The sequence below is a fragment of the Thermobia domestica genome, chromosome 16, assembly GCF_964235325.1.
Source record: "Thermobia domestica chromosome 16, izTheDome1.hap1.1, whole genome shotgun sequence".
NCBI classification, from domain to species: domain Eukaryota; kingdom Metazoa; phylum Arthropoda; class Insecta; order Zygentoma; family Lepismatidae; genus Thermobia; species Thermobia domestica.
The window spans coordinates 34,007,170-34,079,258 of NC_137469.1; the positions used below are offsets into that span (position 1 = coordinate 34,007,170).

The following is a 72,089-nucleotide window of genomic DNA, read 5'->3' on the forward strand; positions in this document are numbered from 1 at the left end:
GTAAAGGTTAAATAGCGATGGACTAAGACAGGATCCTTGAAGTAGGCCCTGAAAAGTACTACGTACTTCTCTGATTTTGCCTTGGTATTTGATACTAATACGTCTGTCAACTAGCCAGTTATGAACGTACCTGATGAATTGTGACGGCATGTTGGCCTTAGGGACATGATACACCAATCTGACCAATTCCATGCGGTCGTATGCTCTATCGAAGTCCAGTTTGAGTGCCTCTACATATTGACGATGTTGATATGCTTGCCAGAGTTCTAATAGCAACGTGGCGAGGACGCCGTGTGTGGCCTTGCCTTTCCGGGCTCCCATGACTTTAGCTGGAAATTGTTGTGGTATTCGGTGTACCATTCCATTTACCTTAAGATGATTTTTTTCGAGCACTTTGCTTAGACACGGGTGGAAAGTAATGCGCCTATAACTGGTGGCATGTCCGATCGGTTTCAATATCGGCACTACTAAATAATGTTTCCAATTCTGCGGTATGTGTCCGGAAGACCAAATGTATTGAAAACCTTGTAGTAAGATCTGGTGACTTGTAGCTGGTAGATCCTGAATGTGCTAGAAGGAGATTTGATCTGCACTTGCGCTCGTGTGAAGTCCTTTTGGTAAAGCTTCTGCTAGATCCTCTTGATAGATAATAGAAATGGCGGGAGTGTGTGAAGAGACAGAAAGGTGTGGCAGTAAGGCCACTCTGGAAGACAAGACTGACGGTGCGGTCAATATGAGGAGAGCGCTGAGCCAGGTTACTCTTTATGTACTTCCATATGGATGAAGCACTTGTTCCTTCTTTTAAGCTTTTGCAGAATTGTTGCCAATGTTTTCTTCGGCATCTTTGCATGTGATGTTTAAATTTTGCCTGCGCCTGCCTTGAAAGAAAGTATTTTTCTGGAGTTCTATCGTGTAGGTATTGTTTTTGAGCCTCTTGACTGTTATTAAGCAATTTTTAACAATGTGTGTCCCACCACGGATATTTGTATCTTTTGTGTCTTTCCCGTCTACTTTCCCTGGCTCGCTCCGCCTGTTGCACTTCTGCTATGATGTGCTCCGTCAGTTGTTGTAGATTTGAGATTCCATTCGTTGGTTGGAGGGTAGTGACAGCCTGTTCTATGTATGCCTGGTCGTAATTTCGGTTGACTTGTGGAAGTGGTATAGAAGCGTATCCTGGTTGATTCGTTAAAGGGATGCCCTTCAAATGTGGCAAGATGGTTATAATGGGGAAGTGACCACTGCCGCCCGTGTAGCCATAGACCTTCCACGTGTGATGTAAAAAGATGCCCATACTGAGGAGAATTAAGTCTGGTGCAGAATTCAGGTTAGGCAGACGAGTAGCTGTTCCATCATTTGCTATCAGTAGTGGTTGAGCTTCTAGTGCCTCGACGAAGTAAACCGCGGCCTTGTTGGTGCTCTGGAAACCCCATAGGATACTTCTAGTATTAGGATCGCCTGCAATTATACATGGTGCCCTGCACTGAATGAAGATATGACCATAAATTCTTTGGGATCTCAATCTGGAGGAGAGTAAACGTTGGGGATAGTGAACTGTTCGTATCGATAACCTCGAACTTGAATCGGGGACTTCAAAAGAGGATGTTGAAGATTCAGTTGTTGGATGTTTGTTTATGGAAGCCGACTGCCACTCCTCCGTATGCATCGGTTCTGTGATGCGTATATAACATGTAGTCCGGAATCTTAGGTGGGTATTTTTGAGTACTCCAAGTTTCTTGCAAGAGTATAATAGTTGGGGTGAAAAAACGGCATAGGTGCCATAAAAATGTTTTTTTTCCCCGTAGTTGACGGCAATTCCGTTGTAGTAGGCTGAGAACTCATTTACTGACCATCATCTAATGTTCGGAAATATGCGTGTAAGAGTTGATATATCGGTGAGTCTTCTGTGGTTTGCGTTGCGGGCTGATAACCATAGTTGATGGCAGCATATTTTTCAATACCGGTACTACATAATAGATTCTGAAGAAAACTATGTAATGAGTCTTCACTGTGGTCTGTTTCGTTGGACGTATTCCATTGGGACATCATCCTACGTCGATATGTGGGCGAAGAATCACTCTGGTGTTCCCCTGAGTCTTCCTCTGTTCTACAATATATACTGTTAGAAAACCGTGTGTTGAGGATCAGCTGACGTTCCCCTCTCTTCTTCGTGACGTGGAGCTCTACGTTTTTTGTTTTTATCCTGCGTCTGTCCCACCGGCCGAGGTGCGGTATTTGACAATGAAGGTTTTGTTAAATTAGAACAGGGAGATCTGAGCTGGAAGGGTGTATCTGACGTTGATGGTCCTTGAAAAAGGAAAGGTAGGTCGTGTTTGATTGAGACGGGAGATAGTGTTAGTAGGGTTAGCGGAACTTTGGTTTGATGTTTGTTTCGTTGTTGGTATCTCTTTCTGGGCTTCATTGTACGTGAGTTTTTCTGTTGCCATGAGTTTGTTAATGCGATGGTGGCGTTTCCTTTCCGGACATTGGAGATCCGTGGCCATATGCCCTCTTCCACAATTGATGCATTTTGGATCTTTTGTGCATGAGTTAGCTTCATGAGAGGATCCACATCGATAACAGTTTTTGTTTCGAGTGGCACGCCCTCTGGAGGTGACCTAGGTGGTAACACCCATCTCTATACTGTTTAACCGCGGGTACATATGCATGTATAGTATATCCCGCGTGGTAAAGGGAGCAAATGTCCGGGAGACGCTGTGTATCAAAGCTTATTACGACTGAGTGCGTAGGGCGGATATCAGAAACTCCCCGTTTTACAATCCTTCGTACATGTAGCACTTCAGCACGACACACTAAGTTTTCTTGTATTTCTTCCTCAGTATTTTCCGGATACACACCGTGAATAATTCCTACAGATCGGGTGGTACAGTAAGGCGCGAGAACAGACCAACCGTGTGATTTAAGCAGATCATGATTAAGAAACTCGTTAGCTTGTTGTCCGGTATGGAATTCAATTTTGATTTTTTCTTGTGGGATGAAACTATTTCACGCCAGCCACTTTGGTTTGAAAGAGAATTTCCCCAGTACTTGAGGGTGTTTTCCCACCGTTATTGTGTTATTCTTCGTGGTAGAAACTGGTACCACGAATGGTGGGGCATGGTGAGATAAATATAAGTTAGGAGGCGGTGTGGAATTAACTGTTACTTCTTTAGCTGCCGGAATAGTATCTTTCATGTGCACTTCATTTACGCTATTAAGAATTGGCATAGTTACTATCGATGGTGGAGAAGTGCCTCCTGACACCTCCGCCATAAGGCGGGGTAATTTATCACTACTTGCACTGATTTAAGGAATGTCAATCTGCACTCCACTGGTAAATTGCACACGAAACATGTTATTTTCAACACTAATAACACTGCACTAGCATGTATGCACTATAGATGTAGAAAGATGCGATATTCGATGTTGATGCTTCCGAATACGCGCGCAAACTGCAGCAATTTCACTGCAGGGACTGTATTCAAAAATGGTGCATATAACTTACGTTGCTCATGGTTTGCCAGAGAATGACTAAACCCGTACAATTGCAATTTCCCGAGTTTGACAGAACGGAAGAAGTATTCGCTAGAGCACCATTCCGTGTGGCTGTTTGTTTTAAATTTGAACATCCTACACTCTCAGGGTTGCTTTTATTTCACGTTTCTCTGTAACCGTTAGGTATTTCGATTTCCAGTTTTCGGTAAACACATATTTGAACGTTCTTCAGAACTTCATTCTGCATATTTTGGTAGTCGTATTTTGAAAACAAAAAATGAGAATTGCAAGAACCCTATAGTATCTCCAAACCCCACAGGGATAAACGTTTGTTTTGGATTATAAGTGTTCGGGTAGTTGTAAGGCCTCAGTAATTAAGTCGTCAAATCTGTATCTACTGTCTAGTACGCAAACTCCACACATCTATGGTGTCACCCTTTACTTCTCCATATTTCGGTAACTGTTAGGCGTACCGACTTGAAGTTTTCGGTAAACACACATCTATAACGTTCTTCAAAACTTGGTTACGACATATTTTGGGAAATGTTTCAAAATGGGAATTTAGCGAACCCCATGGCATACCAAACCACATAGGGATATCTGATTGCTTTGGATTGAAACTCCTTTTGAGGTTATTGTTAGGCGTCAGTAATATTTTTTGAAATGGCATCACCTAGTACACAAATCCGACACTTCTATGGTGTCGTTCTTTATTTCCCTATATTTCAATAACCATGAGGCGTATTGAGTGGCGGTTCTCCGTAAACATATATCTGTAACGTTTTTTACAATATTTTGTAGACATATATTTCAAAATATTTAAAAACGCAGAAATTAGGTAGGCCATATATCATGGTCTCCCCGAACGCACCTACTTTTGTGTAATAATACATTTTAACTTGTTATTTAATTTCAGTAAGTACCTTTTCGAAATTTTTCCTTCTCCTACCCGAAACCCGACTCCCCTCTCTAGCACCTAGCCCAGCTTTAACCACGTGCGGAACCAGAAACCTGTAGTTACTATGATTAAAATTACAATGCTCTGACGAATACTATAGATTCTAACAGCACAGGAGATGGTAGCCTCTCCTAAAGTTGAAGATAAGCCTGTGTATATTATACATATTTTTTTCTATCTGGGAACTATTTCTCGAAGCTACTAGACTAATAATACTTATTCATACGCTTGTTATACTGGTGTAATTATACGACTGTGTATCTTCCAAACTTACAAGAGTGAAACAGCAGTTACAAGTACGCGGACTAGTTTTATAAGAGCACGTAACTTCCTTTATCTGGAGGCTGGAGAGTGCAGATGGCCGTGTGTGTATATGTAAACTCAGATGAGCGGAAAAATTTAGCATCTTTTCATTCGATATATAAGACCTATACTTCATTTTCTGGTATAAGAGAAGGGGCAGAGAGCTACTTATTTTTATTTTATTTTTTTTTTAAATTCAGGGTAGTAAGTCTAGTACGTCGTGCATTTATGACATCATTGCTATCCTCCGACTTTCTGGGTCCCATCTTCCAGCAGAATAAAGTGCGTCTCCGAATCAGTAAGTAAACCCAGTGTGCTTTACAGTGTATGCCTTCTACTCTAAGTCTGCTTCATCTTCAGTCCCACGTGTAGGGCATGGTGGAATGACGCCTGATCGGCAGCCAGCTTCGTTAATGACCCAATCTGACACAGACATATAACATCCGTAAGACCGGCTGTGCGATCGAACAGTTTCTTTAGGGATGCTTGGGGTATTTGTAAGCTCTACTAAGGAAAATTATATGTGGTTTTGTAACACGGTTAGAATATGACTGGTACCATGTTACGAATAGTACCAATTATCATCTCCTTCTTCTTGTTTAGGACAGATCCATGAATTTCTACAGGTTGTTCTTAAAGCGTTTGCACCAGTGTATTTCTATAGTCTTCATATATTGCATTTGACTTTTTGGCTAATTCTCTTAACTTACTGTAAGTCTTAAATCGACTTTTTGATATTTGATTAAATATTCCGAATATTTATTTCTCCTATATTTTTAAGCGCAATCGGTTAATTATGCACCTTATCATTCTTCATTTCCCTATATATTCTTGTATCAGTCAATTTCTTTGTCATTTTCCCTTACTTTGCTTTGCTATTTAATACCCAAAATATACAGTTTAGTTTTACCGTCATACAACTCTACAATGCGTCCTTTCCATCTGTCTCAAGACGCATTTCGATCATTAAGAGTTCATTTATATCCTTAGTTTATCGACGAAGTGGTTCTCCAGGTCTACGTTTCCATTTAAATTGAATTTGAAACTTATTGAATGAAAGAGAAATATATTACCATATACATAGTACCAATTACAATAGTACATTGATAATTCTAAATGTACAGAATTGTGTGCATATATACAACACGAATTTCACTTGTGTCTAGAATTTCTAACTGAAGTCCGATTTTCATGCGGTTTGTGGCAAATGATCAAGGAATGATGGGAGAAATGAAATCCGTGTTTTAAAAGAATCACCCTGTATATACAAAATTAGTGTGTATAGTCAAATTATAGCCCCAGGTATTCGTTAGATGATAACGGAACATTAGATAACCAAGTGTGGCGATTGGTGACGATTATGTTTTATTTGGTCGGGTAGCTAGTTCAGTAACATGACATAGAAGTAGAAATCTCAACAGCCTAACAAGATATTTACGGAAGTAAAACAACAAGAATGGATCAAAATTGAAATGACATGTAGTCGGAATGCACCAGCACCAGACTGTTTTCAAGGACTGCGTGGAGCATGTGGTGACGAAACCTTGCAGTATCGAGCAGTAGCGTGATGAATGAATTTATTTCGGGAAGGCAGAAATGCTGTTTGGATGATCCCAAACAAACAATCACACAAACTTCTTGCTTCCCTTCTGGAGATGGATCGTCAATGGACTGCTCGAGAATTAGCCAAGGAAGTGTGTACCTTCACATCCTGAACAACATTCTTGGGTTCGGCAAAATTGAAGCACGGCAGTGTATACTCCTTCAAATCACTGAGATGAAAAAATAATTGCAACGCTAAGCAATTGCATTGGCCTTGTTACACTACTACGAGAGAGGACAGCTTCCTAGGAAAAAATCCGGGTCACGACTGAACTTGAGTGCATGGTCATATCTACTCACTGCGCACATACTCAATCTAATCGCAACATTTGCAAGTACATCTCAAATGCTTTCCAATGTATATCTTAGATTTTTTATATTATTTTCAGTTCATGAGGAAAAAAAGTTGTCATGACTTATGAGTTGGACCTCGTATTATCCACACTTAGTACGATTAACTGCAGTACTCCCACCCACCATAGAAGTCAACTGAGTTTGTACAGACTCTATCTCAAAACATTGCATCTCCCACATATTGCACAGTATCTTAAACACAATTAGCATATACCTACGAACAGTTATACAATAGATGAAGTAAAACAGATTATTTGCTAAACAGTTACAATTTTATTTTAATTGTATTTACATTATATGTATTATACACAGCAGAAAAGCTATCGTTTCCTACAAGTTCATTATTATTCAGCACATCACAAACAAATTACTGATGACAAAGTAGTCTATAGTCACTAACACAGCTTAGCTTTTGTTTGATATCCTTGGCAACCTATACTTGGCCATTTCTATTTCGGCGTCTACCCATGACATTTCATTGTAACAAAAATATTCAGGGTTCTTATATTCTCCTGTCTTTGATATCCCAGGTGCTACTTCTGAAATAGACAGAAAGATAATTGAAATGTTAGTATCACATTTATCAAGTAAAGAACGTAACAAGACGTGAAGTACAGAGTGTCCCAAAAGACATGAACCCAAACTTTGATCGAGTATATTTTTTGAAGTAAGAACGATAGAGACATGATTTTTGTGACAAAAGTTATCGTTGTCTATGGGGCTATTTTCAGAATAAAACAAATGAGACAAATCGTCACGTTAAATTCTAGTTCAGACCAGAAATGACCAGAAGTGCAATTCAAAAAATTTGCAAATTACTTATAATCAGTTGTGAGGAACAGAGAAAACGAATTAATCGCGGTAATTCTTAAAGTAAATGTTTAGTACGCATCAATATTTATCGGATGGGACGAAAACTGCATGCCATTTTGCAGCGTTGACAATTGCAAAGACTATTTTTTTATGTACTCACAAAAAACGTATTTTTTAAAATAAAATAGCGCATTCTGGTAACAATGTTCCAGCAAAATTACTATCATAGATGTAACTCATGCTCGCACATGTTGGACAATGTGATTTATCAATAAAATAATAAATTGATTTTTGCAAAATAATAATAATAATAATAATAACAATAATAATAATAATAAATAAATAAATAAATAAATAACAATAAGAAAAAATAAAAATAATTACTTACTTGCAGCTGGCAATCCGTACTGGCTTGAAGAAAGGAAGAAAGCGCTTTATAGTAAGTGTTCAAAATGGCTACCACGTTCTTGCAGACACAACTTTACGCGCCTTATCGTGTTCCGTGAAACTTTTGCAAATGGTGTTCCTGGTAATTGCTTTCACTTCTGTTTATCGTTCTAGGGTTGTTTTCGTACACCTTTCCCTTCAAGAAACCCCAGAGAAAAAAGTCAGGCGATGTTAAGTCTGCAGAGCGGGCAGGAAACAAGTTTATGGATATTGTGCGATCACCAAAGAACTCTTCCAACATTTCTGAAATTTCATTAGAGGTGTGACACGTGGCTCCGTCTTGCTCATTGCCTTTTAATAAGAAAATAAATTGCATAATTAAATCTCGAAAGACAAAGCTTTCCCTAGTTATATTGAAAACGAGAGGTGCTACAATACGTCGTCACGTTATCACACACCCACATCGACCTTCTGAGGATGAAGCGGAATTTCATATAATGCATGTGGATTTTCGGTGGACCAATAACGAGAGTTCTGGTTATTTATGTAACCATTCAAATGAAACTACACTTCGTCGGTACAAAAGACCTTATCCAATATAGCTACACCATTATCACTAACTAAGGAATTGAACTAATGACAGTAACTTACTCGTGCTTCATTCTCATTTTTCCTTAGTTCTTGTACAGTATGAATTCTGTAAGGGTGCATTTTGAAGTTGTGCATGGCTCTATGAGCGGTAATTGTAAGTGAGAGTTCGGATTGAGCTGCAAGTTTTCGAATATACTTCCTTGGAGAATCTGTCATTCGTACCTCTACATTGTGAATGGCCTCTGCAGTTAGTACATTAGGTCTTCCTGGGCGAGGCTTCTCACAGACAGAACCAGTCTCATGAAATCGTTGCACAAGACACTATATTTTGCTTTTGTCTAAAACTATTGAGTAGGGAAAGATTTCTTCAAATCATACTCTAACCGCTTCATACAAATAGGTTTGAAAATAAAAATCAATAATGCGTGTTCTCCCTTCGACGAAATACGGCACTGTAACAAAAACAATGTCAATAATCAAAGAAACACAACATAACACAACATACAATGAAATTCTGTAAACACCTAACCCAAAGCAAAATACCACCGCGAATAAACAGTCGTGTATTTTTCTCCCTGCCCGTGCGGGTTGCAAGCTACAGGTGAGTACTTATTTTTATCGTATTTTTGCAACAAAATCAATTTATTATTTTATTGATAAGTCACATTGCCCAACATATACGAGGATGAGTTACACTTGTGGTAATATTATTGTTATAAAAATAGTCTTTACAACTGTTAACGTTACAAAATAACATGCAGTCTTTGTCCCAACCGATAAATATTGATGCGTACTAAACATTTAAATTCAGAATTACCGCGATTATTATTTTTTTTCTGTTCTTCGCAATTGATTATAAGCAATTTGCTATTTTTTGAGTTGATTGATGAGTTGTCAACTCAAAAAAATTGCAAATTGCATTTCTGATCACTTAAACAATTACTAGAATTCAACATTATGGTTTGTCTCATTGGGTTTATTCTCAAAATAGCTCCATCGACAGCGCTAACTTTTGTCACAAAAATCACGTCTCTATTACTTCACAAAATATACTTGATCAAAGTTTCGGTTGCATTTCTTTTGAGACATTCTGTACTACACTCACCACGATCTTAGTAATGAACACACTAGAATTCGCGAGACCTGACTTCACTCTTTGCCACGCAAAAAACACAGACCTGTCTGCTACACATTGTTGCGACATTGGTGTAGTGCAGGAAGTTACATAAGTATGTTAAGCATCATTATTTTAAAAATAATTTTGTTGAAAAGTACAGGGGAATTCCGTCAAAAATATGTAGCTCGTGAAAACTCTTAGCGCGATCACACACAGGCGGCAAAACGCTGCGCCCACGCAGCTGCCACGTCGACAAGCAGTCGTCACTTCTCGCTCATTGCTGAATTAAGTACAGCTCAGTACTGGCACTGTTAATTTATCGAAGATAGAAAATAAAAAGATGACAAAAACGTCTCTCAGTGCATTCAATTATCTCCGATTATATGATAAACATAGAAGTATACGCAACGAAATTGTAAAGTATCTGTTCTTTTTAACTTCTTCGTCAATTTTCTGCACCGAGTTTTCAGTCATGACAGAAGGTCACCCACTCCGTTTCTCATCACGAACATTCGTGCAGCCATCTTTAAAAGCTCTAACTAATTTCTGCTCATAAAGTTTTCTCCATACACTTTACTAATCCAGTGATGATTTCCAGCTGCTTTCACGACTTTGGCACTGAGAAAACGAATCAAGTGCGTATTTCACAATCGGTGGAGGAATTTTAACTACTCACAAACAAACGCAAACACGGTCAAGTTTTCGTAATGCCGTCTATTGCATTCTATGTCATTGAACACTGAGTAAGTATGCAAACTAATATCTTTTACAAAATTTTCAAATGTGAGTACAAAATGCTACCGCCATGTACTTCAAAATCTTACCAACTAAGAGCATTCTGAAGCTCTGAGAATTCATTTCTTGCATCTAAAGCCCAGAGGAGCTCACGTGCAGGACCAACGTGCAGGAAGAAGGGAGGGAGTTTACGAATGAGGACGCCACGTAAATAAGGCTAGAAACTTGTGTTCTACTGGAATCATGTAGAAAGGTAAATGTTACTAAAGCAGAAAATCGTCCGTACGACTATTTATGTGTCCTAACAAAAAACACGCTTCTATGTAACGAAAAAGACACAAATACACTATATTTAACCAGACGTAACTATTGTAAAATGAAATCTTTAAGTTTTATGTCCCACAGTTATGCCGGCTAGGCTAAAGGAGACGGTGATGATGAGAAATGAATGAAATGGTGGAGTGAAGAAAGTGGGAAGAAACTGGAGAACCCCGAGAAAACCCACGCACAGGTGTTTGTCCACCACAAAGCTCACTTGGTGCGAGCTGGGAACAAACCAAGAACCCCACACACCAGAGACAAACGCTCTACCACTGAGCCACCTCAACCATATTGTGTATTATACTCAAGCACTAAATTAAAACTTTAGTTATAATTCCCACATGAATTTCAGTTTATTGTAAATATAGATCTTGTAAAAAAGTGAAAAGAAAACATATTTCCAATCTACATAATAAATCAGCAATGTTGAAAGTGAATTAATGCTGTAACTTCCAGCCAATGATATTTACCCTTGTTGAATATATCTTTGAAATTTGGTAATTTTATGTATACCATTAAGAGTTTGATCCGCAGTAATAACATCAAAGATAAACGTTTTGAACAGAGCAGCATTACACAGCTTCTCCCAAAGTACTCAAAACTGTTTATGAGAAAATAAGAAAAAAAGGCAAACATGAAATAAAATCATACCTCCAGAAGGCACATTGCAAACTCTTTGGCTTAATCCTGGAACATCAGCAACTTTTGGAGTAGACGCAGCACCTGCTGTTCCTTTACTTTTTGTGCTAGTTGGGCTCGTTTGCTGAGTAACATACCTCCTTAATCCACAGCATAATCTGTGAAGCTGAAATTCATATTTGTAGCAATTATTATTTATTTAATAAAGTTTGACCCTATTTTTTTTTATCACTTGTAAAATTCATAGAAGATTTTATATCGGCACAAGAAATAAATTACACGGTGTAATAACATAATCACGATGAGAACGAATAACACTAGTTTACTTTCATTAGCAAGCCTGGAAGTAACAAGAGCAGTTGGAGACTTCGCCAGGAAAGAAGATCGAAATAGCTCTCTCAAATATTTTTCCGCGAACCTCGAAAACTATACTTACAGAAAAATTTTCAACACTGCATAATGAAGCACTTCTATCTGCTGCAAATAATACCAAGTTCCATTCTTATCCGTCTGGCGGTTAATGAAATAAAGGAACTCAAAATCTATGTTAACTATGGTTGAAAACAAAAAAGTGTTGAATTATTATCAGATACTCAAATTATCTTATTCAATATAATCTTCATAGTAATAAAAACACTGTTTTAGTCTACTTAAAAGGAACGAGATAATCAAACATAGGATGAATCAGTTTTTATAGTCAAAATTTAATCCAAATTTAACAGGTGATTTAAACGGGATAATGACTATAATGTGTCGTGAGGAGCAAAACTGGTTCAATAAAATCGATATCAGCTGCAGTCTAGCAATGCAGCGCCATAGTCGATATTGAACATTTTCTCGGAAATAATCCACTTTTTAAACCCCTTATATAAGCATTTGTTCATAATACATGAACATTTTGTTTCCGAAAAGAATCTAGAAAAAAAAATCGTTTATTTCAGGGATGCATCGGCGTGGGCGAGTATTTAATATCACACCGAAGATAAGTAAATTATTTTTATTGTGGGATGTGGGGCTAGTATTTTTTTTTGGGGGGGGGGGGATAGTGAAATTTGTTTATTTGCATCAATGGGTTTATTTATTTCCTTAACAGTCACATGGATAGCAATGACAAAAAGTGAAATGAAATATTTGAGTTTTACGTCCCACGATTATGCAGGTTAGGCTAAAGGAGACGGTGATGATGAGTAAAGAATGAAATGGTGGAATGAAGAAAGTGGGAGGAAACGGGAGAACCCCGAGAAAACCCACGCACACGGTGTTTGTCCACCACAAAGATCACTTGGCGGGGGCTGGGATCGAACCCGGGACCCCAAGGGATAGCAATGAAATTTGCAGTGGTTCGCAAGAGCTAAAAGAACTCCTCCGTTATGCAGTATTAGATTTTTTTTATAAAGCGTAGTGTTCGAGATTTGTGGAAAATGTCTGAATGTTGTTAAAGACCCAATGGAGGTTTATATATATATATATATATATATATATATATATATATATATATATATAATACATTATATAGCTCTATCGATTGCACCTTCGTGATGGCTTCACCTCTTTTCTTTAACAAAAAGACATACCTCGAATATACATACATACAGTCCTCGACTTATGTAAACAGATCGTTCCAGGATTTTTTACCTAACGAGGACTGTCTGTATGTACATTCAATGTCGAATAATTATGTGAGTTTTGCGATTACATTGCTCTTTGTACATTGAGCACTAAGGAAGAGAGACAGGAGTGGCTCTCAAACCTTATCGTATGGATGAATACATTAGCAGTGTACGGGTTGTTATATTATTTAAGAAAAACGTTCTTTTATTTCATTAATTAACATGGTTTATTATTTATAAAATAAAGAGACGGAAATAAGAAATGTAGAACACTTTATCATTTTTTAATTTCCTTTATTGCTGCAAATGAGATTACCTATAATATACAAAGCAAAAGTTTTTTTAAAAAACAGAAAAACAAATAACTTGAATACATTGTATTTTGTAATAAACTCAGGGTGGGAAAAAATCATGATTTTTTAAAAATCATTTTTGATGATTTTTTTTTTTATTTAAATCAAATCTTTCTCCTCGTATAATACATGTCGCGAACTGAAGAAAAAGCATTACAAATTAGTATTAAGTGCCAATTATGCCATTTAAGTGAAAGTATTGGGGTTGAATTTTGAATTAATCCCCAACTGTTAACCTATATCAATCTGAAACAATGTTTCTTAACAATTTTAATTTTTTTTTTTTTGGTAAATTATAGACTTTCAGTCAAGCATCATCCCTATTTATCCTAGGATAAATGATTCATACCTCATTTTCTTCAGAATAGAACAGCCTTTAAAAGGGTAACATTCACATTTTCTCTATCATGTCCCTGAAGCGGAAAATTTTGAGAGAAGGGATTTCTTTTTAATTTTGATCCCTTCTGTTAACGCACAGATCTCAAAATCAACTGGGAAACAGTAAGAGTGTACTAAATGTATGTACAAAATTCCAAGCTTCTATCTTGAATAGTAAGGGCGGTAAAAATAGTTAACAATGATATAAGAACAACCACAATACCCCAGATGACCCGGATGCAATATAAAAATTTCCAGGCATCCCTATTTATCCTAGAATCATGATTTGTACATTATTCTCCTCAGAATAAAACAGTTTCAAACGGTACCATTCAAATGTCTCCATCGTGTAGGCTATCTGGGGCTGGAAAATCACGAAAAAAGGGATTTTCTGTTAAGAAATATCCACTTTTTTACTATTTACCCCTCTGTACCGCCTCTGTTTAAAGGCAAAGATCTTAAACAAATCTGAAAAATACTAAGGGGTGCAGTGAATGAGAGTTCAAAATTTCAAACTTCTAGATGCAAAAGTAAGCCCGCGAGAAATAATATCCCGAAAATACCCCAGATTCCCGTATAAAACAGGATCTCAGGTAACAGTTTCCTGAGCCATCCCTATTTATCCTAAGATCATGGTTCGTACATCATTCTCTTCAGAATAGAACAGCCTATCAGATGGTACCATTCATATGGCTCCATCTTAGGCGGGAAAATCGCGGAAAAAGCTATTTTTTGTTAAAAATATCCAATTTTCTTTAAATTTTTGCCCCTCTGAACACCCCTGTTTTCAAGCAGAGATCTGAAATAATCTGAAAAATACTAAGGGTGTCCTGGACGAGTGTGCAGAATTTCAGTCTTCTGAATGCAAAATGTATGCCCGCCAAAAAAATAATAAAGATAGGTACAACAAAAAATATCTCTTTTTAAATTTATGACGACATCACAGCCTATGTCTCGACGCAGAGAGGCGTGAAAGCATGTGTAACGTGCTCTACAATGCCTTCAGTCCTGAAAAAACGAAATAAAAAGCTTTATTGGTACTTTTTTAATCGAATAATGAAGATTTTATTCCATCACCTGAAAATAGGTGATATAATTTAAAAGGTTAAGCGGTAAGGAAAAAGTACAGCAATTCTTATCTTTTTTTCCACAATAGTTACTGATATTTGGCAGGGGCATATTTTAAGGAAATTGTAAGTAGCTTGCGGCACGAAATACATAAATTTTGCCTAAAGTTATAAAATCTAAAAAAAAATTCGGAGAGGAGATAGGACACTTCTAAATACGTCGTATTATCTGGGAACAAATATATAGACGGGCACACAAAAGAATCTTCGTCTTACATGTCGATGGTGATTTCCCCGTTGGAATAGTTAACGATTTACAATATAAACCCAATGTTACGTAGAGAGGAAAACAGGATTGCCCTATTACCGTTGAAAACGGGATTTTCCCTAATCATCCTCTGCATGACACTTGTTTTCATACTATGTTGTACCTAATGTACATTTGAGTCTCATTGTATTATGATTATCATCTTCCATAAACGAAATAACAGAACAGAAAAGAGACTTTACTTATTTTCACTTTAAATTATTTCGGAATTTGATTTAAATCAACGAATTTTATTTTAAAAAATCAAGTGATTTAAATCAGACTGATTTAATCAATCCACCCTGATTAAACTTCTCTTAAATAAGCCAGTTTTAACACTCATTTACACAAGTCAAATAATATATTTTGAAGCTATACGTAGGTTCTACATTTCTTTATGTGGTATGTATCCTATAGCTTCCATTAGCAAATATAAGTACAGTAGACTCCCGAGTATCCGGCCTCCGTACTATTCACCGGTTTTTTTTTTTTTTTTTTTTTTTTATGTAATTAAATGAGGAAGACAAGGCGTTGTATTGACAACATTGTCAAGGCATTGGAAGCGGGCGTAAGGAGTAGGAACCTTTAGATGACAGAAAAAATCTCATCCCACATTCGGAAGGGCTCAAGACGATTGAGGGAGTATATCAATCAGCAGGAGGAAGCGACGCCAGCTGATGACATCTGTTTGCGTACGAGAAGGGACATCCCATCGCGGAAGAGAGGTAAAATGCAGAAGTCATCTATTAAGGACTTTTTCAAAAACTAAAAACTAAGTTTTGACTCTTATCTTACGACGACCTTTTCATATCTGTGTACTGTAAAATCAGTTTGAATCAATTTTCTTAAGAATTAGGCCTACGATTTACGTTAATGTTTTGTTTATGTTTTCTGTATTTAGGCTAAGTTAGGCATTACAGAATTTATGTTAAAATGCGAATAGTTTACATATACTCTACGTATTCTTTAACTTGCTTTTTCTCTAATAAATTCTTGAAACGTGCAGTGCAGTACATAAACATTTATAAACTACCAGCACAGAGCCAAATAAGAAGTGAGAAAATACATATTGTATTATAACAGTGAATTTTGGTGTAAAATCTTTGTCTTCTGGTATGGGGGAGAGGGAAGAAATGAATTCATAGAACTCCGACATATCCGACTATTTTTGTTATCCGACCTGCCCTTCCGCCACATTAAGCCAGATACACGGGAGTCTACTGTATATCATTAAAATAATCGTTACAGCATTTTGTAATTATTTTCAATGTTGATAACAGTCCTTTAAATTTTCGAACTGAGAGAAAACAGTAACCATAATGTAACACAACAACAACGATCTTTCACAATAGGCAAATAATAACTGCCATAACACCGCCCCCTTACTCCTAAACCTCTTGATCTCAATGCCCGTTAACACCAAATAAAGTTGGTTGGGACCAGTGACATGGTCCTGTCTACTAACTTTCTTCGAGATGACATCGTGTGATGAGGAACAGCCTATACTGCATGGGCTGTGCACCCGCAGACTGCAATGTATTCAAGTCACTTTGTAGCTCAGAGCCCATGTTAATGGTAAGCACCGTCGTTCATAACCTTGATCGAATTGAGTTGATTTTAACGTTCCGTTCAGCAGCAAGGCCATATGAGACGTGGGCCTACTGATTAACGTGGAATCCGAACCACATAAGCTCCCTCCGAAAATCGAACCTGGGGCTCCCACACCACAGGCGCGCACGCTGACCTCTTAGCTCATTCATAACCTTGGCATTACGTAAAAACGTAAGATAGAAAAACTTAACCATGATCTGTCAAATTGTTATGCATTGATATAATCTGTGCGTTTCGTGATGAAAGAACTGTGTAACTCATGAATTCATATATGGTTCCGTAAATTAGTACAGCATGAAAAAATGAAATGAAATATTTAAGTTTCACGTTCCGCGCTTATGACGGCTAGGCTAAAGGAGACTTTGATTATGAGAAATAAATGAAATGGTAGAATGAAGAAAGTGGGAGGAAACGGGAGAACCCCGAGAAAACCTACGCACACGGTGCTTGTCCGCCTCAAAGTTTACTTGGCGCGAGCTAGGATCGAACCAAGGACCCCATACACCAGACGTGAACGTTCTACCACTGAGCCACCACGGCCACATCTAGTTCAGCATGATACTTTGTGCTGATTAACACACACAAAAAAAGAAAAAGAAAAGAACATGTTTTTCGAATTAAAAATCACCAAAAAATGTCGCCAATCGGAAAGGGGGTTTTATGCTGCAGTCTTGAAATCGAATCCCTTACATTTAGCGATTTTTCCCCAATCTGGCAACACTTTAAACAGAGAGAGTAAATACATATTTACAGCTGCCTGTAGATTATGGATGCGTAGATTTTTAAAATTTACAGAAAAAATGTATAACGTTATTTTAAAAGAATACTACATAAGTAACCAAAACGTGAGCGACTTCCCTATGACATGTGTAAAAACGAAGAAAGACAACAAATATGCAATGTGTCAACTGATGATGTGTAACGATAAACTGTAATAGTACGTCCCTGTGCAAATATGAAATTAAAAGCCAGGGATTTTATTTTTTTAACTATATGCTACCATACACTTTTAAAATGTACAGTAGTAGTAGTAGTATTTAATACTGTTTTTATAACTATCTTCGTTTACGCGCATATCCACCATTGTTAATGCACCTGCTTAAAGTGGACGTCCCCTCCGCGGGTCCACCAGTTTCTTCCTGCCCCTTATTCTGGTTGGATACAATTCTCGTTTCCAACGGCCACCAAGCGTAGTTAGATTGTGCATTTTAACCATTACTTTTCTGGCATACCGAACGCTCTGTGCTTACACCCGTAACTGTTCAGTCTTCCTAAAGTGAATCTACACAAAGGAATTCAACTCCTCTCTAAGAAAGGACGTTAAAAGTACTAGAAGCACATTTTTCTTTTTTTTTAAGGAGTAAATACAGCATTATGTATGGATGTATATAGTGTATTTGCATCGAATTCCATTTTTCCCGACTTTACAAGTGGCACAGATAAGTTTTCAAGAAATGAATTAAATTAACCATATCACAATTGAATCAACAATAAATGAATTGTCTGAAGTAAAGGCTTGCCTCAACAAGCTTACTGAAAGTGCTGTACCTGATATTGGTCTATGTTTAGTTGTAGAGGACCAGCCTTATTTCAAAGAAAATGTTAAAATTTCGCTAATTTCTGTTAATGTTAGGTTAGGTTAAGATAGGGCTAATTTGTCACTGCCTTGCCTAAAGTAAAGACTTGCCACATTCTCATTTCTCCTGTAAATTTTACGTACTTCTAGCCCCCATCATCTGAACGTAGCCTCTTCGGTGATTTAATCCTTCGTACTTTACTTGCGAGCATATTCTCATCCTGTACCATACTATTCGCGAAAAGAAAAGTAGAAAGATTGGTATTTTCATTAAGCAATATGACCTTACAGCTTGTATCAATTTGATCTCGTAAACATAATCTATACGAAGTAGGCCTGTGTTAAGAAATTATTTTAATGAAACTCAATTACAACAAATAAATAAGATATATCATTTTGCAATACTAACCTCCCCGGGATATACTGCTTTCCTTGATAAATATATTCCTAATTTCATACAGCTCATGGTCTGGAAAAAAAAACACGAAAATTATAGAAAAACTTGCTCTATACCACAGCAAGCAACCCAAAGCCCAGACGATCCAATTTTTCTTGCTCCAATATGATTCAGTTTTTATGCATATTCCAGTTTCTCGTCATTAATAGGTACGGGAAATTTCGGTGAAAGAAATATATTGCAAAATGAAATAATAGGAAATAAAAAGAAGAAAAGTTAGCTCAAGACATATTAAATCATTTTAACACCTACGACTGGTAGATAAATCAGTATAATTCTTTGATAACAGTAAATATTACATTGAAATCATCGGCTCTTCCTAGCTATGTCAGTGCACTGATTAGTGATCAAAAATGAGAAGCATAGTCTTTTTTACAATATTGTAATTTAAACAACCGAAGGGAAGATACAAACATGTTGTTGAAAACATAAGCAGGGTGGCAGTGATCAAAAACTAAATAATCAAATCTCAAATATCCCTTTCGTAATAATGTTTAATACTTATTTAATTAAGTTTATTATCAATCCTGATGATAGCAAACACACCATACAATAATAAGTACATACTCCAACAATTTCTAGAACTCAATACTAATTCTAAATTACTAATTTATATTTTAATCCTTTTTTATATCATCAAAAATATGTCCAATATATGCAAATTATTAATCTTTCTATTATTCAATTTCTTGTTGACTTCACATATAGTCAATATCAGACATTATTAACCTCACATACTAAGTATCCAGCTTTTCACATTGATTTTGTTATCAGAAGCCAACAAAACAGGAAACCACACTCAGCAGTCCGCATACGTTAAAATGAAAAACGACCGAAAAATCATACCTCACATAATTAGCTCTGGCTCTCAAATTTTGCCCTTCAGTCAAAATATAAAATCAGTTTCGGTATTAAGGAGAATCAATCAAATGGAAAAGCTTTAACAAAATAATAAAGAAATAATAATAATAATAATGATGATGAATTGTTGTTGTGTTTTCTTGTATGATGTTCCCTTTCCTTGAGATTACATGCTATGTTGAATGTATCACTGACTAGTGACACCGAACCTACTGGGCCCGTATGGGCTCGTCATCAGCAGTCACTGATACAATCACCAAGCCAATCATCTACGGAAAATAGAACTCAAATTTGGCCCGAGATATAAAGCTTCCAAACTCTGTTCCATCCCAACTCACAGCCCGACATCCAGGCCTGCAGTTCATCATTCACATCCCATCCGGAAATAGGCTGTGAACCACGACCACAGACACAGGACACCGACCTCCGAGTGGAGCTGGCACTGAGCACAAAGAAGATCTTGATGTTGTCTGTGAAAGTCCTATCTGAATTTAAAAAAAAATCTTTTGAAACAGAATTTTGTAATAAAAAAAAAATCCAAACTAAGATTTTGATAAAAATTGATAAAATGAGAAATTTCTACAGATTCGGTTGTTTTCAACTCGGTCACACTAAGGAAAGTCTCTTCCCTGAATTTCACAGCTATTTCATTTCCCCAGTAAACTTATTCTGCACATACTGCTCTCTGTTTCTATCATGCTTAGCATGCATACCAAAAACATCGACTACATGTTTCTACTATTTCTCAAAATTACAAGCTAATTAGATTTCGCATTCAAAAGAAAGATGCATTCACGGCTAGTAAGTTTTATTTTATTTCAAAATATTCATGAATGTAGCACAGAATATTCGTTAACAGGAAAAATATTTACATCGAACTGACATACCCATCTGAATAAAATTTAATAAAATCGATTTCTATACTTCAAAGCCAAAAACATTATTTACTTTTGTTTATATTCTCGAAATATTCACATTCTTTGATATTCATTGAATATTCTTGCCTTCTAGAGCATTTCCATGGTATCGACACGCAAAACAAACAAAAGAGTACAATAGAAAATACAAAATACTACCGAAAATAATAAATTCACTGCCTACAGATTGTGGTTAGCTTAATTTGCCTTTTGTTTACATATATTCCTTGGTGCTTACATTCTTTTGTGCATCGATTTCGTGGCCGGCGTAGAGGATTTACGCTCTTCGCGACCTCTTTTCAGCTCGGACGCACATGACAATCTAGCACAGGCAAGACATGCATATAATATATTCACACAACTTAAACCTAAAGCCCTAATCTAACTAAACTAACTTAACCTAAACAAGTATATATTTTTAAAAAAAAATAATCACACATACATTTCCTAAAGCACCATACTTAACTTGCATTTATATTTTATTTTCGCTACCACATTTCTACCGAAGACGCAGTGGTTAGTTTTGCATTAGTGTCGTTCAGAATATATTCAATTTCTTAAAAAGAAGCAAAAATATTTACTAATAATTATCAACATTGCATTTTATAACTTGATGGGTATCAGTTTTCTAAAATAGTACGTAGGTTTAACCTATTGATGAACGTTTTCGATTATCGGTACGCAAGATGCATGTACCCTTGCACTAAACAATAGCCGTGAAACTGACACTTGTTTACATCTTTAACATTCATAATCCTTCTACGTCAAACCAAAGAAAACATGCCAAAATGAATAAAGGTTGAATTTTTGAGCAGAATTACCGAAAATGAATAATTTCTAGATTTTTGGGGAATCTAAAACATCTTTCAACTCTGGGGAAAATGTGTGTGTGGTACACACATTTTCTTGAGATTACGACAATCGCTCTGTGCTGAGATTCTAGCTTTCTTTTCCCCCCCATCGAATGAAAACACGATGTCACATTGCCTAAATCTACATGCGTGCGGCGTTGAGGGAAACTTTACGAATTTAGTGCTTCATATTACGAGAATTACACGAACACCAGAAAATATATTCACTCATGATAGTTTGCCAGAACAAGGAAAATTTTGAAGCCAAATACCTGAGTTTCACTTTCACTGTTCCTTACTTACTTGACATCCTCTTCTTACACCAAGATTAAACGGATATGTTAAACAACAAAAAAAAAGTCCTGATAACTTCCACCCGAGGTTTCCTGGGAAACTCGTGATACGTGGTCTCAAAAATAATTTTTGGAAACTCCTTCAGCACCTTTCCAGAAAAGCCATCGAGCGTGGCTTGACTTCTTCTTCCTCGGGTCTGCACCACTACTCAATATTCTTTCTCTCTCTTCCACCGTCTCCTCTTTCTTCTCTTAGGTTCTCTGGTTGACCGAGAACGCAAAATTTGCTAAGGAGCTCATTCCATACCACTGGATAGCTACAGGCTAGTATCCGTTATGTTATGCGAAATTACTTCACAATTGTCTTATTTCCGGATTAACAATTTGTTGAAACACCAAATGTCGTACAGTTATCTCTTCCAATATTCGCCAAAACGAAGAATTTGACACAATTTTCACGTGATTACAAATTATTCCACCTTTTTCGCAGACGCTAAACACTGCACGTCTGACTCTTGAAATGGCTGACGCCGTAAGACAAAGAGTTACGAGAAGATGATCCCCAATTGGAAGATAATGATGACGTAATCATAGGATGATAGGCTTCTGAGTGAAGATCAAAGAGAACCGAAATCTCAGCCGCAGCTGTGATTGTGGATTAGCCAATCAGATAATTTTACTTCGAAACAAAGAGATGCACCAAGAAGAAATTATGGCTGACTTTATTAATTTGGAATTTTGAAGAAGATTTTACGAAATAAAATTTTTAGCTATCTTGTGAAGATTCCCTATGCCGAAATATGAATAGAAATGAACTGAAAACCATTGAAAACGTTGAAATATACACTTATTTGTCTAAAATAATAATATATTCATGGATAAATGCGTAAAACATATAAAATATAATTAATAATCATGTAATCTTCATCTAACATATATCGAAATGATCTGTTTTACTAAATTGCGCAAAATTCTCAACCTACGGTTTGCTCTACTATAAAATAAAAGTTTCTATTAACATTCTAAATAAATTTTAAAATTTTCCTACCAACATACAAGGTGTTCAAAAGCATCGGGCCATGTTACATTATGCTGAGCATAAGGTAACAAAGCAAAGAAAAACACATTTGTTATTACACAAAATTATTCAATTTAATTTAAAATTTAAGTATTCCTATTTCTAATCATGCTCTAATGAAAACATAACTACAGGCTTTCTATTAATCAATTTCTTGTTGACTTCACATATAGTCAATATCAGACATTATTAACCTCGCATGCCAAGTATCCAGCTTTTCACATTGATTTTGTTATCAGAAGACAACAAAACAGGAAACCACACTCAGCAGTCCGCATACGTTAAAATGGAAAACGACCAGAAAATCATACCTCACATAATTAGCCCTGGCTCTAAAATTTTTCTCTTCAGTCCAAATATAAAATCAGTTTCGGTATCAAGGAGAATCAATCAAGTGGAAAAGCAAAGAAAAACACATTTATTATTACACATATTTATTTAATTTAATTTCAAATTTAAATATTCCTATTTTTAATCATGCTCTAATGAAAACATAACTACAGGCTTTCTATTAATCAATTTCTTGTTGACATCACATATAGTCAATATCAGACATTATTAACCTCGCATGCCAAGTATCCAGCTTTTCACATTGATTTTGTTATCAGAAGACAACAAAACAGGAAACCACACTCAGCAGTCCGCATACGTTAAAATGGAAAACGACCGGAAAATCATACCTTACATAATTAGCTCTGGCTCTAAAATTTTTCTCTTCAGTCCAAATATAAAATCAGTTTCGGTATCAAGGAGAATCAATCAAGTGGAAAAGCAATGAAAAACACATTTATTATTACACATATTTATTGAATTTAATTTAAATTTTAAATATTCCTATTTTTAATTATGCTCTAATGAAAACATAACTACAGGCTTTCTATTAATCAATTTCTTGTTGACTTCACATATAGTCAATATCAGACATTATTAACCTCGCATGCCAAGTATCCAGCTTTTCACATTGCGTTTGTTATCAGAAGCCAACAAAACATGAAACCACACTCAGCAGTCCGCACACGTTAAAATGGAAAACGACCGGAAAATCATACCTCACGTAATTAGCTCTGGCTCTCAAACTTTGCTCTTCAGTCAAAATATAAAATCAGTTTCGGGATCAAGGAGAATCAATCAAGCGGAAAAGCAAAGAAAAACCCATTTATTATTACACATATTTATTCAATTTAATTTCAAATTTAAATATTCCAATTTTTAATCATGCTGTAATGAAAATATAACTACAGGCTTTCTATTAATCCATTTCTTGTTGACTTCACATATAGTCAATATCAGACATTATTTACCTCGCATGCGAAGTATCCAGCTTTTCACATTGATTTTGTTATCAGAACCCAACAAAACAGGAAACCACACTCAGCAGTCCGCATACGTTAAAATGGAAAACGACCGGAAAATCATACCTCACATAATTAGCTCTGGCTCTCAAATTTTGCTCTTCAGTCAAAATATAAAATCAGTTTCGGTATCAAGGAAAATCAATCAAATGGAAAAGCAAAGAAAAACACATTTATTATTACACACATTTATTCAATTTAATTTCAAATTTAAATATTCCAATTTTTAATCATGCTGTAATGAAAATATAACTACAGGCTTTCTATTAATCCATTTCTTGTTGACTTCACCTATAGTCAATATCAGACATTAATTTATTTGTACTCCATGGAAGTTTTAAAATATTTCGGTGTGTTTTGAATCCCTCCTCCCCTTATACCATACGCGCATCTGTGCTGTGCTAATTTTGGGTTGCTCACATGTAATAAGTGCCGCTGTTTTTGTCCTCACTAATATTGAATTAGATCTTAGGTATTTTCTTTAATTATCGAAGTTAACTTTTATTGGCGCTAGTTTAGCTCTGGTTCGTAATAATTTGGTTTCAGTTAGTTGGTGGTTTTACATCATACATGCGCACGTAGTTCACGTATTTCTCGTTAGGTGTTTTCTTTAGCAGCTGGCTTTTCTTATGTGCGCATTGTATCCATCTCCAGAGCTTAGTCTCTGTTTCGTCTTGTTTTTAATGTTTAATAATAGATGTAGCTACGGTGCCTGGCTATTGAGAAAAGTCCCTTTGCTAAGCATTTAATTATTTATACTATAACTTAAGTGAATACTAATTATTCTTTGCAGTTTATCGCTCACAATTACACCCTTTGGCATAACTGAGGGTATAACTGAAGCCAGTGAATCATGATGAGACAATTAGTGAAATGAAAATGTTTGATGAAACTGGAGTATCCCGAAAAATAGTAATTCTTGTATACACCTGTCTAAAAATTTTATCGTACCTTGATGTGCTAAATATTAAAGTTTATCTATTACCGATTTGAATCCCCTCAAGAGCCGACATTGTATTGCAGTATCCCTTTGACACATGGGTAGTGATTGTTATACTGCTTAAAATGACGTTCATTTGTGTTAAACTTTTATAATGATTTTTGCTTTCATTTGCTTCTGGAACATTACAACAATAGTTTTTGGTGGTTTTAATTACCTAGGAATTTGGGAATTTTAATAAAACTCTAAGTCATCTTCAACCTTGTGTTTATATATATGTCATCATCATCATCATAGGTATTCTGCCCTTATTGGCGGGTCACTTGCCGCAGCTGAGAACCTTCCATGCTACACGATTTTCCACTAACTTCTTCTTCACGTATGAACTTTCTATTTATATGGTTCTGTGCATGTAGCGCCCGTAGACTTAGCGCCCAGTGTTTCTGGCTCACAGAAGGAATTTTATATTGATTTTATCTCACAATCAGTGATGTCCAGTTCATTTTACCATTCTTTCCACAGGTCGTTAATTCCTGTTATTTTCTTACATCCATGTTCCGTGTACTTAGCGTCCACTAAGTAAAACTGTTATGAAGAGGGAGAGCGAGAGAGAGACAGAGAGACCAGCCAATAGCACTGATTATGACGCTTCAATGAATCATAACCTCCGTGGGAAAGGGTGAAACGCAGAAACGTAGTTATATATATATAGTTTCAGAAAAAAAAATCTAACAAGCTATCCGCATTAAGTTTGATACATATTTCACAGCTTTATGCGTAATATAAATCTATATAGTTAAGCAATTGATATCATGCACTACAAGCACTGAAAAACAACGTAACGTTCTATAATAAAAAGAACGTTGCTTTACGAACCAATAAGTTAATCGCTCTACGAATCTTATTGTACACATTATACCCTAAAGTTACAGCCTTATGCAGTAATCAATTCCAATCAGATATTGAACGAGTATGGTGTTTCTTTGAAAATAATCCATCACTAAGTTGAACAAGCTCCTTTGAAGGCTAGTCGTCTTCCATTTTACCCTCTTCTTCGGTAATTCATATCGCTGCTCTTGTTCGATGCAGTTGAAACCATGGCCTCATCCTTTTGTAATGTCCATCCACAAGGAAGGATGGACAGGTTCAACCTTTTGGAATTTCAAATTCGAAGCTTCTATCAATTTACTCGTTCGTGTCTCTTTCTGTAATTTTGCTATATGAACGGGTATGTTGCAAGGAAACAAAAGAGGCTAGCAAAGAAATTGAATCGTAAGATCACCGTAAGATGAAAGTCGCATACTCCAGATACTACCTGATGCGTAATGTTTATCAAAATAAATTAGGAATTCTTCAGTTTCTTCTGGTACGATTTGCTGTAAGTAATCCATCACTTCTGACCCTTGTCAGAGAGAAGGAAAACAAATCCGTCCACCATTCCATAGAAATCGAACTTTCTCATTCTCCCTGTAAAAATTCGCCAATCCCAAGTGCTGCAGTATGTACTTCGTGTTCGTGTGACTTGTCTGGAACGCTTTGGCTTACGACTTCCCTCACTAGCCACGTCTGGTTGTGAGTTTAATTTACATATTCCTATATATGTTTGTTTTATCCCTCCTCGCTGGTCTATTGGCAAGAACGCAAGCCTTTGGCGTATGAGGTTCAAGATTCGATTCCTGGTGGGAGAGCATTGAATGACCAAAGTGGTTCGGATTCCACTATAATCAGTAAATTCAAGTCTTCTTTAGCCTACCTGGCAAAACCATGGGACATAAAACCAAATACAAACCTATTTATTTATTTATTATTTTTATTTATTTATTTATTATTATTATTATTATTTATTTATTTATTTATTTTATTTTTTATTTTTAATTTTTGCAAAAGGGAGTTTTTATTATGAAGTAAAACACTATTCCAGAAGTATAATATTGAAATTTGCAAGAAGAAAACTTATTTCTGCGTAACAAAATTTAAAAATTAATTAGTCACAGGTAATTGTTTTAGAATTCTCCATGTCTTTTTAGGTACTTTTCACTACACTAATTAGCACTTTGATAAGTCGTGATGAAATGTAAACATAGTTTCTTTGCAATTCTCCATGTCCAGTAGGCATTTTTGACGTACTGTTATTAGCGCTTTTGATATTTCGAGATCAAAGGTTTGAAGGGGTCTGTGTCCCACCCAACCATTTTTCCCAGGAAAATACGAAACACATATTCCATCTTTTAACGTTTATAATATCTGTGCACAATTTCATTCACTCCGGCTAACTTCTTCTTGTCTTTCGGACCTCAAATTTCTCCAAATTTTGGGTGGAGGCTTTTACCCTTAAAACAGTTTTCCCCAGAAAAGAAAAAAACACGTATTCGTTTATTTCATGTGTAATATCTACCTGCCAAATTTTATCAAAGTCGGAGTGTTACACTTCGAAAATGTTACATGTCAGTACATTCATGTAGCTTGCATTTGCGTCAGAAAGTTCTTGTTTTGTGCCCTCTTTGCTGGAGAGAATTTCTTAGACTGTTCCTCTTCAGTATGCAGGGAAGCTTCCATTCTCCGTGATTTTTTCTCAACGTTGGCGAACTACTAACCAGACGAAATGAAGAATTTACGGCATTTCAAACTTTTTTAATGTCTGTTTCTCGTTTGAAATTACGCTTTGATGACACAATACCATAAATGTTGAGTCCACTTACATCAGTTATGTAAAATACTGTCATAGGCCATTTTGTTCATTGTTTTGTAATCTAACAGCGAGCCATATGATTGTTAGTGGGATCGTGTGATTTTGTTGTGTTGTAATATATGATAACTTTGAGTTTTTCCTCCGCTCTAGAAGTGACCACTTCAGGATAGTTGTGCATTGTGTTTTGCAATGGGTGATCTTACTGGGTATATATTGTCAAAAGAGACAGCGCACCCAAAAAATGAGAAATTGTTCGTCTACAGTCATATTATATGTAAGAATAAAATTATATTGCAGAGTGTGTGAAGCAGGGGCGGATCCAGAGGGGGGCGATCGGGGCGATCGCCCCCCCCCCCACAAGAGGAAACTTTCTTATTTTATATATAAATAAACCCATCCATAACAAGTTTGGAGCTCTTAAAAGTAGCAGTATTACCGCCGACCGCCCCCCCCCAGAAGTCCGTCCTGGATCCGCCCCTGGTGTGAAGAATCTGCAACTTCACAAATTAGGAACAGTTCATCATCAGGTATTCTAATAGCGCCGATGTTGTCATCAAAACATAAGGCAGCCCATGTAGGATCGCTTTTCTCCGGAGTTTTGCTTTTTGCATTAGCACGTGCTTTTGCAATAGCTATAGGTGCTACGCTTCAAACTTCTAACCAATCCTCTGGATAAGAAAACTACTCAACGTCTCATTTCAATATCGGTACCTGAACAAGAAACTTCAGTTGCATTTGTATATAAGTCTGCTAATATCTTATCGTCTGTCGGGAATCAATTTCTTCATTGTTTATTGATTTACCAAAAATATTCCTCCTCTACCATCAATAGTGACGTGCATTGTTAGTGATCTGTTTGTCTACCACGTGCAATGATCAAAACACACTAACAATAAACAAAACTTTACATACAATCAGTGGCAAAGCCAGGATTTCTATTCGGGGGGGGGGGGTCCGGAAAACTTTTTTGTTAATGTGGAGACTGAAAGCACAAATTTAGATTTTATTCTAGCAACTTTTTAAAATTTTGGTTCTTGGGAGTTCATATCCCGGGAAACTCCCCCTGGATACGCAACTGCATACAATGGAAAAATTAATACAGTTTGATAGACAAAAGCAACTATTATGCTTCTGACAATGGGCTTATATAAGTGAATAAATAAAGAAAAGCTGCTACTAAAATAAGCAAAATTGCAAATAATTAAATCAATCAAACTAAATAATAACACATAAAGTTGCAATATGTTATATCTGACTTCATTGGGACAGTTAGAAGATTATCAGAACGTTCACTCCGCTACGAGCCACAATCTCAATCTATTCTGAATCTATCCTCATATTTCTTCATTAAGGCTCGAGTTTAATGGACCCACTCGGCACCCAATGCTATAAATTTTAAAAACTATCACTTAACTCACGGGAATGAAAAAAAAAAATACTTAAATAACATAATACAAGAACACAACCAGGGAAATGTCATAGAATTTCAATACTTACTAAGCCTTAGTAATTATTACAGAAAGTATGCGTACGAGTGCAATGGACCCACCTGGTAGTCCTAGGCAGTGGCGGCGGTTGGACGTTAAAAGTGGGTAGGCAAGACATGATCTGAATACAGTATTTGTATGTCAATGTTACTTTTCCTGGTTGCTTGTAACACTTTGTTAGACTAAAGGCTGTATAACTATTAGGAGGCTGTTATATAGACTAAAGGCTGTATAGCTGTATAACTATCTTTTTCAGTTAAAATACCGTATATCTTGTTTCATATTTTGTTACGTAAATTGACAAGAGCAACACAAGATACTAACTCTTTGTACTCTTATACAACGAAGGTGTAAGAAGAGATCTGATTCCTTGCTCATGAAATCAAAAAATCATAAAATCATGCATCTTAAAATTCTGTCTGGAAAATTGTGTGATCAGATTAGGGACCTATTTAATAACAAATTTGCAAAACAAATAAATAGAAAGGATAATATTAATCAAATAATCATAGTAATGGATAATAAGGCTTGTTCTGCAAAAGTTATATTGAAACTGGAAATTAATGAACAACTTATATTTTTAATTCCACGCATGATATTATATGTGTTATTACTCTTAGAAAGACAGTGAATACTACAAGCATATGCTACGACATTCAAAGAAATATTTTTGCAGCTTCCCGAAACATGTTCGTTGCCATTAGATACAGTTTTCATTTTCTTGGAATACATGAAAACTCAACAATACTTAGTCACTCCACATTCCAGTTATACAAAATAATCCTAAAACCTAGAATTATGTTGAATTTACTAAATTTAATTGTATAACAAAACTGTATATGTACACCCCTAAACTCGTATATTACACTGCAAAATTATATATTCCTTACTGAGCTCCTTCGTGGCTAAGCGGTTAACGTACGCACCTTTGACGTGGGAGACCTGGGTTCAATTCCCGGAGGGAGCTCACGTGGTTCGGACTCTACGTTAATCATTAAGTTCACGCCTCATATAGCTTCGCTGCTGAACAGGATGTTAAACTGAAAAAAATCAAATCAAAATATTCCTTACTATAAGAAAGAAGAAAAGAACTGTCAATTTTTCAAGAAAAGAGCTGTTTTAGGAACTGTCAATTTTTGTGCAATTAAAGAATAACTTGTGAAGGACTTCTTTTCTTGCGAAATGATATCTCAATTATATCCATAGCGGCTTACTAACATATCGAGCCCTTGTAAGATGAAATGAAAGTACGCTCGAATTGTCTCGCTCCAAGAGCTTAATTTTTGGGCCATTTTTAGTGGCATTTTTAAAACGCAATTTCTGTAGCTTTCTTAACTTCATGGAAAGATAACCAATACGTACTCATGGAACGACAAATATTTTATGGCACCATTTGTATTCTATGAACCAATAATACATACAAAACTTTATATTTCCAAATGAAATTATATACATTAATGGGTCATTTCAAAAAGTGGAGGGGCAACCTTTTCCCCCCCCCTAATCGCCGCCCGTGGTCTTAGGGTTAAAAGTGTATCCTTGTATGGATATTTAGATAGAGGAAATACTAGTTCTTGCCGAATTTCTTTAACTACTTACGATATGTTCCATAATTTTTAAACTAGGGTTTAAAATGTGATTGATTGCGTTTAGGGCGGCTTATAACACTTGACACATGTTCATTAGAACGTTTTATTTTCATTTGATATAAAGAATTACCCAGCAAATTTTGACATTTGAATTTTTTGACACCGTGTATTTACGATAGGAAATGAAGTTATGCAATGTGCATAAATAATTGCTGTTTTCCATGCAGTAGTATTTGCATTAAGGTGCGTGTAATTATTATTATTTGAAACTATATAAATTTTAAAATAACGCTGGCACATGAATTCACATCCATATATGAAAATCTCATAGGTGATATGGTAATGCTCTTAAGTCGTAATTAAATTTTACGTAATTACAGATGTACATGAAAAGTCAGAGTGTTAGACCTGACAGTAATAAACAGAAGAGGAAGAAAAGAACACATTTCTTTCAACTTGCCTAAGGGGTTTTAAAAGTGACATGACAATTGTGCAAGAAGTTTTTGTCCTTTTGTCGTCAAAAGAGAGGGGATGGGATAGATGATTTGAGTACGAAACTACATTTATACATATAAACTAGTTCTCTCTTTGGTCAACCCTAGCACACTGATAAGCATCAAATATTTTCTGGGCGCTAAGTATACGATATTATATGTGGGCGCTAAATCTACGGGCGCTAAGTGCACTCCACGATTTATATATCGTCGATTAATTGTTGCCTATTTTGTTCTCTCCCGCTCTTTCCTGCCACCATACCCTCTAGCACGTCCCTCATGATACAGTCAACTTTAAAACCTTTAACGGAAATTTTTGTGAGTTCTGTTCAATTTCCCTAGGTAGTTTTTATTATATGCTAATTCCAGAAATGATACTCCGAGTAAATTTATTCTTTATTGACAGATACTAGGCGCATTCTTTTTATTTGTAAATTTATATACTGTATATACAGGTATATATATATATATATATATATATATATATATATATATATATATATATATATATATATATATATATAAGTATGTTTTAATTTCGCATACTGCCTGTGAGCTGTTTCAACCCGAAGAAACCAAATGTATTCAAGAAGCTTTGGAGGCTTACGGAGCTGAAAATATTAAAAGCGAACTTGCGTTTATCAATACTCATTTCAGTTCGTGGGGTCCGCAGTGGCTCAGTGATAGAGCGTTCACCTCTGGTGTTTGGGGTCCTTGGTTAAAACCCTGCTCCCGCCAAGTGAACTTTGTGCTGGACAAACACCGTGTGCGTTGGTTTCCTCGGGGTTCTCCCGCTTCCTCCCACTTTCTTCATTCCACCATTTCATTCGTCTCTCATCATCACCGTCTCCTTTAGCCTAACTGGCATAACCGTGGGACGTAAAACTCAAAAAATTCATTTCATTTCCATTTTAGTTCAAAATCAAAAAATTATAACGAGATTAGAAAAGCGATTATTAGGACTTTGTAGTGCATTAGAGCAGTTTGATCCAATAACGAAACAGACGCCACCAAGACCAATCGGACAAGAATTCCTTCGAAACGCAGTCAATAGACGCTAAAATTTATGGCATAAAATTCTTGTCTGATGTAAATAAAGTGTTCCTGAGAACAACGACTCACGAATTTCAGATTTATCGCCAAGTAACATTCCTTCTTTGAAATACTGTCTCTTAACGACCCGTGACATGGAAAGAACATTTTTCATATACAGTAATGTTTTGACAAATAAATGAAGGCAGGCTTTTCCCAGAAAACATCGAAAAGTACATAGTTGTATATTGTAGCATAAATGCATCATAGTTATACACCAAGTATATGTAGTTCATGTAATACACCTTTTTTCTCTACATATAATAAAATTCCTCATTTAACTTTAGAATGGTGCATATTTACAATTTTTAGTACATATTTGCATATCGGGACAGGACGTTTGGGCGCCGCCATTTGGGCGCGGACGTTTTGGCGCTGCCGTTTGGGCGCCGGACGTTTGGGCGCAAAGCCGTTTAGGCGCCAGACGTTTGGGCGCGAGGTACATAGTAAAAATCACAATTTACGACTTATAAAGTAAGCTAGGCACTGAAAACTAAGCGCCAATCAAGATATATACATTTCCTACATTTCTATCTTTATCTCACCTCATTTATCTGTATATTTTCTATCTCTATCTTATTTATTCATCTAAATTAAATAGTTTAATGCGTTTGTGGCATTTGTTGCCTAACCTCGTCATGGATTGATTTTTCGCTTGTTCACGATTCTTGTACTTCTGATCTAATTTTTGTATTATATAAGAAAGCTAGGAAATAAAGGAATCAGACGAGCTGTTAATTTTCTTAATGTTAATTAAAACATATTGATTTAATTTTTGTATTTTTTTAAAGAAAGTTAATAATTACATATTTATGAATATTAAAATTTGTTTTCTTTCGTATTACGTTTGCCAAACTCTTCTCTTCCTTAAGTCCAATAAAGAACTACCAATAAAAGATTGCAGCGTAGTCGCTAACACTCGCCTTCGGTGCGATCGGTTCCGGGTTCGATTCCCGGTGGGGGCACTCGGTCGAAAAATTGTAACACGCTCTTTCAGGCCAGCCACCCTGAATGAGGTTTTCCTGGGTTTTCTTCATTCACACCAGGCAAATGCCGGGGTGGTACCTAATTTATAGGTCCAGGCAGCTTCCTTCCTTCCCCAATCCTTTCTTCCTTCCCTTTCCCCGGATAGTGTGTTCCCTCAAACGTGACGGGCTAAATGGCCTTAGATGCCGAGAGCCCAGAAATCTAAAAATCCTATATCCTAATCGAGTTGAGGGAAAGATATTTTGCATACATGGTGTCTAAGACATATTTTGCATACAGGATGTCTAACACATTGAGTTTAGGAACTGTAGTATGCCGTATTTCTGGTATCACTTTTTTTTATTAACATTCCAATATAAAAATCAAAACTTAACACACATTTTTTTCGTCCCATTGTAAGCATTTAATCTACATTAAAGAAAGTGGCGAAAGAAAAAAAAAACAAAGATTTCAAAGTGAAAAATAATAGTTAAGTGTACATATATTGGTCATTTAGCCACTAGAAATGTGTTTGACATTCACACTTATTTCGTAACTACAGCAGAAGGCCTGCTTTAAGTTTTTTAATGGAATAGGCTCACTATGTATGTAATGCAGTCAATCATATGTAGTCTGGTCGACTTACATTTGGCTTGAAAAGTTATCAAATAAAAAGCACACAACTTTCGTTGAAACTTAAATTTACAAAATTTAATTGTTAATTCAGTTTTTATAATTTTGAAATTCCAGTATTTCTAGTATGTAAAACAAAATTCAGTATAATTCAAGGACTTCCACTACAGTAGACACCTTGTGATATCTTGATTCGAACTTAGTACTCAGCGCCTAACATACACTGAGAAAAAAAAAAATGTAGGTGGCATACTTAAAAACGTAGGTTACATTCGTAATTCCTGTAGTTTCTGGACTTAACGTACAACCGTATATAACATCCTGCAGCAAACGTATAGCTGAAAAAGTATGTATTATACGTACTGTCTGCACAAGTGCAATGACGTCATTCGTGTGACGTTATCTGCAGTAACAAGTATATACGGAGGTAATATCTAGCTTTGTGACGTCAGGGTCGTATGTAGCATGTGGGTTAATAATGACGACATACACTGACTATCAGGACGGAGCATGATTTCAAGAAGTATGCAATATACGTTCTGTACGTATGTTTCTTGCGTTCAACCCCGAGACAGCATCTATATTGTACTTGTGCCCCATACGTACGACTAGATACAGTATACGTATTGTACGTATGTATTATACAGATTTTCCTTATGTCGCACACAGCTTGTCCAGATACAGCATACAGAATATCCGTATGCACCATACAGAGTGCATATATGTAGCTTACAGACTGTCTGCATGCAGCATATAGATTATACGTATGTCGCGTACAGGTTGGCCATATGTAATGTATAGATTGGATGTATATAGCTAATAGGTTGTCCATATGAAATATACAGATTTTACCTGTATCGAATACGTATTGCCTTCTTGTAATGTATGGATCGGACATATGCAGGATCTAGAGTGTACGTATAGTGCACCATTATTAAAGTGCTGCAACATACTGCAAAGTGCATGATACATTCTTACTGTAATGTTGTCAAATATTGTTTTACTCTGTATGAAAACAAAAATAGCTTAAAATATGGTTGATCTCCTTTGTGCCAATAATAATAAAATTAACAATACTACACTTTTCAAATCTTAGTTTGGAGCAGTGAAACTGTCCAAAGAAATGTATTTACCTGCAGGGTGTCCTATAAGTTTGGGCTTCCTGCTAATTCGTTGGAAAGCTACTGCAAAGTCAAGTGTTGAAAAGTGACACAAGCGTTAATTTTAAAATTATGGGCACAAAGCAGGGGCGGATCCAGGACGGACTTCTGGGGGGGGGGGGGCGGTCGGCGGTAATACTGCTACTTTTAAGAGCTCCAAACTTGTTATGGATGGGTTTATTTATATATAAAATAAGAAAGTTTCCTCTTGTGGGGGGGGGGCGATCGCCCCGATCGCCCCCCTCTGGATCCGCCCCTGGCACAAAGGAGGTTAACCATATATTAAACTATTTTCGTTTCCATACAGAGTAAATCAATATGTGATATATTACTGTAAGAATTTATCATATGGTTTGCAGTTAGTTAGTTGCAGCACCTCAATAATAATGCAAAATGCACAGCCTTATACAATCCTATATTCAAACTCAAACAAGATTTACGTACAATCATTTATTAAGCTGTTATCATCCATTGCTTGTACGATATAAAGATTATTTTACCTCATTCTTTTCCTTAATAGTATCTTCTACTAAAGTGCAGTTGTTACCACAAGAGGCCTGAATAGAATTTTCCAGAAATAACTTCTCTGTACATTTTAATTAACAGGTTTTTTTTTTTTTTTTTTTTTTTTTAAATGTCGCAATAATTAAAAGTGTGGTGTCAGCCGGAAACGCATTCGCTTACAATATTATTCCTACTCAGTACTCGCCATTAAAAATGAAACACCAAGAAGGAGACTGGGTAGATGCGCCAAAGTTCCCAGGCCGATACCTAATAGTAAGTGCAGAATACTCTTAAACGTTCGCTGTATTCGCTGTGTGACAACGTGGTGACAGCGGAGGCGTTGTGCAGCCATCGACTAAACATATTTATTCTTCCCTGCTATAGACATTCTGCAAATTTGGACTTTCCTGGATGCATCCTTCTTAGTGCAACATTTTAAGGAAAGAGCAATTTAACAGTCTCATACATTGCTTAAAGAAAGAGCAATGATTCTCAGAATTACTCGGAAGATATATATACACAATAATTTAAAACGGTTATTTCAAACTTTGCAATTCAAAGCACGAAAAGAACTATAGATAAAGGAACACTGATTTTAGCCAAATAGTAATTAGTAAACTCAATCACACTCAGTACCATTAGTTGCTTGGTGTTATCCGTAAGTCAGAGATCACGGTATCTCATTTCGTGTAGATTTTTGCATTTGTTTAACGCTAAAAATGTATTTTATCGCTAATTGAACCCAGTACCATATATATACCGACAGGACGTACCTTAGTCACAAGGTGACATGAGTGAAACACTAAACTATTCGATTGACACCTGCGGCCTTGTCAACACTAGAGAAAGTTACAAAGTGATTAAGTAAATACGGAACATAGTTCATACAAAGTATAGCGATGTATGAAGTCTCCGTTTCATACGACTTGGATAAAGGATACATCTGAAATAGCAACAAAGAAATATATAATGATTTCTCTGGATAATTTGGATTAGTCCAGAATTCGAACACACACACGCTGGTAAGTCCAACATTTTTTTTTTTTTTAACTTCTTTCTTCGGATTCCCAATAAAGTTGACTACTGAAAAGCTGAGTTATAGATTCTGTATTAAAACAACACCTTCGCTAGACATGTTCAGTATACACATTGTCTTACATACAGAACAATACATTAGTTATTAATGCATGTCTGAAATAATAGTGCTTCGTATAGAATTTTACTTCATCCAATCGCAATAGCACAAAGATAAAAAATATTGCTAGGGATAATGTTCTTATTACAGAGAAAAAGAATTAAAATGACTTAACATTAACAATCATTTTCTTTAAACAGAGATAATATTTTATTATAATTTATGGAAGAAAGAAATAATTTGTAGTACAGTATCTTTATTAGGGTTATATATTCGTACAAAATAATGTAAGTACAACTGAGTCTGTCTTCAGAAAGGGCGTACTTTTAGCCACAACCTACACTGCTTCTTTTGACTGTCTTTCAAGCAGAATCCTGGTTTGATGCACGAAATACCTGCAACAAAAATCAGAAAATATTTAAAATGTTATATTCAGTGTGCTTAATTTGGTTGTACTTAACAATACAAAGTATCTTAACATTTTTGAGATTAAATGGACAAAATCTGTTCGGTCAGGTATGGACTTTTGGGTTGCACGTAGAAAAACTATGAAGTGTTTATTGATGCTGAACAACAACTCAAAATGTATTACCATTCAAAAGTAAGTGGGTACCTCAATGGTGTTCGGGCTACCATGGGGTACCTAATGTCTGTATTTTTTAGATATATGAAAATATATGTCTCTAAAATGTAAGGAACTGACATCTGTTTACCGAAAACCTCAACTCGGTAAGCCTTATGGATATCGAGATATGGGAAAATAAAGAGCGACACTACAGAACTGTGGAGTTTGCGTACTAGATGGTGCAGTTTCGGAAACGTAATTACGAGGGCTTACAACAACCTCAAAAGTAGTTTCAATTAAATACACTACACACACGCCCTGATGGGGGTTTTCGGGTACCATGATATTCCCAGAACTCTCATTTCTAAATATTCTAAAATATGTCTTAATAACGTTTTAAAGAACGTTAGAGGTGTGTGTTTACCGAAACCGCAAGTCGGTACGCCTAACAGTTACCGAAATATGGTGAAATAAAAAGCGACACCATAGGTACGTGGAGCTTGCATATTAGACAGTACAATTTAGAAAATTAATTAAAATATGACTATCAAGATATTGTCAAATAAAGGGAGGATCCATATAGTTATGGGGTTTTCGTGTTAGGTGGTAAAATTTCCGAAACCGGTCATGTAAAGTTAATAAGCATCAGTAGCAATTTCATCTTAAAATAATTAGGTATTTCCATGGAGTTTAAGAACATCATGGGGTCTACCAAGATTAAATTTTAAAAGTTTTGTAAAATATATTTTGACATTTGTAAAGAGTATTAGAAATATGTATTTACCTAAAAGTTCCAGCTAGTACATCTAGCAGCTAGAGAGACACCATACAATAAAAGCGTATTAGATCTTGAAATTTCAGAAAACAATTATTGATCCTAACAAAAGTTAAATAAGATGGTACTTATATGGATTAAGTGAGTACCTCAGACTCGTCAGTACAATTTCGATCGAAAGATTAATTCAGCTCTAAATTTTCTTTGGACAATTCCAAGCGTTCATCGGGCTCTGAAATAAAGTGAACATTTTTTGTCAATATCTAATATAGCAAGCGAGATATAAGGAATTATGCATTTTATGACGTCGTAAAAATAGAGACCCACATGGATTTGTACTTTTGAGTATTTGCTGTAAGAAGAAGAAATTTCAGAAAACAACCGTATATACCTTAATAGACAATTAAATGGGCGAGGGCACGATGGCTTAGGGGTAGAGTGCTTACCTCTAGTGTATTGGGTTCTTGGTTCGATCCACGGCCAAGTCAGTTTGTAGTGGACATCGTATTCGTGGGTTTTCTCGGGGTACTCTCCTCCCACCTTTGCATTCCATCAATTCTGTCAACAACATTCACTTGCTTTAATCATAATCTCCCTGAGACTAAAATGCATAATCGTGGGTCGCTACACTGAAATATTTCCTTTTATTTAATTTTAAAATTAAATAGGGAGTTAAGTATGATCGTATTTCTATGGGTTAAGTGAATACTCCAATAGTTTCTGCAAAAAAAAAAAAAAAAGATTAGTTAAATACCCTACCACTAAGCTACTGTGTCCCCGCCCACTGAATTGTCTATTAAGGTATATACAGTAGTTTTCTGAATTTTTTTCTTTTAGGAAAGACCCAAAAGTACAAATCCATAAAGATCTCTATTTTCACGTCATAAAATATATAATTCCTTATATCTTATTTACTATCTTAGATATTGACAGCGAATTTTCATTCTTTTGCACAGCTCGATGAACCCTTGGAATTGCCTGAAGAAAACCTAGGACTGAACTAATCTTTCGATCGAAATTGTACTGAGGTACTGATTTAACCCATAGAAGTACCATCTTATTTAATTTTGTTGCGACCAATAATTGTTTCCGAAATTTCAAGCTTTTATTTCACAGTGTTTCTCCAGATGTTAGATGTACTAGCTGGAAGTTTTGGGTAAATACATATTTCAAATACTGTTTACAAATGTCAGATTATATTTTCAAAAGCTTTTAAAATTTAATTTTGGTAGACTCCATGATGTTCTAACACCCCATGAAGATATCTAATTACTTTAAGATGAAATTGCTACTGGTGTTTATTAACTTTCCATGACCGATTTCGGAAATTTTAGCATCTAACACGAAAACCCCTTAACTGTGTTGGTCCTCCCTTTATTTGACAACATCTTGATAGCCGTTAGTCATATTTTAATTCAATTTCCGAATTGTAGCGTCAAGTATGCAAGCCCCACATACCTATAGTTTATTTTCCCATACCTCGGTATCCATAAGGCTTACCGAGTTGCAGTTTTCAGTAAAAAAAAAAAAAAAAAAATCAGTTCTTTACATTTTAGAGACATGTATTTCCATATATCTAAAACGCAGAAATTAAGTACCGCATTGGAACTCCATTGGAGTACTCACTTACTTTTGCATAGCAGGGTAAAAACGCCAGTGGTTCTCACTTTAAGGTTGAAAACATACTATTTTGTCTCTTCTCTGAGCATCGTGAATCTGTCGGAGCTGTACCATAGTTGGAAAGACTCACTGATCCTTCCTATAATGACCATGTAGTTAGAATTAAAAAAGGAGTAGCCGTTGGAGGAAAAACAATATTTTAAAATCCTTGCACCAGTAGTCGTCACCTTAAAATCAAAATGTTCAAGTAGTAGTCAGGATTTTCTACCAGTGTTCGTCACTCAAATAACTTGACATAATTTATTCAAAAACGCACTGTGTATCAGTTTAGGGTTAAGAATACAATATAAAGTAGTAAGCTTAATAACTTTGCATCACTTTTAGCACTCAAGAAATAAAATAAAAACGTTTTTACATACTTTTTAAAGCAATTTCAGAGAGAAAAATGTTAACTGAATTCAAAAGTTAACTGTATATCACTTCCACGTTAAGAGTACAATATTAAATACTATGTTTAATAACTATACGTCACTTTAAACTCTCAAGAATGAAAATAAACGTTTGTACATACATTTTAAAAACAATCTGAGAAACAAAATAAGTTAACTGAATTCAAAATTTAATTATACATCACCTTAAGCTTGAGAATACACTATAAAATACAGAGATTAATAAAAAATGAAATCTTTAAGTTTAACGTCCCACGATTATGCCGGTTAGGCTACAGGAGACGGAGATAATGAGAAATGAGTGAAATGGTGGAATGAAGAAAGTGGGAGGAAACGGGAGAACCCCGAGAAAACCCACGCACACGGTGTTTGTCCACCACAAGGTTCACTTGGCGGGGCTGGGATCGAACCCGGGACCCCAAGCACCAGAGGTGAACCTTCTACCACTGAGCCACCGCGGCCCCCGGCCGGGAATCGAACCCGGGTGTCCCACGCCAAAGGCGTGTTCACTAACCACTTAGCCACGAGGGAGCTCATCTATAAGGCAGTGTAAGCAAACAAAAAAACGCACACTGGATGTTTGCGCAACTGAGGATCAAAACATTCTCAATGGAGTATGAGAAATAGTTAACGCCAATCAAAGTGTGCTTTTGCTTATTTATTACTTCGTTAATACTTAATTCCTTCTAGAAATAGTGAAACTATACTATGAAGAAACACTAATAAACTAATAACAATTACGTTGTATTTCTTACCACACCACGACCATTTTTACCACCCATAGAATTTGAACCTATACTATTGGAAATTTCATGACGGCCTTAGGGTGAGGTCCAGAAACTTGACCTATTACCCTTCTCCGCCCATTACATGGTAGTGAAACAGATATTTTTTCCGAAATCCGATGTTGCCAACAAATTCGAACTCCATGACAGCTCTCAGCTAAAATAGGAGGGGGTGAGTAAAAGCTGATCTCCGTTACTTGAGTAAGGAATGGAATGTTTTAAATGTTTTGGCGAAGAAAAAAGTAGCCTGGAAGCTGCGAGTCCTTCGTGTTGCTTTGTTATTTGACACTTCAACAGAATATCTTTCTTCTTCCGTTAAGAAGGAGCGAACCAAATGTGCAGGCCAGTTGGTCAATGTTTGTTTATCTCCCTGTTCTCTATATAGAAAGAATGAAATAAACAAAGAAGGCAAGAAACACATTTTGGACTGTGCATTTTTTTAAAAGATAAACATGAATGCATCTATTGAAAAAAAAAACACGAGGAAGATTTTAATCTATATAAAAGTATCTTCAATTCTAGTCGAATAATAATATCTGAAATGCATGATGAAGAAGTAACTTTCTCATTTACATAATAGATAAGGGAACAAGATATCAAAAATTTACAAACAGTGTATTTCAATTATATTTTACATTTTATTAAATTACATTATTTTTAATTATTTTATTACATAATTACACTATATTTTACATCGATTATTTTTATAGAATTCTTCACTAGAGCATAGGCCGTCTAAATTAATTTTCTTTTACTGAGTTTTCCTCATGACACCGGAAGAACATAGGCATAATATTAAATTTTCTATTTCTCTTCGTTATTTGATAGTGTTATGTATAGGCCACGGGGTTTAGATCGAGTTACCCAGGATGACCATGGTTAGTTATTAGCGGAACAACTATTCTCATCTATTATTATTATTGCTGAGAGGTATTTACGTATTTAATAGTAATCTAGGTATAGTTTGAATGAATTTTAACATTATAATGAGAAATGGGGAAAAAATTTGGAAAGGATGCTGACAAATAATAAATAAAAGGTAGTATCTCACAATTCGTTTGAGAGGAAAACGAAAATCGTGGACAATTCTGTCAAGATTTCTCGTTGCATAATTCTGTAAACTTTCCAATTGTAATGTGAAATTTAGCACCAGGAAATATTTATTGTTTTACTATTATAGTCAATTTAATATGCTTTGTTTCGGATTGATTCCCGATCAAACACAGAATTTTCAGTTTTTAATCTACATCTTTAGATAATTGAATTAAGAAAGAGGGAACCTTGGCCTAGAACAACAATAAAGAAAGCAATGTGATAACCACACATGACACAACTTGCCTTCGTTGGAACATTAAATTATTATTTTTATTACCGCTAATCATAAAATTATTTATTAACTGGCTGAAGAACCGGCGTTCACGGGAAGAGTAGATTTATGGAGAATATTTGAAATGTTAATCATATTTGAACCCTTTTTTCGCATTTAGGTATTTAAATGGAAATTAAATTATAAAAGGTTAGGCCACCCAAGTGCTATTTTCAAAAATTGATTTTAAACTGTTTAACAGCTTTTGACATATTCTATATTTGAACCCTTTCCCCCTAGGATACGCCTTTAATGAAAGTGACATGAAAGAAATCCGACTCCAGTCAACTGTTACCTACATTGCAAAATCCATTTGAAACAATCTATCCGTTTTTCTCATGTTGATGATAAATAACATCATTTTGAGTGTGGAGGACAAATACCTCTTAGGAAACTCATTATAATGAAAAAGACCTGGAAAGCCCAGTTTGAGCCAAGTGCTAATGTTCCAAAATTCTTTCCAAACGGCTCAGCAGCTTTCTTGTGATGATGAGAAGATAGTCTCGATTGTCTTCTTTGAGTGACGATAGGAAATAAGAAAGTATAGCAATCATGAAAAAAAAAATTAGATTTAAACGGATTTGTACGTTGGATGATCCCTACATGTCTCAAAACGGAGTTCTGTTCGTCCCAGTGAAAATATGTTCGGTTGCCTAGAGGGCATATCTACGGTTCAGCGTATCGAGACATAATTTTAAACTTAAGGTTTTTTACAAGATTCTCTAGCGTCATTTTCCAATTTTCTTAACACCTCTAAAACTACGAGTAGTTTACTGAAAGATGTAAATCAAAATTTGTGATATTCTCAAAAACTACTCTAACGAATTTCTTTTCGTGTTTCATAAATCATTTGGTAGAGCGTTCACCTCCGGTGCTCGGGATCCCTGGTTCGATCCCAGCTCGCGCCGTGTGGACTTTGTGGTGGACAAACACCGTGCTCGTGGGTTTTCTCGGGGTTCTCCCGTTTCCTACCACTTTCTTCATTCCACATTTCATGCATTTCTCATCTTCACCGTCTCCTTTAGCCTAACCGGCTTATGCGTGGGACGTAAAACTTAAAACATCAGTAGCGTAGCCAGGATGTGTGTTTGGGGGGGAACAAGTGCTGTTATAGGTACATATAGAGGAATTACAAACAAAAATATATAAACATAAAATATATAAAAAACATAAAAAATTACAAACATCAAAGTATTAAAGTACATTGTCGGACCTCTTTGGGGGGGGCCTGCCCCCCCTTCTCTAAGCCACTGGGCAACATGAGATCAGAAATTTATGAATAATGTATTTTAATTATATTTTGCATTTTATTACATTATATTCAATTACTTTATTACATAATTACATTATACGCGTATTACATCGATTATTTTTATAAAATTCTACACCAAAGCATAGGTCGTCCTAATTAATTTTCTTGCATTATATGCGATGTGGCCGTGTACTTAAAAATCTTTTATTTCTTTTTTTTTTTTTTAACTAGCATTAACACAAAATAGAGCATGTACCTTTCGTTTGCGAGGGGGAGAAAAGAGCAAAATGGAATCCCAAATCCACGGCAAGGGGGAAAAAGAAAGAGAGGAAAGTGACCTCTTAAACCCACATGTGTAAGTCATAAATCAGAGTATAACAGAGACCCAAAACTATGGCAACGTTGGTGGATACACATTTACTTACAATGTCACTAGTAAGGGGATACGAGTGTTCGGACATTGCCGAAACCACCCACGGAGAGCTTTCTTGTTCTTGCGACGAGGGTAGTACTATACTGCATTAGTCACGCCGTAACGAAAGATGAACATCTGGCACTCGTAGCTGTTGAAGCTACCTGTATATCACGCGGCCTGCGTTGGTACTCCTCAACATAAATACCTCACAGCCCAAAGCCAGGAAACATCACAGACAGAAGACAGGGGCACAAGCAGTGCCTGACACTTCACGAACTCTAAATCCGCCAAGACTCAACTCAACATGACCTTCAATTACGTTCTAGAAACCAAACCAATGCTAAGGCACAAACTTACCAACTTCCTATATGAAAACACAAGAAAAAAAATCTAACTTTTTTGGTTCCAAAGTGATGACATAACAATAATACTAAAAAGGTTTTAATTTTCAGTAACCCAAACATTAATTAACTAGGGAACATAACAAAGCAAAAATAAATAAAAATAAAAATAAATTAAATTAAAAAATAAAAATCTGACAAGTAAACTCTCCCTGACTACTTTTTTTTTTTTTAATTTCAGTGAGGCTGTAAAATATGTTAGTATCTTCGTAAAATATATATATATTTCAATGTAAACAAGTTCTTTAAACAAAAGAAAGCTTTGTAGTAGAGCGCTTACCTCTGACGCGTTAGGTCCCTGGTTCGATTCCTGCTCCCGACAAATAGCCTTTTGGTGAACACTGTAGGTGTGGTTATTCTTAAGACTTTCCAGTTTCCTTACATTTTCTTGATTCCACCATTATCATGTATCTCACTTTCACCTTCTCTCTTACATTGATGTACAATCATGGGGCGTTGAACTAAAAGCAAAAAAAAAAAAAAAAAAAAAAAAAATTGCAAATATCCTAGTAAAAATGAGTTTTCTAGACTACACAAGTGGCCCCGCGTAGGGTAGTCGCTAGCGCTCTCGCCTTCGGTGCGAACGGTTCCGGGTTCGATCCCGGGGGAGAACTCGGTCGAAAAAGTATCAAAAGATTTTAAGTCCAGCCATCCTGAATGAGGTTTCCTTGGGTTTTCCTCATTCACAGCAGGCAAATGCCGGAGTGGTACCTAACATATAGGTCCCAGGCCGTTTTCTTCCTTCCCCAATCCTTTCTTCCCTTCCTTTCCCCGGATAGTGTACTCGCCGAGGAAAGTCATCCCTCATATGGGGTAACAAGGCCATTGATGCCGAAAGCCCAGAAATCTAAATCCTAAATCTTCACTACACAAGGAAATTTCCGCGCTGAAAACGGTTTATTAGCAATTATGTTAAGCAGTCCTGTAGTAAATCTGCACCAAGTAATAAATCGTCACATATAAAATGGAATGAATAAACACATAACATTCATTTTGCTACCTTGAAACATAATATGTTTCAAAACATTAATATTCAAAGTTTTTTCAAAATTCAGATTCACCCATTCCATTCTCCTCAATCATTTACGAGTTACAATAGTAAGAATTGTAGTCATAAACTACATTACTTACTTAGTACTATATTAAAGCAAGTTACACTAAAAGAATATATAATTAATGGGAATATTTAACTAAAGTAATAGTTAACTATTGTACTTACCCAGGCTTCCCAGGTTTCCTTCCTCTCTTCTGTTCCGTTTGTAAACAACCTCGTTTCGCAAGCAAAAGACGGTAGTTCAATGACGTCAGCCATGGCGAAAGAAAGAGTGTCTATAGGCGGTCTGGATCTTACACACAGATGGACGTATATAACGTATAGCTGAAGTATTTAACATACGTATACGTATGTAAAATACAGAAGATTGTTAGATATCAGACATCCTGCAGAGACATGATGTAATATCTAAGCGGGTAAAAGGCAGTACCTATGTAGTATATGGATAAAGTACGCTCCGTACAGATTTCCTTAGTAAACATAACGAATCCTTGTATTTGTACAATATACCGCTGTCCGGATAATGGATTTTTCTCAGTGTAACGACTTTTTAACTCGCGCCCAAACGTCTGGCGCCCAAATGGCTTCGCGCCCAAACGTCCAGTGCCCAAACGGCGGGGCCCAAACGTCCGCGCCCAAACGGCGGCGCCCAAACGTCACGTACCGTACCTTGAGGATGAGGAAGTGAGGTAAATCATAAGAAAAGTTAAATCTTTAATTATATTTTTGTATTAATGTTAATAAAAGTAGAGAATCACGAAGTAGCACAATTAATTGGGATGTTTCCTGGAAAAGAAAAAAAATATTCTGTACTTAAAAACATCTAAGTGGAGTGTAAAGTTCGACGACGGTGCACATTAAAATTAGCGATGAGCGCAAGAGTCCTGGTATCCAGTTTTTGCAAGAGTCTTGCATGCAAGACCAAAACCAAGACCAAGACCAGGACTCAGCAGTCCGCATACGTTAAAATGAAAAACGACCGGAAAATCATACCTCACATAATTAGCTCTGACTCTCAAATTTTGCTCTTCAGTCAAAATATAATATCATTTTCGGAATCAAGGAGAATCAATCAAGCGGAAAAGCAAAGAAAAACGCATTTATTATTACACATATTTATTCAATTTAATTTAAAATTTAAATATTCCTATTTTTAATCATGCTCTAATGAAAACATAACTACAGGCTTTCTATTAATCAATTTCTTGTTGACATCACATATAGTCAATATCAGACATTATTAACCTCGCATGCCAAGTATCCAGCTTTTCACATTGATTTTGTAATCAGAAGCCAACAAAACAGGAAACCACACTCAGCAGTCCGCATACGTTAAAATGGAAAACGACCAGAAAATCATACTTCACATAATTAACTCTGGCTCTCAAATTTTGTTCTTCAGTCAAAATATAATATCATTTTCGGTATCAAGGAGAATCAATCAAGCGGCAAAGCAAAGAAAAACACATTTATTATTACACACATTTATTCAATTTAATTTAAAATTTAAATGTTCCAATTTTGAATCATGCTCTAGTAAAAACATAAACAACAGGCTTCCTATTATTCTATTTCTTGTTGACTTCACCGATATTCAATATCAAACATTATTAACCTCGCATGCCAAGTTTCCAGCTTTTCATATTGATTTAGTTATCAGAATTGAACAAAACAGGATACTATTCTCAGCATACGTTAAAATGAAAAACGACCGGAAAATCATACCTCACATAATTAGCTCTGGCTCTCAAATTTTTCTCTCCAGACCAAATATAAAATCAGTTTTGGTATCAAGGAGAATAAACCAAGCGAAAAAACAAAGAAAAACACATTTATTATTACACATATTTATTCAATTTAATTTAAAATTTAAATATTCCAATTTTTAATCATGCTATAATTAAAAAATAAACTACAGGCTTTCTATTATTCTATTTCTTTTTGACTTCACCGATATTATATATCAGACATTATTAACCTCGCATGCCAAGTATCCACCTTTTAATATTGCTTTAGTTATCAGAAGGAAACAAAACAGGAAACCACTCTCAGCAGTCCGCATACGTTAAAATGGAAAACGACCAGAAAATCATACCTCACATAAGTAGCTCTGGCTCTCAAATTTTGCTCTTCAGTCAAAATATAATATCATTTTCGGTACCAAGGAGAATCAATCAAACGGAAAAGCAATGAAATGCACATTTATTTTTACACATATTTATTCAATTTAATTTAAAATTTAAATATTCCAATTTTTAATCATGCTCTAATGAACACATAACTACAGGCTTTCTACTAATCCATTTCTTGTTGACTTCACATATAGTCAATATCAGACATTATTAACCTCCCATGCCAAGTATCCAGCTTTTCACATTGATTTTGTTATCAGAAGCCAACAAAACAGGAAACCACACTCAGCAGTCCGCATACGTTAAAATTGAAAACGGCCGAAAAATCATACCTCACATAATTAGCTCTGGCTCTCAAATTTTGCTCTTCAGTCAGAATATAATATCATTTTCGGTATCAAAGAGAATCAATCAAATGGAAAAGCAATGATAAACACATTTATTATTACACATATTTTTTTAATTTAATTTAAAATTTAAATATTCTAAATTTTGATCATGCTCTAATTAAAACATAAACTACGGGCTTTCTATCATTCCATTTCTTGTTGACTCCACATATAGTCAATATCAGACATTATTAACCTCGCATGCCAAGTATCCAGTTTTTTACTTTGCTTTAGTTATCAGAATGCAACAAAACCGGAAACCACTCTCAGCAATTCGCATATGTTAAAATCAAAAAACAACCGGAAAATCATACCTCACATAATTAGCTCTGGCTCTCAAATTTTCCCCTCCAGACCAATTATAAAATCAGTTTCGGTATCAAGGAGAATCAATCAAGCGGAAAAGCAAAGAAAAACACATTTATTAGTACACATGTTTATTTAATTTAATTTGGAATTTAAATATTCCAATTTTTGATCATACTCTAATTTAAACATAAACTACAGGCTTTCTATCATTCCATTTCTTGTTGACTTAAGATATAGTCAATATCATACATTATTAACCTCGCATGCCAGGTATCCAGTTTTTTACTTTGCTTTAGTTATCAGAATGCAACAAAACCGGAAACCACTCTCAGCAATTCGCATATGTTAAAATGAAAAACGACCGGAAAATCATACCTCACATAATTAGCTCTGGCTCTCAAATTTTCCCCTCCAGACCATTTATAAAATCAGTTTCGGTATCAAGGAGAATCAATCAAGCGGAAAAGCAAAGAAAAACACATTTATTAGTACACATGTTTATTTAATTTAATTTAGAATTTAAATATTCCAATTTTTGATCCTACTCTAATTTAAACATAAACTACAGGCTTTCTATCATTCCATTTCTTGTTGACTTAACATATAGTCAATATCATACATTATTAACCTCGCATGCCAAGTATCCAGCTTTTTACTTTGCTCTAGTTATCACAATGCAACAAAACAGGAAACCACTCTCAGCAGTCCGCATACGTTAAAATGGAAAACGACCGGAAAATCATACCTCACATAATTAGCTCTGGCTCTCAAATTTTGCTCTTTAGTCCAAAGATAAAATCAGTTTCGGTATCAAGGAGAATCAATCAAGCGGAAAAGCTATGAAAAACACATTTATTATTACACATATTTATTCAATTTAATTTCAAATTTAAATATTCCAATTTTTAATCATGCTGTAATGAAAATATAACTACAGGCTTTCTATTAATCCATTTCTTGTTGACTTCACATATAGTCAATATCAGACATTATTAACCTCGCATGCCAAGTATCCAGCTTTTCACATTGATTTTGTTATCAGAAGCCAACAAAACAGGAAACCACACTCAGCAGTCCGCATACGTTAAAATGGAAAACGACCGGAAAATCATACTTCACATAATTAACTCTGGCTCTCAAATTTTGCTCTTCAGTCAAAATATAATATCAGTTTCGGTATCAAGGAGAATCAATCAAGCGGCAAAGCAAAGAAAAACACATTTATTATTACACACATTTATTCAATTTAATTTAGAATTTAAATGTTCCAATTTTGAATCATACTCTAGTAAAAACATAAACAACAGGCTTCCTATTATTCTATTTCTTGTTGACTTCACCGATGTTCAATATCAGACATTATTAACCTCGCATGCCAAGTATCCAGCTTTTCATATTGATTTTGTAATCAGAAGCCAACAAAACAGTAAACCACTCTCAGCATACGTTAAAATGAAAAGCGACCGGAAAATCATACCTCACATAATTAGCTCTGGCTCTCAAATTTTGCTATTTAGTTCAAATATAAAATCAGTTTCGGTATCAAGGAGAATCAATCAAGCGGAAAAGCAAAGAAAAACACATTTATTATGACACATATTTATTCAATTTAATTTCAAATTTAAATATTCCAATTTTTAATCATGCTCTAATGAAAACATGACTACAGGCATTATATTATTCCATTTCTTGTTGACTTCACATATAGTCAATATCAGACATTATTAACCTCGCATGCCAAGTATCCAGTTTTTTACTTTGCTTTAGTTATCAGAATGCAAAAAAACAGGAAACCACTCTCAGCAGTTCGCATGTTAAAATGAAAAACGACCGGAAAATCATACCTCACATAATTAGCTCTGGCTCTCAAATTTTCCTCTCCATACCAAATATAAAATCAGTTTCGGTATCAGGGAGAATCAATCAAGCGGAAAAGCAAAGAAAAACACATTTATTATTACACATATTTATTTAATTTAATTTAAAATTTAAATATTCCAATTTTTGATCATACTCTAATTTAAACATAAACTACAGGCTTTCTATCATTCCATTTCTTGTTGACTTCACATATAGTCAATATCAGACATTATTAACCTCGCATGCCAAGTATCCAGCTTTTCACATTGCTTTTGTTATCAGAAGCCAACAAAACAGGAAACCTCACTCAGCAGTCCGCATACGTTAAAATGGAAAACGACCGGAAAATCATACTTCACATAATTAACTCTGGCTCTCAAATTTTGCTCTTCAGTCAAAATATAATATCAGTTTCGGTATCAAGGAGAATCAATCAAGCGGCAAAGCAAAGAAAAACACATTTATTATTACACACATTTATTCAATTTAATTTAAAATTTAAATGTTCCAATTTTGAATCATGCTCTAGTAAAAACATAAACAGGCTTCCTATTATTCTATTTCTTGTTGACTTCACCGATGTTCAATATCAGACATTATTAACCTCGCATGCCAAGTTTCCAGCTTTTCATATTGCTTTACTTATCAGAAGGAAACAAAACAGGAAACTACTCTCAGCATACGTTAAAATGAAAAACGACCGGAGAATCATACACCACATAATTATCTCTGTCTCTCAAATTTTTCTCTTCAGTCCAAATATAAAATCATTTTCGGTATCAAGGAGTATCAATCAGGTGGAAAAGCAGTGAAAAAAACATTTATTCATATTTATTCAATTTAATTTAAAATTTAAATATTCCAATGTTCTTAAGTTACGGTTTGTTCCGACTGAAGTAGGCCCAGGAGCGGATCCAGAACGGACTTCTAGAGAGGGGTGTTAGGTTGTAATACTGCTACTTAGAGTTACTTTTAAACAGCTCCAAACTCTGGGATGGTTTTTATTTATATATAAAATATGAAAAACACTTTCTTTTTGTGGGGACGAGCGATGGCCCCGATAGCAGCCCTGGCAGCTTATAACTCCGAAAGCAAGCATTTGTGCACCCAGGTTGATCTATACTTTTCTTCTTATCTTGGTGTCAAGACTCAACTCCCAAAATTTTTCGGTGTCGTTTTGATTCAACCTGTATAAATCAAAAGACCACATAGTCACTGACTAATACTCTAAATAGGAGACACCCGTTTGTTCATATAAATTGAATTTAACTTTACCTTCAACAGTGCTGTTAAATGAAACTTTAACCTACATGTGATCTGAATCACTCGAGATTGTACCGCCGGATGGCGCCGTGCCATGGAAAATCAGCGCCCGGGGCGAAATATACGACGGCGCCCCCTAGTATATATGAGTGAGGTCGACAGACCAGCCGCAAAGCGTAAGGGGAAGCATTGGACGAAAAACTTAAAGATATTATCTCATTGTTTTTAAACATACGTAGTAAAACACAATGATATTCTTGTATTGTTTTTCACTGTAAGAAAAAGATGAAAAAAAATGAAAAATTTAAAATAAAAGACAAATAAAACAGGTCCATTATGGTATGTGAATAGTGGCAAAAGTTACAAACCTCCCTTTTCATTCTGCGCCTTTCGTTTCACAGCAACTTCCACTGCACAACAGGTAATAATTGACACGCGCCAAACACGCCACTCCATTTCCTTTCCTCACGTATAATACAGTTTTTTTCTCTCTCTTTCTCTCTTTTATACACTTTCAGAAATTCACAGGCTCGGTTGCTGTCTTCCCTGAAACCACAAAACAACATTCAAATAACCTCAACCGACAACCCGCCCGCTGTGACAACCCATCCGTCAATCTTGTATCAAGAACGAAAGAATATGATGGTCTTTTCCTTTTTATTTCTTTCTGTTAGCTTTTTAAAATCCTTTTTTCAACACAATTTTCATTGACTTTCCCGTTGCCCGAAACAGGAGCAATGTAACACAATAATCATAATCGTCTCCCCTGAACGCTTATCGAATACTTTAGGAATAGAATAATAAACGCTATATTAATAGTACAGTAAATATTGACTATAGCGAAATGTACTGTAATAGACCCCATTTCAAATTTTGATATGCAGGAGAAATCAGGTTTCCTTGTCTCTCCTCGTATTTTTTTCAAGTTACGCCTCGTCTCACTTTGAAGTTTTTTTTCTCTGGTTTCGATTATCGAAAGGAGGTCCTCAACCCGTGGACATACAAAATTTATGACCTCAATTTATGACCTATGCATAAAGGTCTGAAGTTTTATAGAACGACTTTGTCCGTCCGTTCGTCTCCCGTTATGTTTCAGAGCAACACCGGTAAGAGATATAGAGAGGAGGTCAGGGTTGGATCCAGGACAGACTTCTGGGGGGTGTTGTAATACTGTATAGCTACTTTTAAGAGCTCCAAACTATGGGATGGGCTTTATTTATATATAAAATAAGCAAGTTTCCTCTTCTGGGGGAGAAGACGCCCCGATCGCCCCCCTGGATACGCCGCTGGAAGAGATACTTCACCATCGATTAAGCTTCACAGAAACAGGTTGGCTCAGCATTACTGGTTTGAATATTTATCAATTATCATTATAGAACAAAAATTATAATAGACAGCGAAAAACATTTTTCTGCAATCGATTCTGGGCAGTGTTGGGTAAGTTACTTGTAAAAATGTAATGCGTTACAAGTTACTTTACTTTCCTTTAAAATGTCACGCTTTACTTGTCCCCAAAAAGTAACTGTTGCCCTACTTCCAAAGTAACGCGTTATTTTTAGGCACGAAAGAGTCATTTCCATTTTCCACTTAGACCCCACCGCCACACAACTGTACAGAAACTTTACATTGACTAATCAACGTAGCTTTCCGTACGGAAGACAAATGCAACATAATTATCAAGTTGAGTTAACGCTTTCAAAAATGTTGCATGCTGAATTTAACAAGAAACGCAGTTCCTAGGAAGTTTCCAAGAGACGATATCAAGGCACATCCAATGGATCTAGAGCAAGGGGGAACAGTCAGAATGGCAGAAGGGCAAAATGGCAGGGTACATAATGGCAGGAATTAATGGTAGGAGAACGAAATGGCACGCGGACGAAATGGCAGGAGGACATAAAGGCAGAAAGTATAATTTGAATTCTCGGGTTTTAAACTATTTTGTTTCTTACTTGGTAAATGAAGATTTCGGCATAAATTTTTGATTTATTCATCATGTTCCAAAATTCGAACTGCTAATAATATTTCAATTCTGAGAATTCTGATGTAAGAATTAAGAGAGTGCCATCAAGATTTCCACCGGAAGTTTGGATTTCTGATGAGGCAACTTTGTCTAACAATCCTCGCACAAATAACTTATGTGAGGGGTGGAATCTTAAGTATTTCCATTTGGTTGCACATAACCACCCAACGGTATGGAAATTCATACAAAGCCTACAGAAAGAGAATTCCACCGTTCATTCTACCATTTCCTAGTGCGAAAGAGGACAATACCCCGTCAAGAAAACTAAAAAGGTTTATGTTGATCTGCAGCATAGATTGAGGAACCTGTGTGTTGATTATTACACAAACAAAAGATCTTTTGAGGAATTATTTCGGGGAATTACTCACAACTTTAAATTAACGACAATGTGAGTAGTTAGTCATTCTTATGATTGCAAATTGTTTTTGTAGTCTATTTTACGGTTTATTTTATTCCGACACTTCCTAAGAGACCACCACTTTTACGATACTTTTTCGATACGAGACAAACACAAACTTTGTCTCCTAGACTATTGTCATGGTCTGTATATGAGTAACTTAAGACACAATCTATGCTACATTTGCGAACTGTTCTCTCGGGATTCCAGTAAATTTGATTCAAATGCAAAGTTTTCCGCGGCCCAATGCATATTTTACTAATTTTAACGGCCCATATGTAATTTGCATATTTATGGGCCTTCATATATCCGGAATTCAATCATACACTACTATAACGCTTGGTAACAAAATTGTTTTATACTAGTTTCTTTAGATGGAACTGGACATGAGTGTGGGTATATACAAAACAAATTGGATCAAGTATTGGATCAAAGAATTGTTGTGAATGAATATTAGTCTAGTAGTATATTGAGTAAATAGGCAGAACGATATTGAGAAGAAATTTATCGTATAAGCACAACAGTGGCTTGTGATTGAAGAGGACAAAATTATGTATTATGTCAGAAATAAGATAAAGTATGGATAATGATAATATATTGTAGATATTCACTATTATTATTATTATTATTATTATTATTATTATTATTATTATTATTATTATTATTATTATTATTATTATTATTATTATTATCAGAGAAATGAACTTGTTTTTCCTATTGCCTTTGTAAATAGCTGTGGGATTCTTCCTGTTATTTGAGGAGTGTCTGCAAATTTTGACTATCATAGCTTTGCTCAAATAAATAACACACTGCCGCAGAAAAGTAATATTGTTCTTCTCCTATTTTTATTGCCTACTATAAAAAAAGGAAAGAGCTTAAAACTATTCAGTGAAGAAAAGTCTGAACCTTTGTAGGGACCTCTGATTACAGATTCCGTTTGGTGGTAACTTGTTTACTTGCAGAGTTGGAGGGCTGTTGAACAATGAACCACACGTGTTTAGTTGAAGTCCAGTATCAATCTGTAAGAAAGTTTGCCTCCAATGAATAAAATAAAAAAGAATTTCCGGCCATACAAAATATTAAGAAGCGAAATAAGCACTATATTTACCATGATATGTGGGGGGCGCGGAAGCTCAGTGCTAGAGCGATCACCTCCGGTGTTTCGGGTCCCTGGTTCGATCCCAGCTAGCACCGTGTTGACTTTGTGGTGGAAAAACACCGTGCTCGTGGGTTGTTTCGGGGATCTCCAGTTTCATCCCACTTTCTTCATTCCACCATTTCACTCATCTCTTATCATCACTGTCTCCTTTAGCCTAACCGGCATAACCGAGGGACATAAAACTTAAGGATTTCATTTCATTTTTACCATTGTATGATAGGATTTAGCGAACATCATGATAATTGTCACTTCTGATGAAATTAAGTTATTAGGTGGACTGGATTGGTATTAAACCACAAGGGAAACTTGTTTGTTATGTGTCATTGTATCGAATTGCATAGGAATGATGAACTTCCTTTTCACACTTACTCGAAAGTCAGAAAATGTGGTATACAAAGGGTGTTAATGAACTATACCAACAAACTGTAAGATGTGATACCTTACAACAAAATAAGATAAAAAGTTCATATGGGTCTCTGGGGAAAATGCCATAATTTCAGAGCTAGGGCTGCCCATAATTGCGAAAAAGCCAAATATCAACAGGCCCTATTTCAAATTCCAGAAACTGTGGATAGTGGTCATTATCAGCGTAAAGGAAGTCACTCATATGTTAAGGATCTTCAGTAGCACGGTTTCTCGTACTCGGGGAAACGCATGGTGCAATGTTTTCATTCACGCTCATAAGTGAATAACACGTGAAATATACCGTGACGAAATACATAGCATCACACATTATTCAGAACACAAAAAAACAGTTTGTATCCTGTTTTGTATCTAACTATTTTGTATCCTCCTTGAAATCAGGGTATATCTGAAAACTCTATTGAGAGCATATCTAAGAATTACACCCTGTAAGGAATACTCCGTAATAGTGTTGTAAATTCCTGGTGGAAAAAACGGAAATTTTGGGTTTTAAAAAAACGGTTTTCTACAGCTTTCCTTCCCGAACTTGGAAAAATCCGTAAAAATTGGGAAACATTGAAATTTTCAATATTTTACTACATTATGTTTTTAAAATGAAAACTATTTTATATTTACTAATTTTCAGTTAAGATCATTGAGTAGTTTTGTTGCTTGTATTAGAATAGGGAACTTTAGTGTCAACAAATATATTTGTACCACTCCTTTAAAGTTAGCAGCGTGGTAGAATGGAGTTATGGCTACAAAACATCCTAAAATATAATCCTAATTAGATTAATTAATATTGACAGATTTAAATTAGCTTCAGTAATCTTATAAAGTTACCGTTTCATGGCGGGAAAGTGTTAAATAACAGGCCAGAATCAGTTTGGTTAATACCAGTATCTTAAAATATATATATTATGGAGATACGTGTTATCCTCGTGCTGTGTAAAATTTTCGGAAAATTTCAACCCATTAGAAAAAAATCTTTTGTTCGGAAATATTGGTAAAACCCGGAAAATAGAAACAAATTTTTGTTCGCCTGATGCTAATCTTATTTGCTGTAACATGTCTGTAGAATATATGTATACAATATATTTCGCTAGCAGGAAAATTACTTAAAGCAACAGTTTTTCATTTTACTTTTCAGTTTTCTGATAAAATAATCCTTCTTTATTATTTGTATATCTTTCGAACAACTTAAAAAAAATAGATGATCATATTTACATACACACACATACACAGCAAAAGTGCGTAAATTTGAGCAGTGACAAATACATTAAAGAAATTAACATATGAAATTTCCGTTCGTTATTATTAAAGCCTAGCATAATACCCGTTTTTCGCACGGGAACAATACGTTTCACTTTGGACAAAAAGGGCACCAAAACTGTCACCAATCAACTTAGGGACATCAAAAACTATGATTTCGACATGAGTATCAGTCATTTTCAATTACTTTTACATGTCACTTTCCCCTTTTAGAAGTAAAAAATGGGGGCTCAATTTGGATTTAAACGGCATCGGAAATATCACTCTTCATCTCAGCCACTCCGAAAACTATGGATACGACATTAATATTGGCCACTTTTTTTCAATTTTTATATATCCACCCCTTCTGCCTCCCCCAAGTTTTGGCGCTGAATTTGGATTTAAACATCATCGCAAATGTCACTGCTCATATGAACAACATTTGGCTTCTTAGCAATTTTGACAGCTCTAGCTCTCAAACTATGCACTTTTTGCCATAGGTCCATATGAACTTTATCTCTTATTTTGATGTGAGGTATCACTTCTTACAGTTTGTCGGTATAGTTTATTAACACCATATATATATATATATATATATATATATATATATATATATATATATATATATATATATATATATATATATATATATATATATATATAGACTGTTCCATAATTCGTGTAATTTTCTACAGCACTGGAAGAAGATGATGTTTTCAAACTATTTACGTGTAATTTGTCACTCTTATTAAAAAATATCTGAATGTTTCGAATTTCTATAGGAAATAAGAGAATATTGCTTTTTAGCCCCTCTTTTACGGGTGTAAACCAGTGATGTGCCGTAAACTATAATTTTACGTCTACGCGATTGTCTACTGTAATCTATACGTAATCTACATTACACTTTTTTCCGTGTAGACTATGTAGACAACCACTATCAAATGTAAGGAAGAATTTCGTTGCTCGTTTGTTCATATTTCCTCATTCAGTTGTTTTGCTTCGGTGCAGGGAAAGATTAGGGAAACGACTAACATATAAAAAGTAGAGGGAATTATCTAATCTGTATGTTTAATCTCCTCTTTACATACCACTTCCTTAGATTTTTCACTTCGAGCACTGCTTTTATAATGAAATTTACAAAACTAATTCTCACCTGTGGGCTTTCAGTCTTGAATCTGCTGTATTTGCCATTTTTTCTTGCATATTTTACAAAATGCATAATATTTTTCATTTTCCTTCATCAAGACGAAACTAAATATTCGAAAGTTACTATTCGCTGGTCTAGGCATTTTATTTTGTACGCAATTTCGCAAGGAAACGACAAAATAAAGTTCCTTTATTCTCCACGATGCCATATTAAATTACGTGTTGTTGACATATTCTACATAGTCTACGTTGTTTACATTGTCTACGCATAGTTGACACGTAAACGTAAACTATCGTTTTTTACGCGTAGACGCACATCTCTGGTGTAAACACGAAAGTTCATTTTCCTTATGGCAGATTCAATGTTAAACTTTGGAGGCAGCATTCTCCAATAATTATTCGTTAAGATTTTGGGGCAAATGAGTTGTATTTGTTACAGAACACTCATTCACGAAGCTAGTAAAGCCACCTCAAACATTATTTTGGGAAGGTCCCCCTTTTGGGGGGCAAGGGGCGTAAAAAGGTGGTGGATGATGTGTTACCAAAATCCAAATATTTGTTTTCGGAATGCCAGTAAGCGTCAGATTAATCACAAATGTCACAGAATTAGTGCTCCAATGCTCCTTACATGTAAGAGTGACTGATAATGGGGTTACAGCCCCCTTTCAAAAATAATATCTTTCGTAGGGACATACGAAAAGCAGGCATTTTTTTTTAATTAACGTGAAATTTGTCGTCATTGTAGACAAAAAGTATGCGTTTTTCAAATCTGGAATGTTATTTTGGTAACGCACCGCCTAAGGGGGGCACAGGGGGCGAAGCATTAGAAGATGGATCTGTATAAAAATTCAAAATTATGTTCCGGAATTGCCAGTGAGCGTTAGATTTTTCACAACTGTCCCATATTCTAATGTTCCTTGAATGTGCCAGTGACTTATATGGGGCTATAGCCCCCTTTCAAAAATAAACAAATCACCATAAAATCTCCACAATCCTTAGTAGGGACATATGAGACGAAGGCATTCTTTGTTAATTAATGTGAAATTTGCTTCGTTGTAGCAAAAAGCTATGCATTTTTCACATCAGGAATATTATTTTTGTAATGTACCGCCTTAGGTGGGGCACAGGTGGGGAAGCATAAGTTGTGGATCTTTATAAAAATTCCAAATTTTATTTTGGAAAATCCATTGTATGTAAGATTTATCACAAATAATACAAAATTAATATTCCGAAATTCCTTGTATGTGCCATTGACTGATATTGAGATGCAGCCCCCCTTCCAAAAATCACATTAAAAATTCCCGATAAATATCCTTAGCAGGGACATACGGAAGAAGCTATAATTTGTCAATTAATGTGAAATTTGGCTTTCTGATAGTAACAATCTGGAATATTATTTTGGTAACAGGAGGCACAGGGCACGGTGGGTAATTTGGTACCTTTGAGGGTCATAAGGGGGTTACTGAAATTCCAAATTTTATATTGATACTGCTCATGAGTGTCAAATTAGTTGCAAGATGCACAGAATTAATGTTCCATACTACTTTTATGTACCAGTGACTAATATGGGACTACAGCTCTCTTTGAAAATCATCATAAATTCAATATGATTGTTCTTACCCAAAGACCTAATGGCAGAAGCATTTCTTTTTAAATAATTAATGTAAAATTTGGCATTATTTTAGAAAAAAATGTTTGTTTATAAGAATTGTTAAGTGACAATAAGATAATACCCATGTGTAGATTTCTTTTAGGGGCATTGACTCAGAATTTCTTTTGCCTAATGAGAGTGTCAATGTGAAATATTGAAAGCAGTTTTCTCCAATTAATTGTAGGAATTTTGCAGTAAATTTGCATTTTTATTTAGAAAATACAATAACACTCTTTCGCTTGTACCTATGATGGTGCATGCGTCTGGAATTTTATTACGGCCATTCCTTCTTATATTGGGTACCAGTAGCGACATGAAAAATTCCAACTTTTCGTTATTTGTGTTATTGGCGGTAGCGTAAAAATAATCACTAATATCACAGAATTTACGCTCAGAAGCTATTTCCATGTGCCGGTGGTCCTTGTGGGGCTACAACTTCCCCTTTCCGGTCCCAAAATCACTTTGAAAACCACAATAAATATCCACGCCACCTTTTTATACGACTACAACTATAAATCTATAAGTTTGGGGAATGACTTCTTTCTAAGGGGTGAATTGTCGAATGGCCATCAAATAGTCCAGATCTTCCTCCATGTTTTTTTTTTTTTTTTTTTTTTTTTTTTTTTGTGGAGATTCCTTTAAAAAGTTCTATCAAAAATCATGTAACAAGGGCGCCCATCAGGGTAGGGGCAAGGTGGGGCGCTCGCCTCCCCCCGTTTAGAGGAAATTGTGCTTCGGAAGATGGAAAACCCAATAGATATTTTAGAATAGTTACTGCAAAAATTGAGACTACATTTGAAATGTCGCTTATATTGCACCCTCTTGGAAACCATAACATGGGCGCCCTTGTAGATGACTTAAAGAATTGTCCAGAGCGTAGAGATGATCATTCCAGATATATTGTACAAGGTGTTCACAGTGGCTTTAGGAGATCGCATTAATTCATGTCTTGTTCGTTCACGAGAGCGTGCTGAATAAAAGTTAGTTCATTTTATCTGTCTTACACTCAGATTAATGAAATCTTTAAACAATTTAGTTACTGCACTGAGAAAAAAAAATGTAGGTGGCATACTTAAAAAGATAGGTTACATGCGTAATTCCTGTAGTTTTTGGACTTAACGTACACTAGACGTATAACTGAAAACGCATGTTTTATAATACTTTCTGTATAAGTGTTCCATCTATACGTACTTTCCGTATGAAACAATATAGGCGGTCAGGATCTCACATACAAGTGGACGTATATAACATATAGCTGACGAAGGAAACATAAGTATATGCATGTGATATACGGAAAACTGTTAGATGTCAGACATCCTGCAATGGCATGATGTAACATCTAAGGGCAGTGCCTATGTAGCATACGGATAACTTATGCTCCGTACTTATTTCTATAGTGAGCAAGAGGATATCGTATATTTGTACAATATACCGCTGTCCGGAGAACGGATTTTTCTCTGTGTGACAACTGAGCAAAAAAAAAAAAAAAAAAAGTTTTTAAGAAGGACTAATATGTTTTCTTTGGTTTATGGTATAGCCTTACTCAACTTTATCCTTATTCCTCGCGAGACATTTGTTTTTAGTACAACCATTTGTCCATAGTATTCGATTTCCTGACGTGCTCACATGTACAGTACACGAGAAAGCTACTGCGCGGAAAGTGGGATCATACAGTTATTGTGTAAGAAGCAGAGCCGTAGCTAAGGGGGAGCCAGCGGGGCGCCCGCCCCGGGCGCTGATAGCAAGGGGGCGCCGAACAAGCAAGGAGAAAGAAAAAGAGATTTTGGACATGAGTAAAAGACAAGTCGCCCCCAGAATGTATTGGAGCCCTGTTAGATCAATATTGCTGTCGGTTATCAATGAAATACGTAGATTTCTTAAAAATTTTCTTGCTCGCTTCGCTCGCAATCCAAGAGTTTAAATAAGTTACAACAATTATTTACTTATTACATAAACAGTTATTATAGATGATTTCTTAATGACGTGTGATATAGAAAATGCCCAGTGTACGCAGGAGCATTTTAAAAATCAGAAACGAGCAAAGTTGTGTTCGGCGTTTTGAAAGTGATGAGTTTGTTTAGTTCAAAACTTTTTTCTAGCCAATCGGATTAATCACGACACACAGTGGGGCCAAAGCACTGAATTCTTGGCAAAAATAAGAATTCGCAATATGAATCAGAAAATTGAAAGAAAACCAATTAGTTCGGTATGTGCAGTGGCTACAATAATGTTATTTCGACATTATTTCATCAAAAACATAGAGTTTTACATCATAAAAGGAAATATTCCTTATATTCGCACCTAAATTATATAACAGATTATATGATTGGCATAAACAAACGAGTGGGCAATATGCTTTGATTTGGCAATTTACGATTGGCTTACATTCTTAGGCATGAAAGGAAAAAAGTGTACTTATTCATTTTACAACTGAAGAGTAATAAAATTGAAGAAAAGTTCTTGCTTCTAAAAATTATTTCAAAGTTGTGAAGGATTCGTTATGACAATGAAGATGCAAGGATGCTTCAATACATAAAAATTATCTCATCACAAGTTCTCGATATGAATATATTATCAGATATATTAAACATATTATCATTTACAAGCATCAGTAACCTGTTCAGGTTGTTTCATATATTGCATCGTGCATTATGTGAGCTCATTTCAGGGCTTGATTGGAACACTCTGAACTGGAGCGAACGGAGGCTCATTACAGTTGATTCCAATGTCACTTCTGCGCACGCATCACAAAAAACACAATACTGAGTTGATTAACACCATTTTTAATCTGGTTCTACATATTGGTCCATAGATTGTTTAGCAAACATTGGCGTTTCCAAATGTCGCCACCATTCATCAATATGTTTGACTAGAGTTTAGTTCTGTTGGTGAATGCCAGAGAAGTATGACTAGATGTTGGAAACAAGATGGGTCCTTGGGGCGAAGCCCCTAACGCGGTCTGGGGGCAAAATTTCCAGAATCGACCTATATTCAACTTTGTCACTACGTGCATGGGGAACACACGTCTAATAACCTAACACTTGTTCTCACATTCATCCCACCTCAATTTAAAAGCAACATTGCATCCAGAATGCGGTTTTCTTCAAACATTTTCATGCGCTATATTTCCCAAAAGTGCAAATATGTGCAGGTTTTCTTTTTGCATACAGTAAGAACAGCTTCCGCTAAGACCTATAAAAAATTCAGACATATTTTCTACTAAAATGCCATTCTAGCGTTTGACCATAGTTTATATGCTTTCAGTACCACAGCATTTTCCAAATATGATATTAAGTAGGGGATTATCATAGGGATATGATAATGATATTAGCATCATTCCAAATATGATTATTGACTACACATCACATCAACATTCTAAATATACAAAACGATACATACATGTCGGTCGTGTCACCATGTTTACCAGCCACTGAATATCTACACGCAATGTAGGAATAGTAGCATTCAAAGTCAATTTCCTATCTTCTGTCACTAAGCAGCGCCTCTCCGGCTTCGGCAGATAACCAAATTTACACGTCCCATGAGTTCATTGTGAACTGCTATCACTTCTTTTCCTGTGCACTATCTTATGTGTACACTATTAAGGTTTCATTATAACAAATTATATCGAGTCAATCTTTTACTTCATTTTTCAAGTTTTTTCTAAGAATTACTTTGCCACACTGTGCGACGGTGAGAATGAAGGTATGAAAATGAGAAGAATGAAGAGACACATTCAAGCTGCTGTTCGCGCGGGAATATTAAAAATAAAGGTAAATGGGGTGAACAAATAACATTTTCGAACTTCAAGCAGTTGTGGAATAGGTGCTTAAGGGATCAGAACTTAGCCCAACGAAGTTCGACTTTTTCAGACACTAATCACTACCAATGATTTATTTTTAAATTCCATTGACATATCAAATGCTTCCAATTTGGAGGAATTTATTGGGGTCATTTTTTCATCAACTATTTTTGTATCGCCAGCATATTATTTTGTGCATACGTGTCTAGTTGTGTGATGTTTTTATCTATCTACATACATACAAAACGTAAGTACACACACATTCTTTATACATGCACGTGTTAGTGTATTTTAATATGTTAATCAATAATAAGTATCTTAAATTCGGAACTTTCATTCATTAAGAAATTAAGTAATTACTATAATTTCAGACATATGTAGTAGCCAAAGTATATTTTGGATTTTAAGTACAAACATTGAACATATTCTTCACCTCCATCGATCAATACTTAGAAATTCACAAAGAAGGCTTCTTCTGAATTTCCATTACATTTCACAAAATATTTTTACCGTAAAATGATCGAAATTAAAATGCTATTGACGTGGTCACATACAGAATAAAATTAAAAAGTTTACAATTATTGCTGGAAATTAATACTGTCACCCATTTCGAACAATTTAAAAGCACATAGTTTCTAATGTATTGAAATTTCATTTCTTATCAATAGTATGAAACGTTGTAAATAGTAGTAACTTTCCATAACTGTTTTTCTAGTAAATCTGTATACAACCAAAGGTAGTTTTGTCAAGTTTAACAAAAAGTCCAAAATAAGACTCTTGAAAACAGCTCTTATTTGAAAAAGGATACATAATGATCGTTTTTGGTTGTTGCAATGGTCTTTCCAACAAAATTAATAAAAATTCAGCGTAGCATAACAACAAAAGCTGTTTTTCTTATATATATATATATATATATATATATATATATATATATATATATATATATATATATATATATATATATATATATATATATAGAGAGAGAGAGAGAGAGAGAGAGAGAGAGAGAGAGAGAGAGAGAGAGAGAGAGAGAGTGAGAGAATGATCAATGAAAATTTGTGACAGCTGAGGGTAAGGGTCGGCCCTTTTCAACAACAACATGTTTATGACATTTTTCTCACGGTTTAAATAAAGAGTTTGAAGATTGCTGTGTGCGTTCAATTTCATTAGTGAAAGCAAAAGAAAACAATGAAAATTTTGATCTTCTTTCATACCAGTTTTATTTTTTTCAGGATATGTACACGTGTAAAAAATTCGAATGAAAATGTCTTTATCTTCATAAAGATAGTTATAGTGCAGATGAACGCAAATGTCGCTTTATTATAACCTTTTCCTTTCTCGAAATATGATTTTGGATCCAAAGAAATAGCCCTCTCTCTCCTGACTATATGATTAGCTTGCACCCCGGGAGGTGCTCATCTAGTTCGGTTCAGTATTGTAATTACTCTCTGATTTTGAGAAACGATAAGGTTCATTACCACACTTAGCAAAAGCTCATAATATATATATGTATATATATATAAAATAATAATAATAATAATAATAATAATAATAATAATAATAATAATAATAATAATAATAATAATAATAATAATAATAATAATAATAACAATTAAAACTAGTTTCTTATGAATTATCTTGACTATATAATGGGAAAAAAAGGATAAACATACTTCATTGCAGTCATAAAATTACATTCATTCATTTAAACTAATGTAAAAGAATGTTATTAATTATCTCTATTAACATTACATTCAAACTTAAAAAAACACTCAATGCGATTTTTACGGGCGATCAGTGTTTCTGTTATAGGGATGGTATCGAGACTAGACTTTGTACAGTCTCGATCTCATCCCGGTTGATAAATAATGCATCGAAAAATTGTGTTTTCTTTGTATATTAGGGGTGGCTAAATTTTTGAACAGCATCTAAGTCGAGTTTTCGTATTTTATACGGAATAACCACACCATACTAACTTAAGTGATACTTTGGGTTTAGCTACACTATATGTAGTTCTTCATATATAAGGCGTACAAGGAAATTTATCATGGCAACATATTTGATCTTTTGATCCCAAATAGAAAAGAATGTACATATTAATATACGTAAGTACTATATTCGTTTTTATTGTTTTGCAATTAGTACTATGATAGATGAATATCTAAATTAAACGACAAGTTACTGGGAGAACTTTTTATTCTTTACTTATGAAAGATACTACGGTAACTAATTGTATACTGCAATGAAAGTTATTGTTTACTGGTATTTTCTATGTTGGCCGATGATAACCATTATTATTTCATCACACATCATCAAAAGTTTATGATCAGAGGAAATGTAAGCCCTGGGAAGTGTCTTGGCGTTCGTAAATATATTCCGTTACCTATACTAAATTATGATATAATCTATATGATATCTTTGACCGTCTGTTGAGGATTTCCATATAAATGTTGTATTGTGCTGATTGCATTACCGGTACGTGTTGCTAAAAGGTAGGCAATTTTAAAATCAGAAATCATACAAATACTACCAGTTGGGAATCGCATACTCGTATTTACTTTATAGTGGCGAAGCTAGTAGGAAGACTATACACAGAATGTAACTTATTAATTCAAGTAAATATATTTAGTGTATATACACAAAGTTTCGTCAGCATGAATTTACATGTATATGGATATATAACCCTTAAGGACTTTGTTAATCAAAATAAGGTCACCATGCGTTATGTACAGCAGTGAAACATGGAAAAAATGTATTTGTAACTAAATGTTGTTAGCCAGAAGTTTCATATTCTTTTCGAACTCTCAGACTATATAGACATGAACTAAAGGCTTAATGAAGGTCCCTAACCAGCTACATTCGCACAGAGATTAAATACAATCTAAGTTTGATTTAAATTTAGTGTTCCGTTCAGCAGCACGCTATATGGGACGTCGACGTACAGTTTAACGTTGGATATGACTAACATGACCTCACGGCAAAAATAGAACCTGCATCTCCCACGCCAAAGTCGCATACGCTATTCAGATAGCCAAGAGTGAGTTTCCCTTTCCAGCGAAAGATTGGATCATGGGTCAACATTTGCGAGTGAGTTGTAGGTCAACAGGGCGTGAACAACTGCGACCCACTACTTCCCGTTACCCATTGTGACCCACTGATGCACTCCGATCCACCAATGCACTCTGATCCACCATGACTCACAAACCCAAAATGGACTACTACGATCCAGCGACCGTAACACTTACAAGTATATTGTATACATAGTCTGAACATTAGTAAATTTGTCTACGTTTTACTATCAAGGCCTTCGTTTTTCTTCATTCTTCATTCGTTTCTATTTACTTAACTGAGATGAGTGTATGTAAGTGAAATAGAACTTTAGTTACATTTAAGTATAGCTATTGGTAATTGTACTAATAACAATAGGACTTACTGCTTGACTTTTGAGACAGTATGTGTTTTTGAATGAAATCTTACAGTTTTATGTCCCACGATTATGTCGAGCAGACTAAATCAGGCGGTGAAGATGAGAAATCGAAGGAAGTAGTGGAGTAGGAAACGGTAGAAACCCAAGAAAACCCACGCACACGGTGTTTGTCCACCAAAAAGTTAACTTGGCGCCAGTGACTTGTTTTTAAATGAGCTGACGACTTGAATATATATATATATATATATATATATATATATATATATATATATATATATATATATATATATATATATATATATATATAGATAGATAGATAGATAGATAGATAGATAGATAGATAGATAGATAGATAGATAGATAGATATGGGGTCTAGGTCGGATCCAGGATTTTCTGACGGGGTGCACATAGGCGGACTGGGAGTAAAAGGGGCCACACGGAGAATGATGCTTAAGGGTCTTAATGAAGACCGCGTTGGTCCATGGTGGCCTTTTAGAAATGAACCCTTAGCTAGGGACTTGGATGGCTAAATCCCCGCATCCACGAAATGTAAAGTTGTGTATGCTTATCTATAGGCAAGTATTATGTCGCTTTCTTAATTTTCTACAGTATGAACATCTTTGCAATGTATCGTACATGTCCCTTGAAACCAGCGACTTTTCCTATTGAAAGAAATCTAAATATGATGCGATTCCATCTTAAACATGATGGGGAATTTAATGTTCATGAATAATGCATGCAAAGGAGTGAATAAGTTATAATAAACTTAATTTTAAGCCTAAAATAATAGTGTATCGTTGTAGATTTGTTTTCATGATATAGGAATGAAGAACATTGATTAACCATCTAATTATGGAGGTGAGAAATAAGAAAGTAACATTTTGAAAACACAGAAAGTGTAGATAATTGGTTTTTAAACTTTTTTGAAACACCACGTAAATTTTTATAATTAACTTCTTGTGGAATTCATATAAACTTACACTAATTAAATTGGAACATTAGTACCATATATTAGCATTACAGCAAAAAATATTTTTTCCACTAACAGCAATTAGGAATCACCCTCTCAAACTCAAGAAAGAACAACGAAACGAACAAAACTAACTTTTGATGTAAAAATTAGCATACTTATTTACTACTTACAGATGATAGCGCATTTATCAGTCATGTATTTGATGCATTTCTTATAAAATACGTGAGTAATGAAGTTCATTTATCAAACCAACTTTTACAGCAGCACTTTTCTAAATACAGTGGAAACATATATGTTATACCTTAGTGGCAACACAAGTAACACTGCTTACACGGATGATTTTCGTTGCATATCTTATAAGACTTGCTTCTGAAAAAGAGGTGATGCATTTCTCAGGTTCACTTTCGCCCTCCGAGGCACTACACTTATTAGAACTGTCGCATTCTGCAACATCTACATCGGCTATGACTGTATGTCAGTATAGTCTTTAATATTTGATTTATCATATCAATCAAGTAGTTTTCGAAAGTTTTTTTTCTTAATTTAACCAAAATTCAACAACTTAGTATTCAAATTTTCATGCTCAACTAAACATGTTCCCCCGTCCGATGCAAAGCACTTGGAGCACCTTCATATAGTAAAGTATTAAATCGGCGAGGATCAAGACAAGAAGCATCAAAGATTAATTTTTGGTTGTTTGTAAATCTATCCTTTAATCAGACGTGGATTTGTATTCCAGTGCCAACACCCCGAAATGGGACCTTGTTAATATTCGTGCACTATTGTTACTTATACCGAACTAGAAACCCCATCTTGCTATCCCAGTTTGCGTGTTACTTGCCACGGTGTTACTTGCCACTATTGGAATTTCGTGTTACTTGCCACGGTTACCTTATCGCATATTTATCTGTCTATGACACACACAAACAATTGAAATTCTTCAGTAATTCGAGCGCTCATTTTGCCGTCTGAAAGCATGGAAGAAACGCAATGATTTATCTTTACATCACATTTGATCCATAGTTCCAATAGGAACCTTGTCACTTGCGCGTCGCACGTCATAATGATTATGATTATAAACATTAATTATTTACAAAATCCAACAGCATGTCCCTTTTCTTCTTAATCAACTATTCCAACTTTTGTACGTTATTCAAACTTCTGATACATTTTTTTTTTTTAAATCACAGCCTCTTCTCAGATTCTCGAGAATTCGTTGTATTCTCTCATCAAGCTTTACAGAAGATACTTTCCTTCTCTTTTGCGGTATATCTTGCACTTGCTGACTCATAAAGGCATGGAAACAAAATTTAGCGTCTTCCTTCAGCACCTTTACCAAAGTAAGTATGTGCGGCGAACGTTTAGATATTGTAGCGTTCAATTTGTGGTTCCATCATTCCACTACGTTGTTGGTTCTGTCTCTCTCAGAACTGCAGTTGCAAGTACTTCTTTTAATGGCAAGAATTTCTAGCCACTGTCCGACAAAATAATCATTAAACGCTTCAACCTTGGTCCCAGGTGGGCAGTCCTCAATAATAAGTAGCCAGCTATCATCAATATACTCTAGGAGTATTAGGGCTAATGCAGCACACATTCGGATATGTCGACGCACCTCCTCGTTGTTAGTGTAGTCTTCTACAAGGCCAAGACTTTGCACTTTTCTCTATATGCTCTGGGCGAAGTGGAAGTTACAACCTGATATTTTAGCGTGTGGGAATGTAGCGTGAAGTGCATTCATTGCTGCAGTTTCAAAATCTAATTTGCACACTTTTGGGTACTTCTTTCCAACCCAAACTTTAAGAAAAGAGAACTGTTGATTGTAGGCAAGGGCGGATCTAAGGGGGGGGCTAAGGGGCTATACCCCCTCCCCTTGACGCTCAGGTTTACACTGGATAAAATGGGCTTCAATTCAGCTTTACATTGGATAAAACGGCAAATTATGGTTTAGCCCCTCCCTTGATCATATCCTGGATCCGCCACTGATTGTAGGTGACCTCCATTTTATCTGGCAGCAAAGCATACAGAACAGGTACAACTGACGTAGCCTCATATACTCTCCCGATGTCTGCATGTACCGTGTACAGCTGTGCAAAGTGTTTGGGGCAACTCTTATAAGTTCCATCGAAAAACTACTGTTCACTGTTCCACAGTGCTTCTCGGAGACCCTCGTAGCAAAACAAAGAATTAGTTGCCCGTCTTCCAACTTGTCATACTGCAAAAACGAAGTGCCATCTTCAAACAGGAGAAAATCATCTGGAAAACATATAGAGTCTATTGCTTGGTGTAGGTGTGCCCTGATTGATACCCAAAGATTCCCTTCTCGTTTTGTTCAGATTACCTTTTCTATTGCTGTACAAAGGAATTGCAGTGACCAGATCCAATCCCTGATGTATCGGTACAGCCATTTCCTCTTGGAAGACCATACACACAGGCGTTAGGATTTCTTCCCGTGCCCTCTTCTTGCAATTTGCGAGGCGCTTTCGTATCTTGCAAGCCTGCCACGTCCGGAATGCATGTGTGGTTGGTTATGCTGCACTGTAACAATTTCACCTACTGTCCTAACTGAACCCGGACACGTAGATTTCTTTCTGTTCACACACGGCTGAAAAATGAGACCACAATAAGAAGCACGAAAATACTGACCTTTAAAAAGACTTAAATTTACATTTAAACATAACATTTAAAAGCAATAACAGTAGAAAGAGTCTACGGAGGTTGCATACCAATAATAAAGGCACGAAAAGAAAAACTCGCAACTGGAGTTACATTGTCCATTTGCCTTATTTTTGTGTGCGTTGTGTGCTAATTTTTCTTTAATAATATATTTCACTTCTGATTACAGTGTAGCGAGCCCCCCCCCCCCCACCAATGCAAAGTAAAGAGAAGGGACCCTGGTTGTAAAGTCTATGGTTATGACGACAATGATAAAAATACCTTTCGGCCAAGCCTACAGGCGGATTTAATCAAGTGTATCAAAATATCAAATACATTTAGTAGCCATCAATAAGAAGTTCAAACGATCAAAAAAGCAACTCAATAGACACTGCCATAATTTTAAAAAACGAACAATTAATATCAAGTTGTTCTGCTACTAAATTTGAACTTGTTTAAAATAGCCGAGAAAATGCGAACAATACTAAAAAAGCCAATTTAATTGTCTAAAATAATCGAAGTATTCTGCAACTATAGTAGTCGCGCCGAGTCGTGATGCTTGACCTAGATCTGCCGATTTCACCACCCAATAGAACGCGAGGGTGTGTTTCGGTCGTCAACCCCCACCCATCACATTTTGTCAGTGTCGTCTCTCGCTCTACACGGAAGACATCTCCCGCGAGTACAGTGTTGTCGGATTGGCGCCAAGTTTCGTTTTGTTAATTGTTTATTGTTGCGTTATATTTTCGTTGTTACTATTCGCGTTATTATTACCGTTTTAGAATAATTGTTATAGTGGTTATTGTTGTGCAGTGTTATTATTGGTAATTTTTAAGTGTTTTCGTGTGCCTCTGTGTATATGTGATATACGTGTATACTCTTATACGCGTACTTGTTATTGAATTCGTTTATTCCCTTTTTCACCTTGCGTTCCTGTTCTGTTCTTGGGATATGCAATATGAGTGATATTAGAAACAATAAGAAGGTGATTCACAAGCAAGGGAGATCTATTGTATATAGTGTTCTCCAGTTTTTTAAAAAAGAAGCCAAAGCAGGAGCTCCTCTAATCAACATAAACAAAGTGCAGGAGAGAACTGCAGAAGCTTGTGGGGTAAGCAGGAGCTCTGTTCAACGCATAACTGGAGAGGCAAAGGGAGCGCAAGCTTCAACAGGTGAAACATCCTTCGTTTCTCCAAGGAAACGAATAAACAGAAGACCAGTTATCACTGATCTGGATGATTTTGATAAAAATGTTCTTAGGAGGAGAATATTCCATTACTATGAGAAGGGTGAGTATCCTACTGTGGATAAACTTCTTCGTGATATGAGGAGTGAAATTAACTTTAAGGGGAAAGCAACGTCCTTACGTTCCATTTTGAAGTCAATGGGTTTCCATTACCGGAATACAAAAGATGGTCGAAAGTACCTTCTTGAAAGGAACGATATTGCGGCTTCGCGTGTAACATTTTTACGCAAAATCTGCAAGGCAAGAGAAGAGGGGCGGGAGATATTTTACCTTGATGAGACATTTGTGCACAAAAACCACTCTCATTCCAAGGTGTGGCAAGACGAAGACGGAAGAGGTGGTTTGAACGTGCCTGTGGGAAAAGGAAAAAGAAAAATAGTGTGCCATGTGGGTTCCGGGAAAAGGGGATTTGTGCCAGGATGCAAATTAGTTTTCCGCGGAAAACAGAACTCTGCTGACTACCACCATGAAATGAATGCAGCTGTTTTCAAGGAATGGTTTTTAAACTTTCTTAATAAGTTACATGACTTAGAGGTGAAAAATGCTGTAATTGTGATGGACAACGCGAGTTACCACTCAGTAATCTTGAATAGATCGCCAACTACGAACACAAAG

At 35.6% G+C, this 72,089-nt stretch overlaps 1 protein-coding gene across 1 annotated transcript; it reads right to left on the minus strand.

Moving 5' to 3' along the window:
• Positions 1-6,959: 6,959 nt before the first annotated feature.
• Positions 6,960-18,784, minus strand: LOC145672985 (uncharacterized). Its single transcript, XM_081742272.1, has 3 exons — positions 18,624-18,784; positions 11,325-11,478; positions 6,960-7,248 (listed from the first exon to the last, which is right to left on the minus strand). The coding sequence occupies exons 1-3, from the start codon at positions 18,678-18,680 to the stop codon at positions 7,115-7,117; spliced, it is 345 nt and encodes a 114-aa protein (XP_081598398.1). The 5' UTR covers positions 18,681-18,784; the 3' UTR covers positions 6,960-7,114.
• Between the last annotated feature and the right edge of the window lie 53,305 nt (positions 18,785-72,089).

What these genes read in the sequence shown, in the direction of transcription:
- LOC145672985 (XM_081742272.1), bottom strand. Translation starts at nt 18,680, where the DNA reads ATGAGCTGTATGAAATTAGGAATATATTTATCAAGGAAAGCAGTATAT. An exon ending in AAGCAGTATATCCCGGGGAG is followed by an intron (nt 11,479 to 18,623) that starts GTTAGTATTGCA and finishes TATGAATTTCAG; the next exon opens with CTTCACAGATTATGCTGTGG. An exon ending in TTGCAATGTGCCTTCTGGAG is followed by an intron (nt 7,249 to 11,324) that starts GTATGATTTTAT and finishes TGTCTATTTCAG; the next exon opens with AAGTAGCACCTGGGATATCA.